Source organism: Dipodomys spectabilis, unplaced genomic scaffold, assembly GCF_019054845.1.
Source record: "Dipodomys spectabilis isolate Male_0828 unplaced genomic scaffold, ASM1905484v1 ptg000140l, whole genome shotgun sequence".
In the NCBI taxonomy this organism is placed as follows: domain Eukaryota; kingdom Metazoa; phylum Chordata; class Mammalia; order Rodentia; family Heteromyidae; genus Dipodomys; species Dipodomys spectabilis.
The window spans coordinates 29,275,361-29,346,807 of NW_024870817.1; the positions used below are offsets into that span (position 1 = coordinate 29,275,361).

Consider the following 71,447-nt stretch of genomic DNA (forward strand, 5'->3'; position numbering starts at 1 on the left):
AATGGCAAGTGTTTACCTTTATTAAGTCTGTCCTTATAATGCAAGTTTTGTGTGCATGAGATGCATGTCAAGGAAGTGGATTCATGGAGGTGGTAGGCAGTGGATGTGCCTGTATTGTCCTGTGCATGATCTTTGGTCCCTGGACCTTGGGTTTGGTTATATGGAGTTTTGTCAACACCCATTCTCCAAGAAAAGCCTAGAGCCACTGAGCCATTGACTAAAACAGAGCATTTTTTTTTTGTTGTTGGTCGTGGGGCTTGAACTCTGGGCCTGAGCTCTGTCCCTCAGCTCTTCAGCTCAAGGCGAGCGCTCTACCACTTGAGCTACAGCGCCACTTCCGGTTTTCTGGTGGTTTATTGGAGATAGGAGTCTCACGGTCTCTTCTGCCCGGGCTGGCTTTGAACCGAGATCCTCAGATCTCAGCCTCCTGAGTAGCTAGGATTACAGGCGTGAGCCACCAGCGCCCGGCCAAACAGAGCATTTTTATTGGCTGGCTCCTGGGACAGGATACCTGATTGGCAGAACTCTTTCATTTATTTATGAAAAGCAGTAGTAATGTCACCTTTTTAATGATTCAAACCTGAAGACACTTCATTTGCAATAGAAAGAGAAGGAACTCTTGTTACCTGTTGGAGAAGGAACAACCATGAATATACACTGATACTGTGATTCATTTTGAGATTCAGAACATACTGGAGTCCATATGTTTCCAGCAGGGAGACTTCCAGAGTGAGGGTGAATCTGAGAGTCAATCTTGTCTCTTTCTTAAAATATATACAGAAAATACTTGGAAAAAGGAGGGCAGGGAGTCGTAAGGGAAGTGATGGAGGAATGACAGTGTTATAAGGGAATTGGATCATGAGATACAGAGAAGCCATATTTTGAGAGGTCAAATTGGGAGTCTTTATTAGGAAGCCAGTGACTGCAAGTGGACACAGGTCCCCAGAAAACTTGCAGCCTTGAATGCACTTAACACTGTTAGAAAACTGAGCCATGAGGGTAGCAGAGTAACAAAAGAATAAAACAAAACAAAACAAAACCCAAAAACAATCTCAACAAACCTGTCTACTCTAACGGAGAGCTGCAGAGGATGCCATGGAGACCTGAGGAGAGTCAGGAGACCTGAGGCATGGCATAAAATGAAGGCTGAGCTGGTCCAGCCTAAACGGGGTCATGATCAGGGGGCAGGGTCACAGGGAGCTCAAGAGTTCCTGAGAGTTCCCAGTACAGGTTTGCAGGTCCAGTAACCTATTGTTCAAGTCCCTGCTCCTGCCTCTAGGAATTCAGGCATATTTATCACCTGGGGATGGGACTTCACCTTCATTGCCCAAGAAGCCAAGATGACGCTAGTTAGAACCACTATTCTTACTTCAACAGGGAGGGAAGAAAGGAGTTGGGTCCAGGATTTCAGGAAGCAAGAGTCAAGCTTACTCACAATAATGTAACCTGTCAAAGAGCATCTGGAAGTCTAAGGAGAGTGAGCAGGGGTGCAAGTAATGCTGGCACTTTGACCTTTTTGTTTGTTTTCTTTTAATTTGTTGATACTGGATCTTGAACTCTGGGCTTCAAACACCTGGCCTTGTGTTCTTGCTCAGCTTGCTTGCTTGTTCATAGCTGTTTCTCTATCACTTGAGCCATTATTCCAGTCCAACATTTTGCTGGAAGTGGAGAACCACCTCCTTTTGTCTGGGTTAGTTTTGAAATTTGATCCTTCAGATCTTGATGTCTAGTCATTGGTGTACAATAGGAGAATAAGTAGTTCTAAGACTGTGGGGTGTGTGTGTGTGTGTATGCATGTATGTATACGTGTGTGTATGTGTGTATGTGTGTGTGTGCATGTGTATGTGCGTGTGTGTATGTGTGCATGTCAATCATGGGGCTTGAACTTAGGGTCTGGGAGTGGTCCCTGAGCTTTTGTGCTCAAGACTAGTGCTCTATCACTTTGAGCTACAGCTCCACTTCTAGCTTTTTTGTGTGTGTGGTTAATTGAAGAAAAGAATCTCATGAGCTTTCTTGCCAGAACTGGCTTTGAACTACAGTCCTCAGATCTCAGCCTCCTGAGTAGCTAGGATTACAGGTATGAGCCACCAGGACCTGGCAAGACTGATTTTTTTAACAAAGAAAATGGCAATTTGCTTTCTAGAGTTACAAACCTTGCTCCTTGCTTTAAAACATTTATTTCTATGTTAATCTTCAAGAATTTTGGAAACTAACAGGTCTATTTCGCAGAATTTACATCAAACACAGAGCCAGAATTCTCAGAAAAGGACTATTTTGGACAGACAGTATCACAAGGAAACTTGCTTAGTACTACATGTAAAAAAAGGATTACATTCTGGTGAATGTTTCAGCCTCAACATTTATCAAATAATTTGAAAGTTACTCATGTCGGTTGTGGGGCTTGAACTCTGGGCCTGGGCACTGTCCCTCAGCTCTTCAGCTCAAGGCAAGCACTCTACAAATTGAGCCACGGTGCCACTTCCAGTTTTCTGGTGGTTTATTGGAAATAAGAGTCTCATGGACTTTCCTGCCTGGGCTGGCTTTGAACCTCAATCCTCAGATCTCAGCCTCCTGAGAGCTAAGATTACAGGCGTGAGCCACTGGTGCCCGGCAGTAGAGCTATTTTCTTCAAGACATTGAATTCCTTTTGCTAGAATTCAGTCCAAAAGTTCAGGACTTAAGGAAATCTATTTTTGCTAATAAAGGAGTTGGAAACTATCTTGTTCTGCTTTTAGATAACATGTGTTGCTTTGGTTTGGCTGCTGACTGTCCCCATGTAAAGACTTGGCACTTTTTAGATGTCATTATTGGGCAATGTTATGGATATTTGGGAAATAGGGCATAGTGGGAGTTCCTTGGGTCATTATGTGCCCTGGAAGGGAATTGTGGGACCCTGATCTCTTTTTTTCTCTAGTTTGAGATATAGCTGTTTTGCTTCTATACATACTCTTGCCATGATATTCTGTTATCTTCTGCCTTTATCAGATCTCTGAACTTGGGCTTTAAAATCCAAAATTGTGAGTTAAGTAGACTACTTTTCATTGTAAGCTAGCTGCCTTAGTAATCTAATATAGTAATATAAAGCTGATAAATACAGGCATCTATGACTACTTTCTCCTGGAAGGAGAATCATCATGCTCAGAGGTCAGCCTCTTGAGTAGCTAGGATTACAGGCCCAAGCTACTGGCACACAGTTTACTTGTTGTTGTTGTTATTATTATTTTAATAGGTGAAAGTATCCTGACAGATACAACAAGTATACATTACTTATGTATTTAGAAGAGTAACAAAGATAATATGTTTAAAATCCTAAATGTTGCAGATTCTGACTTTTGCTCCTAGAAGCTAGAGAAATAATTTCCTTCTCCAGGTCATTTGTATTTGGTATAACTTTTGTGGCATATTACCTCATGTTGCTTTGTGATAAATTGAGTTGCTTTCTCCTCCAGATAGATCCCTGAGTCTCAGTGACCTGCACTCCAGCCCCTGCATGCAGGTTGGCTTTTTTGTTTTTTTGTTTTTGGCCAGGTTTTGTCCCATAAGTCACTATTGTTTGTGATACTGGATTTCTTACAGTGCTCTCTCCAGGAGGGCACTACAGCATCTCATCAGTGTAGGCAAAGCCAGATTCTCTTGAGTGGAGAATGTATCAAAAAGCGCTTCTTCTCTGGAGAAGGCAATGGGCTGGACTCTGGTGCAGTGGGTGAATGACTGGTAAATTCTGACAACCTGTTTTTTCGGCAACTGAGGGCCTAGGAGGCAGGAACTCATTGCAACACCACAGAAGCAATTGACCTCATGGTTACTGTTGTCTTGGCAGAGGTGGAAAAAGCCCCCTGGACACTCAAGTAAGAAGACAGAGGTGAGTTCTTAATGCTGGTTTGTCATGGAGGAGGAATTACCTGGCTTTGTGGATGAACCCTGTGAGGTGCCAAGAGTCCCAGATAAATAAGATAAACAATCCTGTGGCCATAGGAGGGGTGCTACCTTTCAGACTTGGGGAGAACGGACAATCTCAACTAACACTCATTCAATGACAAAAGATACATTATTTTTTGATTGTTTGTTTGTTTTTTGGCTCCGGTCGTGGGGCCTGAACTCTGGACCTGGGCGCTGTCCCTCAGCTCTTCAGCTCAAGGCTAGCGCTCTACCACTTGAGCCACAGCACCACTTCTGATTTTTTTCTTTTTGCTTATGTGGTGCTGAGGAATCGAACCCAGGGCCTCATGCATGCAAGGCAAGCGCTCTACCACTGAGCCACCTTCCCAGCCCCAAAAGATGCATTATTAACTCACAAAAGGTAAGATTTGTCTTGTGAAATATTTTGTCACTTAGGCTTAAGAGAGGTGTGTTTTAACAGTTAAGATGGAATCATAGCAGGTACCTACAAGATGGAGACAAAACCAAAAGAAAACAAAGGACAACAAAAGACTACATTCCTCTGTAGACAAATTGGTGATGGGGGAGCAGAATGTAGTTTGAGTCTGAGGATCAGCACCTTGGTCTTCTCCAGACACTTTCACTGTGCATCTTAGGCTGAGAACCAATTACCCTCAGAGTGGGAATTTTTTACCTAAGGTCCCCAGTCCAGATTCCCCTCAGGAACTGGAGGCTCCTGCTGGGTCAATAAGGTAGACTGGTGTGGATGATCCATAGCAGAATGATTAGTGAAATCCAGTCTTGGATCATACATGGATGGCATTTTTCCTTGTCCCTAGGATGTGTGGTTGTGAGACAATCCTTGTGAGCAAAGTTGAACTGACCTGGGCAGCAGATCCAGTCTGTGGGTTCCTGAGGCAGAGATCCCAGTCTGTGTTGCTTGCTGTGGTTTCCCCAGGGCTGGGCTGGTCTCTGTTACTGAGTATGTAATTCCATAAACTTGTGCAGAAGAATTAAAAATGTTTTTTAGGAAAAGTTTGTTTCCAACACTTAACCTTTTAGAAAAGAGTTGGTAAAAGATCAACTGAGCACAAAAAGGGTGGTTATGATGATGTCTGCAAATTCATTTTGGAAGATGTGATATTATATATACAACTAGAAGAGGATAGGAAGAAGAAGGATGACAGAAACATCTAAATAGTTCAGATGCTTCAAAGGCCTGTAAAGTAATGTGAGCAAAACAATTGACAGTCGAATTTGTTAAATGGAGCACAATTTTGTTAGCATTATGAAATAAATCTGTAAGTTTGGTGGATTGATACAGAAATCTACACCTGCTCAAATGTCTTTTTTTTTGGTACTTGTTTAATAGTAAAAAATGCTGTACAGAGGGGTTACGGTTACATGAGCAAGGTAATGAGTACATTTCCTATTGTCTTATATAAAACAGGGAAGTATTTATGTCTAACTTACATCCTCCTACGTACTTTAAGACATCTCTAGATTACTTATAATCCCTAATACAATGCAAATGGTATGTGAATAGTTGCTGGATTGTATAGAGAATGATCACAAGCCAAAGAGTCTGGACACTTCAGTTCATATGTAGTTTTCAATTTTGGCATATTTTCACTCAGTGGATTGTTCAATCTGTGGATTTATAGCCTGCAGAGAGAACTCAACAGTCAGTGAGCTATGCAATGGTCTATGTCCAGTTTAGTGATTATGTTTCCAACCTTAAGTTCATTTCCATTGAGATAAAATCAGCAGTTATCAAGTATCTTTCTTGTTTTGCAGTCTCTGAAGTAGTAAGAGTACAAGTGGATCAAGGTCCTGTGCACACAGTAGGCATGGTAAGCTGTTACTCTGACAAGAGCTTCCACAACCAAAGAGGAAAATCTATCCACAAGGCAGAACAACCCTTTGACGTTATTATAACCACACAATTTTCTTTTGATTGTATCTCTTTTCTTAATTGGCTGTACTTCCTGTCTAAATGCAAACTTTAAAAAGTTTCAATTATAGTCCTCTAGCATATCTTTGATGTTAGTTTCATTATAAAACCAATGGATGTATTCTAAAAACACTTGAGCGATAAAGAATGTGAAAACTTACTAAGTCCATTTAGAATTTTAATTTTTTATTTATTTTAAAATTTTTAAATTTATTTTTGCTTTCTGTCCATCATGGGGCCTGAACTCTGGGCCTGGGCTGTCCCTGAGCTCTTAGCTCAAGGCTAGCACTCTATCATTTGAGCCATGGCACCACTTCTGGCTTTTTTTTTTTTTTTTTTATGAAAATACTGTACAGAGGGGTTACAATTTCATGGGTAAGATAATGAGCACATTTCTTATCAAGCATTGTAGCCTCCTCCTTTGTTTCCCCTTCCCCTCCCACCTCCCCCACCCCCGACCAAAGTCGTAAAGTTCGTTTTTTGACATAATGACTTGTACATCTCATTGTTGCAATGGGTCCTCCTGTATCCCTGTTTTAACGACTTGCTTTTTCCCTTCCCCTCCACATATACCAACATCATACATAGTGAAAGCAGGGGTTGTACCATGGGGGAGGGACATACAAAGCAACAAAGACATAATCTTATAAATATGTTAGAAACAATTGCATGAAAGATCTCTCTCTCTCTCTCTCTCTTTCTCTGTCTCTCTCTCTCGTCAGTCGTGGAGCTTGAGCTATAGGCCTGGGAGCTGTCCCTGAGCAATTCAACTCAAGGGTCACACTCTACCACTTGAGCCATAGCGCCACTTCTAGTTTTCTGGTGTTTTTTTTTTTTTTTAAATTGTGATTAAGTCATTACATAATTTCCCAAATTTCACAGTATTGTGAGATAATGATGTTCATTTAAAGTCTCTAACTTTCCTGGAGCAAATTGTCTATCACAGTCTATAACATATAACGGTGTACTCATATACACCATACATGTGATCAGCAGCATGGGGTTATTTAGTAGTGGTTCCACCAGATGAGTGGAAATTCTTTGTTTCTTAAGTCCTGTTAATTTTGTCATATCACCTAACATTTTGGATTTAACATCCACTTATCAGGGAGACCATATACCGTTTGTCTCTTTGCTCTTGGCTTACCTGGCTCAACATGATTTCTTCGAGCTCCATCCATTTCCCTGCAAATGCCATTATTTTGTCATTTCTAATGGCTGCATAATATTCCATTGTGTATAGATACCACAATTTTTGGATCCATTCATCTGTGGTGGGGCATCTGGGTTGTTTCCATATCCCAGCTATTGTGAACAGTGCTGCAATAAACATGGAGGTGCACGTGTCCTTGTATATTGGTTCCTGTTGTTCAGGGTAGATAAAGGAGGTCAATCTTTAGCTTTCTGAGGACCCTCCAGACTGCTTTCCAAAGTGGTTGTATAAGTGTATATTCCCACCAGCAGTGTAATAGGGTTCCTCTTTCTCCGCATCCCCTCCAGCATTTGTTGTTGGCTGACTTATGGATGTGGACATTCTGACTGGGGTAAGGTGGTATCTCAGGGTTGCCTTTATTTGGATTCCTTCACAACCAGGGATGGTGAACATTTCTTCATGTGTTTCTTTGCCATTTTTCTTTCTTCATCTGAGAAGTCTCTCTTTAGTTCCCTTGCCCATTTAGTAATTGGTTTGTTAGGTTTGGGAGGGATTAGTTTCTTGAGTTCCCTGTATATATAGGATATTAACCCCTTGTCTGATATATTGCTGGTAAATATTTTTTCCCAATTAGTTGGTTGTCTTTCTAGCTTGGTTGCAATAGCTTCAGCTGTGCAGAAGCTTTTTATTTTAAGGTAGTCCCATTTATCGAGTCTCTCTCCAATTTGTTGTGACCCTGGGACTCTGTTCAGGAAGTTCCTTCCTGTGCCTATTAGTTCAAGTGTTTCTCCTACTCTGTCCTGCAGTAGTTTCAGAGATTCAGGTTTAATGTTAAGGTCTTTAATCCATTTTGAGCTGATGATGGTGCATGGTGATAGGCTGGGGTCCACTTTTAGTTTCCTGCATGTGGCTGCCCAGTTTTCCCAGCACCAGCGGTTGAAGAGGCTGTGTTTCTTCCATTGTATGTCTTTGGCTCCTTTGTCGAATATCAGCTGACTGTAGGCCTGTGGATTTATTTCTGGATCTTCTATTCTATTCCATTGGTCTTCGGGTCTGTTTTTGTGCCGGTACCATGCTGTCTTTGTTATTATAGCTCTGTAGTAGAGTTTGAAGTTCGGCATGGATATCCCTCCCATTTGTCTTTATTCCCTAGAATTGTTTTGGCTATTCTAGGTCTTTTGTTGTTCCATATGAATTTTTGGACTGTTTTCTGTATTTCAGTGATGTACGTCATTGGGATTTTAATAGGAATTGCATTGAATTTGTATATTAATTTTGTCAGTATTACCATTTTCACTATATTAAGTCAGCCTATCCAAGAGCATGGGAGGTCTTTCCATTTCCTAGTGTCTTCTGCAATTTCTTTCTTTAACTTTTTATAGTTTTCATTAAATAGTTCTTTTTACATCTTTGGTTAGGTTAATTCCTAAATATTTTATTTTGGGGGAGGTTATTGTGAATGGGGCTACTCCCTTTATTTCCCTCCTTGCTTGTACATTGTCAGTGTACAGGAAGGCAACTGATTTTTGTGGGTTGATTTTGTATCCTGCTACTATGCTGCACTTCTGGCCTTTTTTTTTTTTTTGCTTATGTGGTACTGAGGAATCGAACCCAGGGCCTCGTGCATGCAAGGCAAGCACTCTACCACTGAGCCACCTTCCCAGCCCTTCTTTTATTTATTTATTTTTTTGTGGGACTAAGATTCAAACTCAGAGCCTCATACTTGTTAAGATGATAAACCTTTGAGGCTCTTATTAGCTATGCAAATATGAAAAGAATCAATCAATGGCTCACACCTTTAATCCTAGCTTCTCAGGTGGTTGATATCTAAGGATCAAGGTTCAAAGCCAGCCAGGGCAGAAAAGCCTACAAGAATCTCTTCTCCTTCGCTAGCCTTGAGCTGAAGAGCTGAGGGACAGCGCTCAGGCCCAGAGTTCAGGCCCCATGACCGGACCCTTCCCCCCCCCCAAAAAAAAGAATCTTTTTCCAGTTAACCAGCAAAAATGCTGGACTAGAGACATAGCTAAAATAGTAGATGGGGTTGGGAAGGTGGCTCAGTGATAGAGTGCTTGCCTTGTACGCATGAGGCCCTGGGTTCAATTCCTCAGCACCACATAAGCAGAAAAAGCTGGAAATGGTGCTGTGGTGGTAGAGCACTAGCCTTGAGCTGAAGAGCTGAGGGACAGTGCCCAGGCCCAGAGTTCAGGCACCATGACAAGCAAAAAAAAAAAAAAAAGATAGAGCTCCAGCCATAAACAATAAAAGCTAACAAGAATAGGAGGTCCTGATTTTAGGCAGGCATGCACACTCATACACACAAACACACACACACATACACATACACACGTAGACACATTCAAATATTAATGAAAAATAACACTTATTTAAAAATTTATTAAGCCTGCCTTTTATTTTTCCAATTTACAAAGATAAGATTTTTATTTTTATATTTATTTATTTATTTATTTGGGTCCAGTCGTAGGGCCTGAACTCTGGGCTTGGACACTTTCCCTCAGCTCTTCAGCTCAAGGCTAGTGCTCTACCAATTGAGCTACAGTGCCACTTCCGGCTTTTTTACTTGCTTATATGGTGCTGGGTAATCGAACCCAGGGCCTCATGCATGCAAGGCAAGCGCTCTACCACTGAGCCACCTTCCCAACCCAAAGATAAAATTTTTAAATGTTTCACTTATCCCACAGAAAATCTTAACAGGAAAATTCTTGCACTATAATCTGCTGGAAAAAGTAAACACGATGATATAATTTGTATAAAACATCTACCTACGTCATTCATGTCTATATGACCAATTTGTTCTAACAAAACAATTTAAAGCTTTAACTTTTTAATTCATAAAAATAAAAAGAGCCAGGCACTAGTGATTCACACCTATAATCCTAGCTACTCAGGAGGGTGAAATCTGAGGATTGTGGTTTGAAGCTAGCCTGGACAGAAAAGTACATGAGACTCTTATCTTCAATTAACTACCCAAAACAAGCTGGAAGTGGAGCTGTGGCTCAAGTGGTAGAGCACTAACTTTAAGCAAAAAATGTTCAAGGACAGCCCACAGGCCCTGAGTTCAAGTCCCAGGACTAGTACACATACACAGAAAGATCTGGTAAACAAATCTTATAGAGTGTTCTAAAAGTCAGGATGCTGACATTTTATTAAATTGATTAAAAACAGATACTATATTTGATCTTAGCCAAAAGGTGGAGAAACAGTTCAGAAGACTGACATTTTAAAGAAAATTTTAGAGCTACAAACTTTAAAAATGATAGCTAGATGATTACAACCATCTACTATATTTTTCTTAAAACATACATTAAGACAATATTTTTCTAATCATGAAGAATATTAAAAGATTCACCCATTTCATTCAGAGTTCAAAGTCTTGCTGAAGTGACTGGAGAGTGAATTGTGCAGGCTCATTTGGGGGGTGTTGTAAGAAAAGCGTTGTCACCAACACCTCAGTGAATATATATTAGTTTACCTCTTAGCTGATGAAAGAAGAGAGATTAATTATGAGTGTGATTACCTTAACCTCATCTGGTGTTTCCCTGAAGTGCTAACAGGCCACAATGACAAGTCCTTTCAATGTCTTGTGAGACAAAGGCCATTGAAGTATTATCTGGGGAAATGGAATCTGATTCACTGTTTATTAAAGTGCTAGACTTAGTGAGGTTAACATCTGTGTAGTATGTAGTGTGTGTGTGTGTGTGTGTGTGTGTGTGTGTGTGTGTGTGTGTGTGTGTGTGTGTGCTGGTATGCCAGTATTGGGGCTTGAATCTAGGTCTTGGGTGCTGTTTTTTAGCTTTTTCACTCAAGGCTGGCGTGCTTCTACTTGAGTCACAGCTTTACTTGTGGCTTTATAAAAAAAAACTAATTTATTTACTTTTATTACAAGACTGGGACCTGAACTGGGTACCTGATGCTTTTGCATATTGGCTAGCACTCTACCAACTGAACCATGCCTTTAACCCCTCTTATAATATATTTGATGACTTTTGTTTGTTTATGTGGTTCTGAGGTATTGAACCCAGGGCCTCAGGCATGCTAGGCAAGCACTCTACTACTAAGCCATATTCCTAGCCCGCTACTTGTGGGTTTTTTGGTAGTTAATTGAAGATCAGAGCCTTACAAAGTTTTCTGCTGAGGCTGGATTTGAACTGTGATTCTTTGTCCTGAAAAGTAGTTTCTAACCGTTTACCTGCTAGTTTTTGTGATAGAATATTAGTTCAGCTTAAACTTGTGTTTAATACAGATGGTTGAAATGATTTTATTCAATAAGGACAGAGAAACATTCATGTGTACATAATTTTGTATGTCACAAAAAAGACAGTAATTTGGGCCTGGATGAAAGTGGCAGTTTGTGCCAGAACATAAAATATTAGAGGGAAATATAAACCTTGACCTACAGAGGAATTGTAAAGGAAGAAAGGAATTTTATTTTCCTTGATTTAAATATCTTTCTGAAGAGAAGCTACATAAATGAGATAGTGTTCTAGCAAATTTCTGTCAGTTATGATTATCTTTGATAAAGATAACAAGGAAAAACAAAGCAGCTTACAAAATCTTTACTAACAAATTTTATATTAATATGAAGTTAGAATGATAAATTAGTCTTATGAATAAATATGATATGGCTTACCATACCTTGTATCTTTCTATATTTACTATAGATGTATTCACATAATGTATCTAAATCTTGTCTGATAAGTTTTTCTTCATTTAATGTCCCAAGATTCTAAATTTAGAAATAGAAAAAATATTTGCAGGATAGCTGTCAACCTGTGCTTTGAGAATAGCATTTAGCTATTGATATATGCTTTATGGAAAAGCCTTGAAAACTTCCTTTTTTCCCTTTTCTCTTTTTTCTTGGAGACAGGTTATCTCACTGTGTAGTTCATGATAGCCTCAAATTTCTAATCTTTCTGCCTCAGTTTCCTGAGTGCTGAGATTACAGGCATGCACCACAGTGACCAGTGAAGGCTTAGAGCTATGTTAATATCTTTATTGTCTTGAATATGTTCTCTCTCAGTGGATATATTGTCTGTTTATGAAACTATTATGTAGGTGGGTGCTGGTGGCTCATGTCTGTAAATCTAACTACTCAGGAGGCTGAGATCTGAGGATTGTGGTTGGAAGCCAACCTGGGCTGAAAAGTCTGCAAGACTCTTATCTCCAGTTAATTACAGGAAAAAGCTGGAAGTTGCTAGCCTTGAGCAAAAGAAGTTCAGGGACAATTCCCTGGGCTCAGAATTCACATCCTAGGACTGGAGGGAAAAAAAGAAAAGAAACTATTACGTAGAGTACCACAATTGAGAATCTATTTTCTTTCTGATATTGTTACATTAGACATTTATTCTCCTGATCCTGTCTGTTTTTAATAGATGTATATCTAGTTCTTCTAAGCTTGGTGCTTCTAACTTCCAGAACATCATAGAGAGCCATATTGAAAGGTGTACCAGATACCACCAATGCTACAAATTGGTCCTCTGTACAGGCTTCCTGGCTGCTGTCCTTCAATCTTTCAGATTTTCAGTTCTGACCAAGTCAGAACTTCTGGATACCAGGAGTCCAAAGATTCTTTTCAGTTCAGCACAGTTCAGTATAATACTCTATGGTAATCCTCCCCACCATAAATGATTTTGGTGACTGCCTTCATGACCGTGGCTTACTAGCAGTAAGGAAACTAAAATCAGGCTTAGACATCTAGCTTTGGAATAGAGCAAACAATTCAGGGGTTTAAAAATCTGAGATTCATGATAAAAACTGGCTGAAGAAAACTCTTTTCTTTTGGCCTTAGTAGTTTCTCAGTGGTGCAAGGTTCTAAATTTGCAGACAAGACTTGATATAGTTATATAGGTAAATCATCCTCTGGATGTCAATAACCAGGCCAAATCTAACAAGACCAGCCTTTTTGTGATAAAGAATAATCTTTGAGGGAAAGCAGGTATAGCTCAAGTGGTAGAGCACCATCCTTGCGTGAAGAGGCCAAGAGGCTCTGAGAAACCAGAGGCTTTGAGTTCAAGCCCATGTACCAGTGCGTGCATGTGTGTGCACATGCGTGTACAGGCACGCGCGTGGGCGCGCGCGCGCGCACACACACACACGGAATAATCCTTAAGAATGATTTGTGATTCCAAGACAGGAGACTATCAGAGAAATGAGCTGAAATATGTGGAAACAAAAACAAAAGAGGCAGAAAGACAAAGGCTAAATGTTTTCTTTTATATGTGGAAGCGAGATCTAAAAAAGTAAACATCTACATAACCACATACAGGACCATACATACATGCTGTCTGTGTTTGAGGGGATTGTAAGGAGGGTACAGAGGAAGAGAGAATGTTTGAGAGTGAACAGTATAAAACACATTGCATCTGTGAATGAAAATGAAACTCGTTGAAAGCTGTTGAATAATGGGGCTACAAGGCACGGCATGGGGAGTGAGAGTACACAAGAGAGCCAATCAGGTTAAAAGCACAGTGTATGCACGTGTGAAATATCACAAGTGTCATTGAACAATTTACACTTGAAAATGAATCACAGGAAGGTAAAACAGATTCTGTCTGGGGTGTCAGTGTGTGGGTGTGTGTGTATGCGTGTGTGTGTGTGTGTGTATGTGATGGCAAATGAAGAAAGAGGTTGAAGGAAAGTTAATACAGTCAAAATACTGTATGCACCTGTGTGAAAAACAGAGCAGTGAAACCTGTTGCGATTGTTTTGGGAAGTGAAAGGGATGAGGTACTGGGACAGAGGACGTGAGTCGGATCAAGGTAAACTATGTGCATATGTGGACGTGTACTACTAATTGATGTACAAAAAAGAAACAAAGGAGGCATATATTTTCAACACCATAGTGGGGAGAAGGCCGTTGTTCAATTAATTCTCACTTGCTTACATTGGCCAGCTCAAGTTTCTATGGCTTACAACCAAACTGACAGACCATCTACTTTCCAGATGAAGTGACTGGAAATCAAGTCCCACACACAGTGATGAACTTCTAGCTTATGCCTCTCTTTATAGATTGTGGGGAAATAAGAATTTATAGTGCTCCTTGAGTAGAATTAAGTGCCATCTCACTTGTACTAAGAAATTGACTTTTCTTTCATGCAGAACTTTTCTTCCTAAAAAGCCAATTTTGGAAATAAAAATAAACCCTAAATACACTATAGAAATGACCATTATTAAACCTGTGTTGAGAGATTTGTAGGACAGAGAGCTGAAGCTAAAAATCCTAAAGAAATTAGTAAGAAACTTTTGTTGTTGTTGTTGTTGTTGTGGGGCTTGAACTCTGGGCCTGGGCACTGTCCCTGGGCTCTTCAGCTCAAGGCAAGCACTCTGCTGCATGAGCCACAGCGCCACTTATTCTTTACAGTGCCAATACTGAACTAAGGGCCTCAAATGCTCTCCATTGACTTTTCCTGCTCAAGACTGGTGACCTACCACTTGAACAGCTTTTTGCAGGTTAGCTGGAGAGGTCTCACAGATTTTTCTTCCTGAGCTGGCTTTGAACTACAATTCTCAGCTCTTAGCCTCAGGAGTAGCTAGGATACAGGTATAAGCCACCAGCACCTAGTGGCAATAAACTTATATAAGTAATAAAACTAGAATGCAAACTGACAAAGCTTTATTTATAACATCATTTTGTAAACAAGTACACTGTGCACTTTTTAATTCAACAGTAACACTTTTTTCCCTATGGATTTATAACCAATCCTACATAGACTCAATGGAAATACAAGAGTAAGGCTGAGCAGGGCAGAACATATATGAAAGTGTCGAATTACAGAGATTGTACAAAGACAGATAACTATCTGTACAATAAAAATTTACATGCCATAAAACATTAATTTATAACTTTAAATATACAATAAAACACATTTATAAAAAATTGCCATTAATTTTTTAATAAACCAGTGAATTACCAAGAGGAATAAAAACTTACTAAAAAATCAGAAAGTATTGCAACTGAGGTAAAAATTTATAAGTAAACAAAACTATCATTTATAAAGACCAAGAAGGGAGCAGAAGGGCCGACAGCATTTCTGAGGACTGGGTCATTCCTTAATATTCTGAAGTAGTTTCAGCAAATGTGACTCAATAACCTGTTGAACTGGAACAGACAGATCACCAAGTAAACTATCAAATTCAGTTTATCGCCAATGCCAAAATAAACATACATCTAAGTAGGACACACACATAGTTTGATGTCAAGTATTGCCACACAGTATTCGGGGTGGAGAATGCAAGGAGATGGGGAAAGATGAATGGAGGGAGGAAGGGTGGGCAAACGGAGGAAGGGTGGGCAAACGTAGCCATTAAGTTCAATGTCCATTATAGAAAACTTAAACTACATCACTTGAGGACATGGATGGGCTTGGAAAGATGGGGGAGAAGGATGGAAGGGGTGACATTGCTCCAGAGGCATTGTACTCGCAATCTAATATGTTGAATTGAGACCCCTTTGTACAACTACTTAAAATTTAAAAAGGCATTTTTAAAAACAAACCTTTGTCTGATTAGTTGTGCAAGTTACTGGACTTTCTGTGCTTAAGATTTTTAAAAAATTTAAAAGGGAAGAATTCAGAAAGCACAATGTTGTTCTATGGTTTTTCTATAAATAGTTGCCATAAAATATAAATAAATCTTGCTAGTACATGCGCACTTTTCCTCCAGTTCTCTTTGGGTTATAAAAAGTATGCGAATCAAATTCATTTCTCAACTGTGTAGAAATTTGTTTACCTGCATTTAAAAGCATGTGTCAGGAGTTAGGATACCACGTAATATTTTATGAGTATAAGTGATGAAAATGTTCAGGCCACTAGCATGTACAATTTATAAAGCTTTACTTGTTTAAAAAATTCAGAACTACTTACCACTTCTGTAGCCCAAGGCTACAGCTAAATCCATAGAATTATACCCAGAGTCAGTTTCAATTGTTGGGTCTGCACCATTTTCTATAACAAAATAGAAAATTTTATACAAATGAGTGAAAACATGAATCTATGTTGTCTGTGGCTGGCTCAAGTGCAAGTAGTTGGTTCGATTTTTAGGCAATTTGGAGGGTATTTTCAGGCGGCCACACAGAATCTACTTTGGTGGGCTAGAAGAACACCACTTTAAAAAGGCATGTTGAAGCTCATAAACAATTAAAGGCACAGTCTATGCATAAAGAGCCTGTGCAGAGAAAACAACAGCAGATTCAAGGGTGAGACCAAGGCAAAAGTAGGGAGAAAGCTCTTCCTGCAGATGTGCTGTCTGCAAGAGCCACTTCTCTCGAAGGCATCTATGTGGTAGCACTGCCCCGGAAGAACAGCAGTAGGATTAATAGCCAGTGATTCTCCTAACTAGTCAGAGAGGGCCAGATTAAAAAATTAAAATAATCACATGGCACTTCCTAAATATTGTTTCCTTTTCATCTGCTTACCTAAGAGCATTTTTACACATTTCACATGGTTTCCGTGTACAGCATAAAGCAAAGGTGTCCCTCCATTCTGCCAAAGGAAAAGGTGGTTTAGAGGTTTAAGGTTTGCAAGGGTCAATTAGCCCTGAGTTCAACCTCCCTACTCCCTCCTAAAAGAAGCCAATTAAATGCCGCTGTGGGAATTTTTTATTAGAAATTGGCTTGTAAAAGTCGTTAAAGATAATTTTGTTATTTTCTGAAGAAGACTTAAGTCAGAACTAATAGTTGAATTTGTAAAATTATCTTATTCTTCCAAGTATTTAATTACAAATAAATAAGTGAAGTGATAAATAAGTTAAATCTCCTAAGTACTTAATAAAATGTATGCTCCCCTAGACCAAATGAATTTAGAATTTGTTACAGCAATTGTATCTTTGGTACATGGACTCACCCAGTCATACTCATTTACATCAACTCCACAATCGAGCAGCATTTTGACAATGTCTGTGTAGCCTTTACTACATGCCAAGGACAGCGCACTTTCTCGACCTTTTCCTAAAAGTTGGGGATCAGCACCCTGGCATGGGAAGTGGAGATAAAAAGACCTGCTATTAATCTCAACAAGAACATTCTTAACTTATGTCAAAAATAATAACAGTTCAGCACTGAAGCCAGGTCATGTTTTATGTTTTATTCATTAGTACTAAAATTGTGTGGATGCCTTTCTTCTTTTTCTTTCCTCCCTCTTCTGTCTCAATCCTAATTCTCCTTTCACTAGAGTCAAGTCACAGTTTCTCCAGGAAGCCTTCTCCTCCATGGCTGACCATACTGCTGTTGTTGCCCTGAGAGGGATCTGGACATTAGGTGATTTCTCACTGCTCTGTGTATGATTAACACTGCCTTCCCAACTACATCCAAGTTCCACGGGAATATGAAAGGCATTAAAACATTTTTATGTCCTCCATCATTGTGTCTAGCTTGCTGGAGATACAAAAACTATAACTAAAGACTTAAGTGAACTTAAGTAACTATACATGTACATTTTCTGAGGCATTTTCCTTACATTCTGAAGTAGAAACTCTACCACAGCTATTTGCCCGTGTGCTGCAGCCCACATCAGAGGAGTAAATCCTTCTTCATCCGTGTGATTGATAACATTTTCTATTTAAAAGAAAAGCAATTTTTGTGATCTAATTTAACAACCATGTATTAATAGTACTATGAAATCACTGCCATTCTAAAAACTTGATTAGCTGCCTTAATAAAGCTCATTTTCTTTGTAGAAGTTCTATTATGTTTTTGAAATTGGCCATCTGAAAGTATTACAATGTGCTTTGGTCTACATGCTGGGTTCATACACCATATTCCTTATAGCACAAATTACTAGACATAGCATCATACGAGGTATAAAGTAGTCAACAGTGGTCTCAGAGAGTTTAAATTATATTTCTCACTTTCTAGTAGTTTGGTCCTAGGTAAGTCAGTTAATTCTCCTAATCACAGATTAATTAGCTTTGCTAATATATAGTTGGGAGGATTAACAAGGAAATGATATAAAATGGCCCGTAACATAAACTGAATATATACTATTATAAAAACTCTAGTATATTTTAAAAGCTATCTTCAGCTTTATAGCTAACATTGCTGCTTGTGAATTTCTCTTATTCATGTGGATGTTAACACAGTAGAGTATGGATGAAGATTGAATAATCTGAATAATTTGAATAATCTGAATAATCTGACATGGAAATCCATTTTATCCCCCAGACTTAGTCTACTAGTTTTGATCTACACTTTTTTCCTCCTAAGTTTATTTAATAGATTGAAAGGGAATATTTCCAAAACCAACAGAAATATTAAGTCTTATAAAAGTGACATGACTCTTTGATCTTGCTCCTTACTATCAATAAACCATGTTGGGGTAACTGCCTAGCTTGATGAAAAATGAAAACTACAGTAATAAATATCTAGATCTTTATGTCAGTATACTAAAATATATTTCATAAGAATCAAAGATTAAAATGAATAAAGAAAAACATCGAACTTCTATAATAAGAATAGTTGGATCTGTATGTAATCCTGGAATAGAAATCTTATCTTTTTTTTCTTTCTTTCCTTTTTTTTTTTGTTGGTTGTGGGGCCTGAACTCTGGGCCTGGGCACTGTCCCTGAGCTCTTCAACTCAAAGCTAGTGATCTACCACTTGAGTCACAGCACCACTTCCAATTTTTTCTACTTATGTGGTGGTGCTGAGGAATCCAACCCAGGGCCTCATGCATGCAAGCCAAGCACTCTATTACTGAGCCACCTTCCCAGCCCTAGAAATCTTTTCTAAAAGCCGGGTACCGGTGGCTCGCCTGTAATCCTTGCTACTCAGGAGGCTGAGATCTGAGGATCACGGTTCAAAGCCAGCCCAAGCAGGAAAGTCCAATGACTCTTATCTCCAATAATCCACCAGAAAACTGGAAGTGGCACTGTGGCTCAAGTGGTAGAGTGCTAGCCTTGAGCTGAAGAGCTGAGGGACAGTGCCCAGGCCCAGAGTTCAAGCCTCACAACAGCAAAAACAAACAAACAAACAAACAAAAATTTCTAAGCAGGGTAAAAATCTCAGAAATCATATACAAAAAAAGTGAATTTACCACTATGTTAAGCCTTTATTCAAAGCATTGTAAAGGAAACAGGAGAAATTAGGAAGAAACTATGGGCAACATAAATCACAAAAATCTAATTCCCTTAATTTATAAATCAATATATTGTAGGCAGTTCATGTAAAAATAAATTCAGAGATCAGTACTTAAAAATATAAATGAAATTACTCTGAGGTACCATTTTACCCACGGATGAAAGTCTGATACTGTTCTGTGTCAGTGAGGATATAGGGAAATACAAACTAACTCTAGAGGGAAGGCAAATATCTGGCTATTTTAACAATAAAAATTCAGGGAGAGGGGCGTGATTCAGTGGTAGAGCACTTGCTTAGCACATGTGAGCCCTTGGTTCAATCTTCAGCACCATAAATGAATGAATAACAAGTGAATAAATACATCTCTATTTCCTTTGACCCAGCAAATCTACTTGTGAACATTTAACCATGGATATATTTTTAAAAGAATCCTAACACTGTCCTGCCAGCCTGGGCAAGAAAGTCCATGAGACTCTTATCTCCAATAAACCACTAGAAAACTGGAAGTGGTGCTGTGACTCAAGCAGTAGAACACTCGCCTTGAGCTGAAGAGTGCAGGGACAGTGCTCAAGCCCAGAGTTCAAGCCCCACGACCGACAAGAAAAAAAAAGGCTAAAACTATAAAAAGTTGTAAAATAGCTGAGCATGGGAGTACACACATGTTAATTCCAGCAATTGGGAGACTGAAACAGGAGGATTATGAATTTGAGGCCAGGTTGGGCAACACAGAAAGACACTACTTCAAAAAAAGGGGTAGGGGAGGAGGAATAATAGAAATAGAAATGTTTCCTAAAAAAAAGTTTCTGAAAAATACAAGCAACTTACAATATTTGCTTCTGGGGAAGACTAGAAGGTAAGGGAAACTTTTTGCTTTTTGTTACATATATGTATTTATATATACATATATTTCCTTTTAAAAAAATGTTTCAAAGAGCTTTATTTAAAAGACCAGGGCTCAAAAACTGGAGGCTTGGAGGCCTTAGCCACCTCCTTCTGAGTCCGCTGGGTGAAAGGGACACGAATAAACCTTCACCGAAGCTGGCCCCTGGAGGAGGGGTGAGGCGGTGCCGGGGCCGAGGGAGGAGGGTGGAGAGCGATCTTCAGCCTTGTTGCCGCCTTCCACAGCTGGTGTACATATATTTCTTATATGTAATATCTTCCTGGCATAGCTAATAACTCCTTTTGTCCTTATACTTTTTTGTACTAAAATAAAACAATAACAAACTTAATCCTATTGAGTTTGTTTAAAATAAAGTCTTTGAAACTAAGCTATTACCTTGTTCAATCCGAGTAGCCAGATAAAGCATCTCTCCCTGAGCTGCCAACTGGTGCACAGACAGAGCTGAAACAATAACACAGTATAATGTTCACCGCAGGGCCCATAGCCACTGTCCTGTGGCACAGGTTTCTGCAAGAAATTTATTTCCCAGAACAAAACTATCATTTTAGCAGAATAGATATTTTACCATAACAAAACTATCATTTTAAAAAAATGAGGGGAGCCGGGCGCTGGTGGCTCACGCCTGTAATCCTAGCTACTCAGGAGGTTGAGATCTGAGGATCGCGGTTCAAAGCCAGCCCGGGCAGGAAAGACCATGAGAATCCTATCTCCAATAAACCACCAGAAAACTGGAAGTGGCGCTGTAGCTCAAGTGGTAGAGTGCTCGCCTTGAGCTGAAGAGCTGAGGGACAGCACTCAGGCTCAGAGTTCAAGCTCCACGACCGACAAAAAAAAAAAAAAAAAATGAGGGAAGAGCCACACACTGGTGGCTCATGCCTGTAATCCTAACTACACAGGAGACTGTGATCTGATGATCACTGAAGCCAGCCTGGGCAAGAAAATCTTAGAGACTCTTATTTTTCAATTAACTACTTAAAAAAAGGCCGGAAGTAGAACTTTGACTCAAGAGGTAAAGTGTTAGCCTTCAGCAAAAGGTTCAGGGACAGCTTTCAGGATCTGATTTCAAACCTCAGGACCAGCACAAATCAAACCAAACAAAAACAAAAACCAGCAGGGAAGTACATCCTGACATTCTGCATGAGAAAATTGACTCATAGGTTTGCAGATGGTAACCTTACATCTGCAAATTGCTATTTTCAATGAAATTTATTTCAGAGGAATAGCTTAGGCACTTGGGCACTTGTTTTGTTATTGTTGGGTGGGGCTTGAACTCAGGACCTGGGCAATGTCCCTGAGCTTTTTCACTCAAGGCTAGTGCTCTACCACTTTGAGCCACTGCGCCACCTCTGGTATTCTGGTAGTTAATTGCAGATAAGAGTTTCATGGACTTTCCTGCCCTGGCTGGCTTTGAACCGCGATCCTCAGTTCTCAGCCTCCTGAGTAGCTTAGAAGTACAGCTTTGAACCACCAGTGTCTCACCTCCTTTGTTTTCTTATAGCTTGATTACATTGAAGTATTATTATTATTATTATACACTGGATTTTGAACTCAGCATCTTGTGCTTGCTTGCTGGGCTACACTCTACAACTTAATCCATGCACCCAGCCCAGCTTTCTGCTGTTTTTTTTTTTTTTTTTTGGGTCCGGTCGTGGGGCCTGAACTCTGGGCCTGGGCGCTGTCCCTCAGCTCTTCAGCTCAAGGTTAGCGCTCTACCACTTGAGCCACAGAGCCACTTCCGGCTTTTTTCTTTTTACTTATGTGGTGCTGAGGAATCAAACCCAGGGCCTCAGGCATGCAAAGCAAGTGCTCTACCACTGAACCACCTTCCCAGCCCCTCTGCTGGTTATTTTATAGACAAAAATCTCCAGATTTTTCTTCCAGGTTGCCTTCAAACTGTATTTCTCTGGGATCTCAGCCTCCTGAGAAGCTAGGGTTATAGGCACAAGCCACTGGTGCTCATCTGAAGTCCTAAATTAAAAAAAAAACAAGTTTGAGAGGAGGTCTTATTGTGTTGCCCAGAATGGTCTCAAACTTTTTAGGCTCCAGCCATCTTCTACCTCTGTCTCCTGAGTAGCCGAGACTACAGGCCTATGCCACAATACCCTGATTTTACCCTATTTTTTTTTTTACTTCTCAAACCATACATATATCTATATATCTATATCTATCTATATCTATATCTGTCTATCTATCTATCTATCTATCTATCTATCTATCTATCTATCTATCTATCTATCTATCTGGGCTTGAGGGGCTTGAACTCAGGGCCTTGGCACTGTCCTGAGCTTAAGGATAGCACTCTACCACTTTGAGCCACAGTGCCATTTCTGGTTTTTCAGTGGTTAACTGGAGATGAGTCTCACAAGGACTTTTCTGCCAGGGATGGCTTTGAACCACGATCCTCAGATCTCAGCCTCCTGAGTAGCTAGGATTACAGGCATGAATCACTGGTGCCCAGTCCTAAATATTTTTAATCCAAGACTCCATGGGTTTTTCTGAACATTAAGAGAGATGAAATCATAAAGAGAAAACTGACCTTGACATAATTGAGAGTAAGCCTATTTAGCTACCTAGCCATACAATCTTAGATGGTTTTGTTTGGAGCATGAGGGATATGAACCAAATGGTCTAAAGGTTTTTGTTTCTTTTCAGTTGAATGACTGGAATATTTTAAGAAAGCTCTTGAGAGTTCTCTTTTAAACAGTTAGTATTGCATGACTATTTACTTTAGTAATATGAATAGGTAGCCTTCATACACAAAGAAAAGACCTGAGATATAAACACAAGATTATTAAAATGAACCAGAAATGGCCAATTGGTGGAGTAAGAACCCTAGGAGGAGACTTCTAGCTCAACTTGTATGCCATGAGACTCAAATATCAGAAAGGATTTAGTATTTCCAAAGTAGAGATGTCAAGAGACTATATAGATACACTAACCATATAGATACACTAACATTATTGTTTTAAAAACAGTTACTAATATCAAATTGCTAACTGGTTATTTTTCATTCACACACCCATAGTGCTCAGAATATTTTCTAAACAGAAAAACTTTATTTCTTCTACAATGATTCAGTATTAAAAATTATGGATTCAAAGTTTTTAAAATGTGGGGCTGGGAAGGTGGCTCAGTGGTAGAGTGCTTGCCTTGCATGCCTGAGGCCCTGGGTTCGATTCCTCAGCACCACATAAGCAAAAAGAAAAAAGCTGGAAGTGGCGCTGTGGCTCAAGAGGTAGAGTGCAAGCCTTGAGCTGAAGAGCTGAGGGACAGCGCCCAGTTCCAGAGTTCAGGCCCCACGACTGGACCAAAAAAAAAAAAGTTTTTAAAATGTGGTTCTATATTCATTTTATTATAGTCAAATGAAACATTACAGTAGAAATCACTAAGCTCTTAATACAAAATCATTTGCTTAGTGATCTACTGTATAAAACAAACCATTCAATTTTTATAGTAAAATTATAAAGGTTTTTAGTAGTCAAACTGTACTTGTTCTTCCCAGAGAAACATAATATGAAATGTTACAATATGTAATAATAGGCAAAAAAGTTTTAAATTACCAGAACTACTAGGTATTACTTAAGCTTTCAAAAAGAGAACATGCATTTAAAGAAAATAATGTCTCAAAGACAAACTCTTGAAACAATTAGTAACACAAATATTTTGACCTATTAATAACAAATACTTACAGTTTGCTAAAAGAGGCGTGGTAGATACCTCATTTCCTCTGTGTTTGTTGGTTAAAGTAGTTGACTGTTTAATGGGTGAGAAATGCTTTGTTGTAGAGGGAGTGTAGACATGTCTTACTTGGATTCCAGGAGAAGGAGAAGTATGGATATTGCATTCAGCTAAGTAAAATAATTTAAACACATTAAAACAATATTTTACTGGCAAAGCATTTCAACAAAATTTTGTGCTAAAGCTGACATTAAAAAGTTAGCTTCAATGAATAACTACTTACGAAGTGATACTACAGGGTTTGTTTGTTTTTTTTGGCAAAAATATACTATCACAGTGAAATTCCCAGAAAGAAAAGTATTCATTTTGAGCAATTTTAACCTGAGATTAAATTTTTACTTGGTGCCATTATTAGGGCTTGAACTCAAGACCCTTTCCCTTAGCTTTTTTTACTCAAGGCTGGTGCTCTACCACATGAGCCAAAGCTCTAGTTATGGCATTTTGATGTTTAATTGGAGATAGGGGTCTAACAGCCTTTCCTGCCTAGGTTGGTTTTGAACTTTAATCCTCAGTGGCTAGTATTACAGGCATAAACCATTGGTGCCTGGCTTGAAATTAGTATGTTTTGGTTTGTATTTGTTTTTTGAGACTAGATCTTGCTATGTATACAGCCCAGATTAGGTTTGAATTCTTGACTTTCCTATCCCACTCTAATAATTGCTGGGATTACAGGTACGTACTAGTATTGTCTAGCTGATACTAGTTTTATTATTTAATAGATTCTAAAAGCAAACCTAAAGCATATTGAAAGACTATTGAAATAAAGCATTGGAGGCTAATAGAAATTAGATATTTGTGGGACAGGGAATATTAAGCAAATTTCTTTGAATAGGAAGAAGAATATTTTTTTCTCTTATGGTTTTGTGTGTGTGTGTGTGTGGCCTGGATGCCTCCTCTGAGCTTTTTTGCTAAAGGCTACTTGAGCCACAGCTCTACTTGAGTCACAGCTCCATTTCCAGCGTTTTGGTGGTCAATTGGAGATGAGAGTCTCATGGGCTTTTCTGCACTGACTTTGAACAGTGATCCTTAGATCACAGATGAGAGTCTCATGGGCTTTTCTGCACTGGCTTCGAACAGTGATCCTTAGATCACAGCTTTCTGAGTAATTGGATTACAAGCATGAGCCACTGGTGCTCAGCTTCTATGATTTTTTAAAGGTACAATAAAACTTCATTAGAAAAATCTTTAAAGACTAAGTAAGATTTTTTAAATGGTATGTACTCTTTTAAAAGTAGGTATTTAGTTTGGGTTCTGTGAGATTCTGAAAAATTGTATTAAAAGACAACCTCCAGGGGCTGGGAAGGTGGCTCAGTGGTAGAGCGCTTGCCTTGCATACATGAGGCCCTGGGTTCAATTCCTCAGCACCACATAAGCAGAAAAAGTCGGAAGTGGCACTGTGGCTCAAGTGGTAGAGAGCTAGTCTTGAGCTGAAGAGCTGAGGTTTGGAAAGCAACCAGGCCCAGAGTTCAGGCCCCACGACTGCAAAAAAAAAAGACAATCTCCAAACTCTTTCCAAACTGCAAATATCATGATGGAAGAACAAATAAAAGACAACTTCCTTGTACAACTAATTGATGCTAATAAAAAATGTGAGGAAAAAGTCCTACAACAAATGAACAAAAATACCCCACCCAAATAAACAAAAACAAATGCAGATATTTATACCATAACTTTCAACCTTTAAATAGGACAGATGCCACCTCCAGGTCAGAGTTAACCTGATCTTGAATATTTTTACTGTCTTCTTCATTCAGGGACTTCACAAATCGAGAACACACATTCATATCAAATCGATTGGGCAGAATGAATTTCATTTCCATGGCAACCCCTTGAGAAGATCCTTCTTCTGAATTCAGGTCCAGTGGATGTTCTATCTTAATGTCTGGCATGCCAGGCAGACTATAACTGCTGGGACACTCCTCCACTATCAGCTGGGCTCCAAGGTCCAGATTTGCTGATGAAGCCATGATTTTGACTATGGTTTCAATAATTAAAACATTTCTGTTTTATTTCTTGATTTATAAAATCTTTATCCAGTGTCTTCTTTAATTTGGATATTAAAAAACCTGAAACAAAAAAAATAGAAAATTAAAAGTTTTATGTCTACTTAGGTAAAGGTACATAAACTGTTTTTCAATTAGACATCCAAACTTGTAAGCCTAAGAAATGTAACAGAAAGAATACGAAATATAATGAAGGAGTCCAGATTTGAACCTAAGCTTTGCATTTATTGGCTGTGTGACCTATACAAGTTACTGAACTCCCAGAGACTTTTTTTTTCCTCTTTTTGGTTGGTAGAGGGACTGAAATCAGGGCTTGGTCACTGTCCCTGAGCTCTTTTTGCACTTTACCACTTTAAGCCACAGCTCCGCTTCTGGTTTTCTGGTGGTTAATTGGAGATAAGAGGCTCACAAACTTTCCTGACTGGGCTAGCTTTGAACTGTGGTCCTCAGATCTCAGCCTCTTGAGTAGCAAGGATTACAGACGTGAACCAACAGCCGCCAGTCCAGATACTCAATCTTGTTAGTAAAATAGGGACGCTTCTATTAACCTTATCAGACCCTTGGTAAAGAGCAAATGAAATACAGTAACATTTTTACTTTCACCTCTAGTTTCCAACACATTTTAGTAGTTTTCTCCCGGCTGCCAAATGGATACAAAGATCAAGCTCCCAGTAAAAATAAACTTTCATGTTAAAACTTTAACATTCGACTTGAGGTTCATTTCTTAACATTACACACACATATACAAACATATATGTATAAGTATTCTATATCTCATCTATTTTTCCTTTACCTCTAGTTCTATATCTCTATCTATATTATTTGCAAGCTAGGCAAGTGTGCACCACTGAGCTACCATTCTAGGTGTTAAGAGGAGGCCCCTGGGCTAGGTTCACCTCGATCTGTCAAGAGTCCAAGGATGGAAGGAGACGAGAGCCTCCCGACATTAGCGGGCAACCGTGCTAGTCCTCAGTGGAGGCCAGGCACAGCCCCCGCCCCTGCCCTCGTTCTGTGTAATCCTGACGTTGTCCCACCAGGACAGGAAGGTGCTAGGAAAATAAATCGGGCCTTACCGGCGACAGGTGTCCCGGCGTCCCCAGCAGGAGCTCGCTCAAGTGGGGACCTGCAGATGGGAAGTGTGCCCTGTCGCCACCGGCCACCTGTTCCCCGGTGTGGCCGGAGGAGGAAGCTCGCTCGGAGGCGGCCGGCGGATGCTGGGGTCGCGGAAGGGAGGCGCGCAGGGCGGGCCAGGGCGGCCTCGCGGCCACCGGCGACGGCAGAGAGCGAGCCCGGCCTTCCCGCGCGCCGCCCGAGTCCGCACAGGCCCGCAGGCTCGGGCTTGTTGGGCCGCGACGTCACTTCCGAGGTTTTTTTTTTCTCTTTCACACACAAAAAAATGTTCTGAGATCAGTGTCATCAAACACACTTCCAGGTTTGCAGCTTTAGTATTATTTGCTCCGGTCCTGACGCGGCGCGGTCCAGCCTACCCGGTTACTACGGAGAAAGCGCCATGTCAGTTGACAGCTCTAGGTCCTAAGGGGCCAGACCCCAGCCGGGTCCTCGTCCGGCCACGCCTTCTCCTCCGGAACGCCCCGCCCACTCTATAGCCCCGCCCCTCCTCCTCGCCCGCCTGCCTCGGTGCCTGGAGTCTTCTGAGCATGCGCCGTGATGTCATCTCTACGCGCGGTTCCCTTGCTGCCGGCTCCCTGAAGGTCCGCGTGTTTTTTTTTTTCTTTTGAGTCCGGGTGCCGAGAGATCTGGTTTAGGAAAGCTGGCAAGGTCCAAGGGGGTTTCCTTGCGACCGGAGTGTTTCGGCGGACCTTGGGACCCAGCAGAGGTAGGCAAAGGCGGCTTCCATTGAGGATGGCCCCGACGTCCTCGGGCCTCGCTGCGGTGACCGGCCCGGCGGCCTGCGCCCTCCGGGCCTGCGCTGGAGACGGCCCGGCTCCGCGGGTCTCTGTCACACCGCGTGTTCCTCCTCTGTAATGTCGGGTCCAGCCCACCGCTTTCCATCTGCCGGGCATTCCGCACCGCTTCCAGGCAGTGGCGGACTTTCCCGTCTCTGTCTTTCCTTCCGTGTCGATTGCCCGAGTGTTTCCTCTTCTCCATCTTTTACATTCCTCTGGTAGGATTAAAAATCGTTCTCTCTGGAGCTGGCGCCGAGCAGTTATTTGCTCGTCGACACAGCATTGCAGTGCACAGAGCAGTAGTACCTGTTATGCAGCTAGTTACCTGGGGTAGTTACCTGTTAGTCTGACCTCGGCCGGATCATAGTCCTTCTGCTCACTTTCGCATCATTTATTGCTACATGTATAGGTGTCCCTTTTCTCCGCACGCGGAGCCACTGCTACTGCTCTTCGTTTGTAAGACACTGCTAGCAGCAATGGTTCTCACCAGACACTATGTTGAAAATGAACTAACTGTACAACTTGTGAGTGGGGGCTGGTGGAAAAAAAAACTGGGAGAGAGCGAAGGAAGAGGTGATGTTGTCCAAGAAGAAATGTACTCATTACCTAACTTATCTAACTGTAATCCCTCTGTACATCACCTTTATAATAACAATAAAAACTAAAGAAAAAGACAGACCTAGGTGGCATTCCTATATTGTAAAAAAGAGCAGTGGGCCTAGGGGGTAGATCTGTCTGAGGACCTGTTTTTGTTATCCACTTAGCCAAGAAAGCTTTTTGACAGATGAGCGTATGCAGTCGATTTGGTAATAGGAAGTACTACGATTAACCTAGAATTAGGTGACATGTTGTCCTATGCCTCCAGATAATTCCATTCTTTTCATTCATAAAAATTGTACTTATAATTATTTGGAGAAAATTGTTAATAAGATTTGAGATTTTTTTCTCTAAATATATGTAACTGTTTTGCATGTTAGCCTCCTAAGCATAAAATAACTGCCATTAAGACTTTTACAGAAAAAAGTTTTTGAACTCCTGTTGTGTAGTATTTGTTCATGTTATAGACTCTACTTGTGATTTTAATTTTGTATTTTTCCATAGAAACTTGCACAACGCTTCCTTTCCTTCCTTCCACATGCATTCTTTGAGCACTTAAAAAAGCTTCCAGGCAAATTGTCCAATTTAACAGGAAAGCAGATGGTTACAAGCTGGGCATAGTGGCACACACCTGTAATTCCAGCACTTGGGAGGCTAAGGCAGATGGATGGTGAGTTCAAGATCAGCCTGAACTACATGGCAATACACTTATCTCAAATAATAAAAAATAGGAAAGTGAAAAAAAGAAGAGAGATCATTTCATTGCAGTATGATTACTTGAATTAAGAGTCACATGAGGTCATGGACAGGACCCTGCCTCAGAGAACAGAGGTTTCCTGGAAACCTGGCCTTCCATGGCTTGTAAAGTTGGATCACTAGCCTAAAAACTCTATACAATATACAGAAAGAAAGCAGAATGAAAACCATACCTGTGGACACAATTTATGAATAATGCATGCTCTAAAACATGTTCTTTTTCAGACCGAAAGTGGAGTCACTGGAATTATTTCTAATATCACTACCAAATTACTAAGTCTTAGAAAACAGAGGAATTATATGTAACGATGTCTGGTTATAAGCCTGTAGCTATTCAAACCTATCCTATACTTGGTGAGAAGATCACACAAGATACTGTGTACTGGAACAACTATAAGGTATGTGGAAGATAGGGAGGAGGGAGGAGATTTGTACATTTATTTCTTCATTTATGCAGCTTGTCCAGCATTTGTTGTACTTCAAATATGCTGGCATATCTATGAACTGTCCATTAACTGTCTGTTAACTATCTATTAATAGTTTGTGAGCAGCTTAGTGTTTGAGAAGCTACTTTTTTCTTAACATTTTATATAAAAGTATGGACTGCTTAATCATTTTAACTGTAGACATGCTTAGCACAGAATATATGATTAGTCAAGGCCAAATGATTTAAATATGAATTTCATACAAGAAGAAGTACTAAATTGATTCTTCAGTACTGTCTAGTATAGTTTACATAAGATTTTTAAAAGAACTAAATAGATCAATGGAAAAAGCTTGGGATTGGGGAAGTTTATGAAACCAGAAATATAAACTGGGCATTGGAATATATTGACCAGTTTCACACATAAATAAAAAATAAAAGATAATAATTAATACTATGTTGATTTGTTAAATTGGCATGTATGCAGCATTTTGATCATCATTACTACTTGAAGGAAGGGAATTGGTGATTTTCTGGATGGCAACTTGACAATATCTTTTATGATTTGAAAAAAATGTATCTGCCTTTTTTTTTTTTTTTTGTCAGTCATTGGGCTTGAACTCTGGGCCTGGTCACTGTTCCTGAGCTCTTCAGCTCAAGGCTAGCACTCTACCACTTGAGCCATAGCACCACTTCCTTACACTCTCACATATTTAATAAATATACTTTCAAAAGTTTGTTAAGATCTGTATTCTGTATAAAGATGTTTAGTATTAGTAAATTTTTCTTTTTCTTCTTTTTTTTTTTGGTGGTAGTACTGGAGTTTGAATTCAGGCCCTTGTATTTGCTAGGCAGGTATACTACAGCTGCATCATGCCTCCAGCTTTTACTGGCACTGGTTTATTTTTTATTTTTTATTGTGAGACTACCGTACAGAGGAGTTACAATTACATGGCCAAGATAACGAATACATGTCTTATTAAGCATTGCTGCCTCCTCTTCGTTTTCCCTTCTTATCCCTTCCCATACTCCCCCCACCTCCCTCCCTCCACCCAATTCCCCCCCCCCCCCAACACTAGTTATTTTTGAGATACAGTCTCCCTTCTTGCCCAAGCCTGTACCACCTGGCCTACAGTCCTCCTATTTTAAACTTCTTACCATAGCTAGATGATGGGTTCTCTTTACTGTGCCCAGTTTCTTTTATTGAGAGGGGATCTCTTGGACCCTTCTGCCTAGGTTGGCATCAAACCATGATCTTTTCAATAATTGACCTCCCAGTAGTAATTATAGATGAGAGCCACCATGCTCAGCTAATATTAGAATTTTTGTAAATTTCGTGTCCATTAATAATAGGCTGATACAGTAAATGATGATATTTCCTTATAAACAGATATTAAACCTGCCACTTGTATGAAAAGTTAGCTGAGATGAGTTAGTTAGTGAAAACTGGGTATAGAACTGCCTTCATTGACTGTGTAGTATAATCATCTTTGTGTTGCTTTAAATTTTAGTTAAATGTATACTGGTATAGTCATAACTCCCCACCCTCCTGACAGGAATTGGAGTGAATTTGGCCGCTGAAAAGACAGGTGTAGCTTTCTAGTTTGTATTTATTTATATTTATTTATTTACTTTTAATGGCAACAAGTATACTCTAGTCATGGGATATAGATCATTATTGCTTCTTTTGTATTGCTAAAGTAAATGCAACCTACTGTTACTAAGAACACAAAGAAACCCATCTATAAGAAATTATGTAATGCTTAAATAGGCCTTGTCACCAGTTGTAACTATGTTAATACTTTGTTCTTTTTCATTAAGACCCCTGTTCAGATTAAGGAATTTGGTGCAGTATCAAAAGTAGACTTTTCTCCTCAGCCTCCATATAACTATGCAGTAACAGCTTCTTCAAGAGTAAGTACAATAGTAAATTTCTTCACTTTTATATAGTTTTCTGCTGATTTTGAGTCATTTGGTGAAATACTGTTTATTGATTTATTTTTTTGTCTTATAGATTCACATTTATGGTCGATACTCCCAAGAACCTATAAAAACCTTTTCACGTTTTAAAGACACAGCATACAGTGCCACTTTCCGACAAGATGGTCAGTTGCTTGTGGCTGGAAGTGAAGATGGTGTTGTTCAGCTTTTTGATATAAGTGGGAGGGCCCCACTCAGACAATTTGAAGGCCATACAAAGTAAGAGTCAACTGGTTATCTATTTTTGTTGAAAGCTCTCTCTTTGGGCCTTGAATAAAAATATAGCCATTCTATGAAGATTATGTACCTGTGTGTACTTTATTTTCTGATTGTCCTGAGATACAGAACTTAATTTGGATCAACAGTCCAGTTTGTAGGACTCATGAATTAGGATTGTTGTGATATTTTAGGAAATGAGCACATACACGTCTAGTGTAGCTTCTACTAACTTTCCAGTAAGTCTGTGATCTAGGGCAGGAGGTTATGAATCGTTGCTCTAAAGGTGTCCACATAGCTATAATGCTTGCTTTGTAAGCTTGGGTCTATTTTTAAGGTTTTCACATTGAAGTCAAGTTAGGCTTTCTTGATTGATTTGTAATTTAAAGAGCTGTTATAATTTTATATTGTAACTGATTCAAGATTACCAATATCGTTGTTGAGAACTCTTCATTTAAAAATTTTAAAATTGAATATACAGTTGTGCTACTCAGGTGTTCTAATTGAAACAACAGCAGTTCACTTAATCTGATCCTACTTAGTGTCGTCTTTCTTTAGATAAAAAAAAACTCAGCAAGTTTTTTTCTATTAAAGAATGTGCCTTTTCTCCAAATTTTCTTTTTATTAGGCAGTTTAGTAGAATTATTAACTTACTAGAAAATATACTATTAAAACTGCTTCTTAATATTCTTTTTGACAGTAGAGTGATATTTTAAAATACCACTGTTAAAAACGTTTTCTTTTTCACATGATTTTTCTCCTATATTCTCTGAAATGGAGTTTCTTTTTGTTTTTTCTTGTTTTTTTTTTTTTTTGTTTGTTTGTTTGAAACTCTGGGAAAGGAGCATTTTATGTTAGACTATGCAAGGATTATAGTTTTTTTTCTTACCTTTTAATAAACTGACCTTTGGTTTTTCAGAGCAGTTCATACAGTGGATTTTACAGCTGACAAATACCATGTGGTTTCTGGAGCTGATGACTATACAGTTAAATTATGGGATATTCCAAACTCCAAAGAAATTCTGACATTGAAAGAACATTCTGATTATGTGAGGTGTGGATGTGCTAGCAAACTGAACCCAGATATCTTTGTAACAGGTAGGTGGACTTTATTTCATGGTTATGAGATTCTTTTGGGATGGAGAGATGCAACTTTTAGAGCTTGGAGTGTTGCTTAGTGGTAGAATACTTGCCCGGGTTTTATAAGGTGCTGGGTTCAATTCTCAGCATCACACACAAAGTTTAAAAATATATTTGTAATTAATGATCCAGTTTTTTAAAAATTTTCTCCTTTTGGTGATTCTTGTTCCTCAAACATGTTTGGATATCTCAGACTGTCTTGAAAATATAATAGGCGGGCTGGGAAGGTGGCTCAGTGGTAGAGGCTTGCCTTGCATGCCTGAGGCCCTGGGTTCGATTCCTCAGTACCACATAAGCAAAAAGAAAAAAAGCTGGAAGTGGCTCTGTGGCTCAAGTGGTAGAGTGCTAGCCTTGAGCTGAAGAGCTGAGGGACAGCACCCAGGCCCAGAGTTCAGGCCCCATGACCGGACCCCCCCCCCCCCAAAAAAAAAAGAAAATATAATAGGCAATTGCAGTGGGTCACACCCTGGTTTTTAGTGAGCCTCCAGAGCCATGGCACTGCAGTATCCTTAAGTATAGTTCACTTTTTTGTTGGTTCCTATACAGGCATCCCCAGAGGATTCCACAGTGATAGTAGTATGCAGATATGGATAGTTTATAATCAAAGCAAGTTAGAATTTGTGTAATGTTGTATAGTGTTTTTTCAGAAACAATCAGTAATGGCAAGAAGATTTGTGAGGAAAAAACACATGATTATATTTTGGTACTGAGGTTTGAACTCAGGGTCTTGCATTTTCTGGGCAAGCGCTCTACTATATTCCTGCACCAATACTTTTGCTAGCTGTTTGTTTGCTGGGCCTGGGGCTTAACTCTGGGCCTGGATGCTGCTCCTGAGCTTCTTTTGCTCAGGATGAGCACTGTACCACTGGAGCCACAGTGCCACTTGTGGCTTTTTTGAGTAGTTTATAGAGAGAGATAAGAGCCTCATGGAGTTTCCAGCCCAGGCTGGCTTTGAACCACAATCCTCAGATCTCAGCCTCCTGGGTAGCTAGGATTACAGGTGTGAGCCACTGGCTTGGGCTTATTTATTAATTTTTTAAAGGTAGAATCATATGATTTTTCCTGATTTGATTGTGGATTGAAACCTTTCTAACTGCCTCCTGAATAGTTGAGCTTACGGCATATGCCACTATACCTGGCCTTTTGGCTTAAAAAAAAAAACAAAAACTTCATCTGAGGAGTTTTCTTCTTTTAAAATTTATATCTGAATACATACATGTATAATTTGAGATAAAAATTTTACATTTTAGGGTCCTATGATCATACTGTGAAGATGTATGATTCACGAACAAATGAAAGTGTTCTCTCTATGGAGCATGGACAGCCAGTGGAGAGTGTCTTGCTTTTCCCTTCTGGAGGTCTTCTGGTGTCTTCAGGTATTTCTTTTAAACATAGCTTTCACCAATATCTTATTCAATTTTTCTTTATCAGTTACTATGTATAACTTAGCAGTGTTTACTTGAATTACATATCTGTTTTTCAAACAGTTGATAAATGGGCAGGCTGTTAACATTTGCTGAGTACCTACCCTTAACCAGGCACTTTGCTGTTGTGTGCCTGTTATCTGAGTTAGTCCATCAAGATAGTAGAACTTGGTACACACACACACACACACTCTCTCTCTCTCTCTCTCTCTCTCTCACTCTGAGTCTTAGGGCCAAGATTTAAGCCAGGCAGTCTGGTTTCCTCCCTTAGCCACACACACACACACACACACACACACTCTCTCTCTCTCTCTCTCTTTCTCTCTCTCTCTCTCTCTCTCTCTGAGTCTTAGGGCCAAGATTTAAGCCAGGCAGTCTGGTTTTCTCCCTTAGCCTCTACTCTAGGGAATTCCAGTGAATAATACTTTTTGATGTTTAAATTTTTTAATACATAGGTGGAATATCAATCTAATGATTATTTCTGTTTTTAGGAGGTCGTTTTGTTAAAGTCTGGGACTTGTTAAAAGGAGGACAGTTGCTCGTGTCTTTGAAAAATCATCATAAAACTGTGACGTGTCTGTGTCTGAGCAGCTCGGGTCAGAGGTTACTCTCTGGTTCACTAGATAGGTTAGTATTTTCATTTTCTTTCTTTGTTATTATAAGTGTACACAAGTGCTACTTCTTGAGAAAATATTTATTTTAACAACATCAGTGATAAATGTTCTGATGATTTCCATAGGGAGTGGAAATCTAGTTATAGCTATATTTATTTTTATCCTTAAAATAATGTATTGCTTTAGCTTCTATTTAAGCAATATTATTGCCCTACTTGAATAGTAAGTCTTTTTTCCTATTTTTTGTGTTTTTATTGATATCTGTTAGTTGTATAAGGGAATTTCATTTTAACAAATCCATTCCTTATGTATATAATGCTTCTTAACCATAATCACCCTTCCACCAGTCTAGAGCATTAATCATTACAGTAATTTATTCTATAGTTTATTTAAGAATCATTGTAAGTTTATGTTGTAAAAATTTTATTATAAGCATATATATTATTCCAGGTTACATTCTTTTTTCTTTTTTTTGTCAGTTGTGGAGCTTGAACTCTGGTCCTGAGTGCTGTCCCTCAGCTCTTCAGCTCAAGATTAGTGCTCTACTACTTGAGCCACAGTGCCACTTCTGATTTTCTGGTGGTTAATTGGAGATAAGAATCTCATGGACTTTCCTGCCTGGGCTGGCTTTAATTGTGATCCTCAGATCTCAGCCTCCTGAATAGCTAGGATTACAGGCATAAGCCATTGGTGCCCAGCTTGTTTTATTCAATTTTAATTTAATTTAAAATTGAAATAGTTGTAGAATATTTTATCAATGTATGCCTTAGAAGCTTAATTTGTCTCTATATGTGTCTTAATAATTATATACTGATAAATGTTGAAATGTCATTAGCAGCTAAGTAAAATATGCACTAAAAGTACTGGGCACTGGTGGCTCAAATCTGTAATCCTAGCTATTTAGAAGGCTGTGATCCAGAGGATCAAAGTTGGAAGCCAGCTTGGGCAGTGAAGTCATTGAAAAATCAATCTCCAATTAATCAGCAAAAGCAGGAAGAGCCCAAGCCCAGAGTTCAAGCCCCATGACTGACAAAAAAAATTCAGTAAAACAAATTACACATTTCATGGCTCAGTAGTCATATGCAAGTAGAACTATGTGGCACATTTGTAGACTTAAATCCATCTATTCTTGGTTAAGTTATTTCTGTATTTCCATTCCTTCTTCACTATTATGAAAAGACTTGGTTTTCAGCATGTGTATTAGAAAAGTGTAAGTACTTTAAAGCTAGGAAATAATTTTAGTCCACATGAACTTACTATATAACCATGTAAAATACTCTGTAATGGTGTTTCTCTGTAATTTGATAATTTTTTTTGATGTCTCCTAAAAGTGTAAATTGGCTCTGTTCGCAATGCTTCTCAGCTTGGAGTAATGGAATTGGAGACATGATTACTTGTCACAAATTTGTGGTGGCATGCTATTGCCATACTAGGAAATAAAGAGGCTAGGGATGTTGTTAATGACCTACAGAAAATGGAAGAGCCCTCATACCAGAGTGTTCTCTGCCCAGAAGTATCTGTATTGCTGAGGGTGAGAACTCCTGTTTCCACTCAGCAGTGGATGTCATTGATACTTTTGTTTCATTTCTAAGTTTTATCTGATTTGTGGTGTGTCCTTTGGTGTTCTTCCTAAATGTCCAGTTAGTCTTTTTTCTAGTAGCTGAAATATAGTTCATTTTAAGGGATTCAGTGATGATATACCTTGTAACACACTGCATCATTGTTTTTCTTTACTGTTGTGGGAATTTTAATGTTTATATATTGAGTTTAATATTTATATAGTGAATTATGTATTTGAGTTTGCAAAATAGTAGAAATTTTCATACTCATTTCCAAGGTGATTGTGTGTGTGTGTGTGTGTGTGTGTGTGTGTGTGTGTGTGTGTGTATGTGTGTGTGTGTGTGTACACACAACATTCCTGGGGCTTGAATTTGGCCTGGGTGCTGCCTCTGAGCTTCTTTTGCTCAAAGCTAGTGCTCTACCGCTTAAGCCACAACTCCACTTCTGGCTTTTGTTAGTTTATTGGAAATAAAAATCCCAGTATTTTTCCTGCCTCAGCTGGCTTCAACCTGTGATTATCAGATCTCTGTCTTCTGAGTACTTAGGATTATAGGTGTGAATCACTGATACCTGGCTTCCAAGTTGATTTTGTTTCTTAACAAAGCTTTCTTCTTTCTTTTTTTAATTAGGAAGGTCAAAGTATACAGTACAACTTCCTACAAAGTAGTCCACAGTTTTGATTATACCGCTTCAATTTTGAGTCTTGCACTTGCAGTAAGTACTTTTAGCTCTGTTAAAGTTATCACTAGTTTTACCTGCTAATTGAAACTAAATTGAAATTTTAGTGTTCATCTTTGGGTTTGAATAAACCATATTAGTTACTTGAATGAAGACAATTGCTAGAATATGTATTATCCTAATAACTTAGCAGAGTTCTGATTTAGGTCTCATTCATTGTACAGTGCTGTAGACCTTGCTATCAATAACAGTAGGGTCTAGGCAATTGCCAGATCTTTATTTAACAAATTCAAAGATACTATCTTTAGAAGAGAAAGTCTGAGATAGAGACAAAAGTGTTGTGTAAAGGAAGGAGAACAAAGTGAAATAGCTCTTTTTGTTAGTTGACAGTGCTGGCTGGAATGTACACTATCAAGTTTCACCTGTAGCTGCTTTTGGTTAGGTGGAGATTTGAATAATGTAGAAATCTGAATTGGGAGAGGAAATCCTGTTAAAAAATATTATAGGGGAAAGCTTAGGGAAAGTGATCCTCTGTGCAGTGATGTAGAAAAATTGTTTTGATATTTGCTAAGATTTCATTAACATTTTAGCATTATGTTATTACATTATATATATATATCGTTAATATTATTCAGACTTTGCTAGTGATATTTTACATAGATACAAAGTTCTATCAACATAGTAGTATAAGGACTTTGCTTTTAACATTTTGCATAGATAATTGTTAGGCAGAGTAAGTCTGGGTGGACCTATTGGTGATAGTATGGGACAAGCTGAAACAGGGTATTGAAGTTACTTAGTAAAAATACTGTAAATTATTGGTTAGAAATAGACTAACTTGTTTTTCTAATTGCTATTAGCATGAAGATGAGACAATAGTCGTAGGAATGACCAATGGAATACTCAGTGTTAAACATCGAAAGTCTGAAACAAAGAAAGATTCTTTTCCTAGGAGGAGAAGGCCTGCATACCGAACCTTTATTAAAGGAAAGAATTACATGAAGCAACGGGTAATTGTGTATTTCTCATGGTTTTAAAATGTAACATTTTTAGAGTAGTTCTATCTCTGTACATGGCTTGAAATCATAATTCTATTCTATTCTATTTATTTTCTGCCGCACTAAGATTGTTGCCCAGTTGCTAAATTTGATGATGTTATTGAAGAATGGACAACAAGCATTACTTTATTTATAGTTATAACATGGTAATACAATGCCTTACCACTGTGAAACTGTTTTTCACATGCTATCTGATTTGACCTTCTAAACAACTCTTAATTAGTAATTCCTCTATTTGTACTTAGGAAGATTAAGTTAACACAAGTTTTTTGTTTATTTGTTATTTTTATATTTTTTTAAATACTTCTTGATAGCATGCCTTAGTTGTACAATGTGGTTGGTTTCATTCTGACATTTCCATATAGGCATACAATGTATCCCAATCAAACTCACCTCTTCTATCATTCCCTTACTCTCTTCCCTTTCTAAAATAATTATTAACACATTTCATTATTCTATTCTCATATATGCAAGTAACTCTTGGCCATATTTATCCTCATTTACCTGTCCTGTTCACTGTTCCCCATTCTGACAGAACCTATTTACTTTTCAGTCATTCATTTGTTTTAGTGTATATTAATTGTTCCAGAGGTTTTTCATTGTTTTTGAGGCACAAAGACATTTTGATAGATCCTAACATCTGGAGATGTTAGGACTAGTCTTAATATTTCTGATTTTTGTTTTATTTTTTCATTTTACTAAATTATACTTGTTGCTATATAAAGAAAGTTAAAATGAGTGGTTTTGCCCAGAGTTGAGAAAGTTCTGTCTTTTCTAAGTTAAATGTCATAAAAGCACATTGATGTGGCAAATTATTCATTCCATTTTTTAAAAATTTAGATTATATGCATATGAACATAATTTGTAATACAGTGTAAAGCATCTTTATTTTTAAAAAGTATTACTTTATTATTAAAATGTGTGTTTTGAATGGAACTGTATAGATAATGATTTTCCTTCTGTCTAAATTTACTTTAGGATGACATTTTGATCAACAGGCCAACAAAGAAACACCTAGAATTGTATGACAGAGACCTAAAAAATTTTCGGGTCTCTCAGGCTCTTGACAGAGTCCTTGAGGTAAGTGAGGAGCATTTTTTAAAAATACAATTTTATTGTTATTTTTAAGGTGTTATATAGAGGAATGACCATTTTATGTCAGGTAATGAGTGCATCTCTCTTTTTAGATAATGTCATCCCTTCCTTTTCTTTCCCCCAATTTCCCCTTCCCATCCCTGCCCACAAGTTATATAGTTTATTTTTTCACATAGTATATACTGAATAGAATGATTGCATTTGTTTACCCTTTGTCCCTCCCTTTCCATGCCTCTCCTTTGTCTCCCCTAAAAAAACAAACAAACAAAAAACACCAAAAGCAAAAACTCTACCCCTACCCAAAAATTCCTATTTCCATTTCCTGGAATTTGTTTTGATAAATAGTATTTTAAATGTTAAAAGAAGTTACACTTTTGGGTTCCTCCCCTAAGGGTATCCTCCTTTAGTCTGACAGTTTGTGTGTGAATTCCTAGAGTTCTGTATAGGTTATCATGGTGAGGAACATTTTTAAAACAATGATTTTAGTGGTTGAGCTTGGTGGTGCATATCTTCATTTTTAGTACTGGCAAGGCTGAGGCAAGTGGATTATGAAATCAGTGTTAGCCTTGACTACATAGACTTTGAGGCCAATCCCCCCCCCTCGGCAAAAAAAAAAAAATGAGCACTTGACTTATTTATCACTGTGACTTGGAATTATAAAAGTAAACCTGGTAATTTAATGCACAGCAGTGGTTTTTTTCTTGTGTTGTTTTTCTGCTTGTATTGACTCTGACCATTTTTCCAGCCTAATTGTGTAATAAAAACACCTGAAGTCACAGTATCCATTATAAAGGAGCTAAATCGAAGAGGAGTTCTTGCAAATGCCCTGGCAGGGCGAGATGAAAAGGAAATCACTCGTGTCCTTAATTTTTTGATAAGGTATATATGTTTTATGTTTATGAGATACTTGGATTTAGCATCTCAGACTCTCCTTTATCATCCAGTAAGAGACAGATTAAATCTTTTCTAAGGGATTTTTCTGAAAATTTTCAAGTTTTATTAAGTAGAAATTTTGCTTTGCAGAAATCTGTCTCAACCAAGATTTGCCCCTGTTTTGATTAATGCTGCTGAAATAATTATTGGTAAGTAGTTGTCAAAACTCAAACACCCTAGCATTCTTGTAAAAGTTGAAGTATTGGGGCTGGGGATGTAACTCAGTGTTAGAGCACTTGCTTAGTGTATATGAGGCCTTAGGTATGATCCCACCCCTCCTCCCCCCCAAAAAAGTAAAGAAAACCAAACAACCTAGAGGTGTCAAATAATGTCAAATTTGGAAATAAATTTTTCAAATTTGGTGGGGCGGGGCAGTCCTAGGGTTTGAACTCAGGGCCTGGGCACTGTCTCTGAGCTTCTTTTGTTCAAAGCTAATGCTCTACCATTTGAGCCATTTGAGAGGTGTCTGTTGAAATTAGGACATGTAGAAATGCTGGGGATTTTGCTCCCCTTATCAAAGGTTTGATGATTGGTAGGACCTCTCTTCATATGATCCCCACTACAGCACCAGGGAGCAAGCTAGAAGGTGCAGGGCCCCCTTCTCCAGCATCTTTGCTATATGGATCACAAGTCTATCTTAAATTGTGTTTTTACAGGGTGCCACATTGTACCTATGGAGCTCACAAAAGCTTTCCTTTTCCCTTTTGCTTAAAGTTGAGCCCAGGGGCATTCTCCCTATCCTCTACTCAGTTGTCCAGTGTCCAGCATTAGGGTTCTTTTCCCTTCTTTCCTCCCTCCCTCCCTCCTTCCCTCCCTCCCTTCCTTCTTTTTTTTTTTTTTGTCGGGGCTTGGACTCAGGGTCAGGGTTCTGTCCCTGAGCTCTTCTGCTCAAGGCCAGCACTCTACCACTTAGAACCACAGTGCCACTTCTGGTTTTTGAGTGGTTAATTGGAGGTAAGAGTCTCATGGGGACTTCTCTGCCTGGGCTGGCCTCAAACCACCATCCTCAGATCTCAGGCTCCTGAGTAGTTAGAATTATAGGCATGAGCCTGCCCGGTGGTCCGTTGTTTCTTTCACAAAGTTCAGTATTTGTAGCATGCCTGGTCTCTGTCTGCTGTATACTGTTGCACTCCTGTGCCTTTTCATGCTATCTTCCTATCCCTAGAACTAGCCACATGGTACTTTAATTCAGATTCTTTTTTTTTTGTCAGTTGTGGGGCCTGAACTCGGCCTGGGCACTGTCTCTAAGCTCTTCAGTTCAAGGATAGTGCTCTACTACTTGAGCTACAGCACCACTTCTGGCTTTTTCTGTTTATGTGGGGCTGAGGAATCGAACCCAGGGCCTCATGCATGCAAGGCAAGCATTCTACCACTGAGCCACCTTCCCAGCCCTAATTCAGATTTGAGATGCAGGAAAACACTAGGTATCTGCAGTTTTCAATCTTCATAACTGTTTTGTGATTAATTTTTAAGGGGAAAGTGAAAACAAGTCATAGTCTACATTTTGTGTAATTGGTTCTTTTTAAAATGCATTTATTCAGATGGGTTGTTTTGTTCTCTGTAAGTTATGCTCTATAAATCATAAACTTAATATATAAATATGTAAGTACATACTTTTCAGTGTCTTTATATTCACTATTTTTATACTTTTAATAAATATTGCTTCTCACTTGTGTATAGAAAAGTGTTCTCAGTTAATGCTTTCTCTTTCTTTTTAGATATATATCTACCTGTGATTGGACAGTCACCAGTAGTTGATAAAAAGTTTTTAATACTTCAAGGACTTGTAGAAAAAGAGATTGATTACCAAAGAGAGCTCCTAGAAACCTTGGGAATGATGGACATGCTTTTTGCCACCATGACAAGGAATGAAAGCACTTCCATGTTGGGACATTCATCTGTTGAAGTTCTAGAGAGCAAGGAGATGGAATCATAGCTTTTGCTTAAAGAATTCATAACTTGGAATAGCTTTGACCCCATTAACTATTGGAAAGAAAATCTGTTTGATACATTAAGAGAGACTATTTACAGAAGCAGTTTTAGGGAAGAGACTGGAATAATTATGCTTGGAAAATAAGTACCTGTTTTAAGACATGGATTTTCCATGTAATAATTTGAATTATCTTATGGCATCTTCAGCTAGAAGATCTCAATTGTTGTGGTCACAGTGCCTATCTGTTTGGATGAGTTGATACTGATTTTAATACAGCAAAGTTCTGTATTCGCATTTGGGTTATGCATTCAGATGGGATTTCAGTTATGAGCCTCTCTGGAGAGTGTTCCAACTAGGAATCCTGCCAAAAGAATGGAGCCCCTTTTGTTTTGTGTTGTTACTTCTGGCCTGGAAAGTAACAACAGCAGATGGCAACAAGGAAACTTTCTGAATTCACTCTAATCAGTGACTGCCTCAGTCTAGGTCTCTGATTTGCCTCCCTCCTCTCCTCACTATCATGGCTCCCTTCATCATCTCTCCTTCTGCTGGTGCTAGACTGTGTCTTTACCAGTTGTGCCAAATCACTGGTCAGCTCTAAATAACTGATACTGAATAAGTATTTGGAATGTGATAGGGTAGCTTTGGGGCCCTCTACCCCATGTTTTTCATCTTTTTTTTTTTCTTTTTTCTTTTTCTTTGTGTGTGTGTGTGTGTGCCAGTATTGGGGTTTGAACTCAGGGCCTGAGTGCTGTGTTCCAGTGTTTTTTTCTCAAGGCACTCTACCAGTTGAGCCACAACTCCACTTCTGGCCTTTTGGTGATTAATTGGAATTAAGAGTCTCACACTTTTCCTTCCTAGCTGGTTTTGAACCTCAATTCTCAGATTTCATATTCTTGATTTCAGCGCCAGAATTACAGTTGTACGCCATTAGCACCTGGCTTTTATTTCTTTAATCTTGACTAATTTCTTTAACAGAACATGGTCCACAGAGAGACCATACTGCACCAATTTTCTTCCCTTCCTTTCAAAAATGCAACCTGTCTACCCCATTTTCACCTTGCTGTTAGGTAATTGAAATGACAAATTTTGTCATTTCTCTATTGCATGGTGAGTTAGCCTATTTACATTTAGAGTTTATCTTGCACCTATCTAAACCCTTGTAAACCTCTGATCTGTACTTAGATTTTTTTTTTACCTCTGTTCTTCATAATCATCTTGTAGTTTGGAACCCCAGACCAGTGTAGTTTTCTTTGGAAATAATTGTTTTTGAAAGTTCAATGTAAATCACATTTTTAAAATAAAGATATTCTTATTTTCTTCTTGGCATTCTCAGATGTGTCAATTCCTGAGAGTGGCTGGTAACCCCCAGCACACTGATTCACAGATGCCACCTCTCCCACAGCCTTCCATTCTTCCCCCATGGATGGATAAAAATGTCTTGAGCCAAAAGAATCCTTAGAGGAAATTCAATTTTGTAAATCTGTACTTTATCTTAAAAATGAAGAAAGTGGATACTTACAGGTTTTAACAAGAGCTCAAGAAAATGGCATAGTTTGCCTTTTATAAATGGAGAGCTGCAATTAGACAACATGGCTTTAAGAAGTTAGGAGCTTACTTCCCTGAATGCTTATGAGGTTAGTCAAGCTCACAAACTCTTTTCAGGTTTACAAGTGTAAATTAAAGTTCTAATCAAAGGCTTTTAAAATTTAACAAGAATACAAGTAATTTGCATACTAGTAAAAGTTGAATTTCTCCCTGAAAATGTAGCTGCTGTCTGTTTTGCAACACGTGAGTTTATCATAAGATACTTCATTTCTCGCCACAACCACCCAAGGTTGGAATTATTCTTGTTTCACATTGAATTAACAAAAGTAATTCACTCTTGAAGTCTCTAAGCTTGAGTTCATCATAGCAGCAATGGTTCCGCCAGGTGTTGTGGGATGTCTAAACTACTCACTCCTTTTAACAGAACTTCTGTAAGTTCTGTGTTTCTTAAATATGTATCAGTTACAAAAGTTTAAAAGAATTAGGAGATCATTTTCGTATTCATTGCTATTTTTTTTTAGTAGTACTGGGGCCTTAAGTTAACTTTCCCTGCTTGCTCGGCTGGCTTTCTGTCACTTGAGCCATCTCCAGTTCTGCTTTTTACTGGTAATTTTGGACATGGAGTCTCGTAGACTTTTCTGCCTTAGGCTGGCTTTGAACCTCCATCCTCTGGATGGCTTCCTGAACAAACAGTTCCTAACAGTCATTGATACTTTTGAGGTAAGTTCAGGAGTAGATTTAGTATTCAATGAGAGTAATACTGGCTATTTGAAATATTTTAACATAATTGACCTATTAGGATGTGTAACATTGGTCTTAAGATTCTAATTTAAAATGACAGATTTTTTAGGCTTGGGATTTTCAGTTGGAAGGTATTTAAAAATGTTACTAAGCCTGCAAAAATACTGGAATGTTTCAAGAACTTAGAAAGTCACCATATGTTTAAATGATTATGTTTTATATTAAGAATTAAGCACTTGGGAAGGCTTTGAATACTGAGTCAAGCATTTTTAAAGTGTCAAGTTTCCTAAATGTAAATGATATTAAGTTGTGCAAAAGAGGGCTGTGGTGCGCATCTCTACTCCCAGTCTTTGAGAGGCAGAGATAAGATTGGGAGGATCACTGGGGTTTGTGGCTAGTCCAGAACAAAAGTTAGCAGACACCATCTCAACAAGATGGTCACAGCAGCACCACACTTCTATCTGCAAATAAAACAAAAAGGGCTGGAGGTGTGGCTCAAGTGGTACAGGTCCTGTCTCGTGGGTTGGAGACTAAGTTCAAAACTCAGTACCTGTATATAACCTCATTAATTTAGCTTGTTCAGATGAATGAATTTTACCTACTATTAAAGAGTGTCTTGAAGGTGGCTATTAAAAGTAGTAGTTTTCTAAGTGAAATATTTCTAACTTAATGCTGAGCATTTGAAAAGAATGCCCTCAGACACTAAAACCTGGCAGCAGATGATTTTAGACCTGTTCCTTTAGCCATAGTCAAGGAACTATGGCCTGACTCTAAACTAAACCCCTGACTCAAGCTTGCTCTTTTGAGTTGAGATTTAAGTGGAAAATGTGGGGATGCTGTGTTGTGGTCTTTAGCAGAAAGAACTGGTCTGTAGAGTGGGAAGAATGAGAAAACCGAGACAAACTTCATCCTGCTTCATCAGATTGCACTCTTGATTACTCACTTACTCTGGCTATAACTTCTTCCCCCAGGGGTCCATGAAACTCTGTGCAATCCGCTGATGAGTTCTCTTCTGCCTCATTGAGTGGATTTCGTTTATTTACAACCACATGATTAAGGCCAGGAGTCCTATTTATGGAGACACATTCAAATCCAGAGAATTGGGGTTTTAGCAATGAGCAAAATAAGCAACAATCTCTGCTCTGTTGGAGCTAATATTCTTGTTAAAGGGGTGTTCAGTAAACAGGATGTAGTGGGCCAGCTAGTGCTCTGTGATGTGAACTATCAAGTCAGGATAGATTATAGGAAATGTTAGGGAAGGCCTCACAGATGAAAATTGAACAGTGCTCTTGAGGAAGTGGTCCTGAGGCAGTAGCCTGCCTGAGGAATTGGGATAACAAAATGGTTTGGAGGGGCTGGGAAGGTGGCTCAGTGGTAGAGTGCTTGCCTTGCATGCATGAGGCCCTGGGTTCAATTCCTCAGCACCACATAGCAGAAAAATCTGGAAGTGGTGCTGTGGCTCAAGTGGTAGAGCTCTAGCCTTGAGCTGAAGAGCTTAGGGAGAGCGCCCAGTCCCAGAGTTCAGCCCACAACCAGCAAAACAAAAAAACAAAACAAAACAACAACAACAAAATGGTCTGGAGCTAGCATGAAGCAAGGAAGTAGAGAGTAGTAAAGAAAAGAATGAGAGAAACAGATGTCTTCTGGAAATGTTTAGAAATCTTTTAGAGATTTTTATTTCCCCCATAAAGGATAGGAAATTTGGGTAATTGCTAGAGGTATGTGGAAGTGAGCTTTAAAAAAAAAATTTTTTTTTAAAGAGGTCATTTTAGGGCTGGGAAGGTGGCTCAGTGGTAGAGTGCTTGTCTTGCATGCATGAAGCCCTGGGTTTGATTCCTCAGCACCACATAAGCAGAAAAAGCCAGAAGTGCTCGTGGCTCAAGTGGTAGAGCACTTGTCTTGAGCTGAAGAGCTGAGGGACAGCATCCAGGCCCAGAGTTCAGGCCCCACAACCGACAAAAGAGGTCATGGGCTGGGAAGGTGGCTCAGTGGTAGAGCGCTTGCCTTGCATGCATGAGGCCCTGGGTTCGATTCCTCAGCACCACATAAGCAGAAAAAAAAAGCCAGGAGTGGCGCTGTGGCTCAAGTGGTAGAGCGCTAGCCTTGAGCTGAAGAGCTGAGGGACAGCGCCCAGGCCCAGAGTTCAGGCCCACGACTAGAACCAAAAAAAAAAAAAAGAGAGAGGTCATTTTAAATTAATGCGATTACATATAATAAATATTTGAATGTTCATTTATATGGCTTAACAGGTATTCATCCCATGAAACATGACTGACAACCTCAAGTGTTTCTTCCTTCCCCTTTGTAAATTCTTCCCTTCCTCTTACCTATGCTGTTTAGTACAGTAGCCATTAGCCACTGGGTGACTTTATATAACAATTAAAAAAGTAAAAAAATCCAGTAGTCAATAGTGTTCAACAGGCACATGAGTCTAATACTTACCATATTGACAGCAGGGATAGAAAACATTTTTATTACAATGGAAGGTTCTATTAGAGAACCCTAGGATTTGGTTTATATTTGATTTCTTCCTGTTTGAGGCTTGAGTCTACTTCTTTGATTTAGTTTAAAGTACTCATTGGGTAGCCGCCAAATTTGCCAACCCATCAAAGCCATTGGCCTTGGTCTTTTCTACGTCTATTGATAAGAAATTTCTAAAAAAGCAGAATTAATAGGCTATCTACAGCTACCCAGAGCTGTAGCTTTATTATTTATTTACCTATTTATTTTGTGTGTGTCTGTATGTCTGTGTGTGATGCTGGCAATTGAACCTAGGACTTCATGAATGCTAGGCAAGCACTCTACAACTGGAGCTATAAGGCTCCAGCTCCCTCTGTCTGGAAGAGGGTATTTATTGGGGGAATTGGCTTATGTAGTTATGGAGGATGAGGTGTTTCAAGTTTTCACCTAACACATGAATAATGTGTTACATCCTATAAACATGGTGAATAGTCTCATTAATCTGAATTTTTGGCTTTACATACAAAGACATAGCTTGTACTTAATACATATGTGTTAAATGAGTAAATTCTTGATCTCATTTTCCAGTTTACATGCAAAAAATAATTTAATTTCTGTGTATGAGATAAGATGGACATATTTTCAGTTTTCTTCAAGACATAACACAAATAGAAAATGCTTCTGTAGCTCATATTCTGTTAGTGCCTATTGAGAATTTTGGTCAGGGAAGACTAAAGCCATATATTAGGGCAGCGTACCTTGGTATGTTCACAAGGTGGCAGTATTGCTTCATAAATCATGAGAAGCCTGCCTTTTTTCTGCCGTTTTTGAATTAAATTGATGTTCTCAAAGAATAATGAGAAGAATTCTCTAAAAAAAAAAAAACAAAAACCTAAGCTATTTGTTTATAGCTATGTTGACAAAGTAGGTGAAAACAACACGTAGTTATTAGTAGATGTTAACTATAAGTCAGGAAACATGTTTATCTAAGGTAAGCTTAGATAAGGAATTCAACAAGACAGAATAATGGAAGAACAAGAGTTACCGAAGCTTAGAAACATCCCAGATGCTGTGGGTAGCAGCGCGCATGATTGTCACAGCTGCAAATGTTAACCTTTGAAGGACTGCTGGGAGAATAAAAGGGAATATATGGAAAAATCTGTCACTTTCCTCCCAGTATTTTTCCTGTGTTTGTGATTTCAGAGTTTACTTACCATGCCCTGGTTAAGAGGTTTTTTTGTTTTTTTTTTTAGCTTACCTGATTATGGACACCACTGGGACCACTTAGGTAAAAGTTAAGTTCAACTTTTATATTGCTATAAAGCATATTTTCAAAATAAATTAATAACATTAAATAATATAGTGGGGATGTAACTGATCTGAGATGTACTTAAGAAGTTGGAAAGTAGCCAGGCTTATACCTATAATCCTATAATTATAATCATGGCCTATGCCTATAATCCTAACTACTCAGGAGTCTGAGATCTGAAGATCATGGTTGGATGCCAGTCCGGGCAGAAAAGACTCTCATTTCCAGTTAACTACTGAAAAGCTAGAAGTAGAGCTGTGACTCAAGTGTTAGAACACTATTTTTGAGAAGAAAAAGTTCAGGAACCGTGTCCAGGACCTGATCGAAAGCCCTAGGATGCACTTATGCATGTGTGTGTGTGTGTGTGCGCGCACGCGTGTGCACGCACGTTTGTGTGTGCATGCATGCCTGCATACACAAACACACATGTTGGAAAATAAATGTTATGCTTTGAGGGCTACAGGTGTGGTTCAGTATCTGCTTATGTGGTACTGAGGAATCAAACCCAGTGCTTCACGCATGGAAGGCAAGCACTCTACCACTGAGCCACCTTCCCAGCCCCATATATTTTTTTTAATTTGTGAGTTAAAAGCAACAAACTAATTCTTACCTTTCATTGGACATAGACTGAGATAACAAAGCATTGGGAAGGAAGAAAATAGGCAATTTGCAGTAATAATTCATTGACATAGCATGTGTTAATTTCCTTACTTATAGTCTCTCAGACAATACCATAAGTTCATACACATGATTTTCTCCTACAAAATCATTGCCAACAAACTTAAAAGAGCACAGTGGTTTATTTACTTATGAATATATTGAAAATTCATTAATGTAAGTTAGTCATCATTAATGACAAATCTTTTATGGACATTTTTAAAGATCATGTACAATTCTGCCTTAGCAGAAGTATAAAGGTAGCAAATCTGGAAAATTATAGATAATACTAATATAATAATAATGACTGACACTAATAGCTTATTGCGGTGCTGTTCTCACCAGGAAAGATCTTCTTTCAGGCTGTGTATGACTTTTCTTTTAATTTTCCTGACACTATCCTTCGTAAAGCAGAGGTTAAAATGTGTGTGTGTGTGTGTGTGTGTGTGTGTGTGTGTGTGTGTGTGTGTGTGTGTTCATGTGCACCAGTCCTGGGGGCCTGGGCACTGTCCCTGAACTTCTTTTGCTCAAGGCTAGCACTTTGCCACTTGAGCCACAGTCCACTTCTGGCTTTTTGGTGGTTAATTGGAGATAGAGTCTCATGGCCTTACCTGCCTGGCTGGCTTTGAACTGTGATCCTCAGATCTCAGTCTCTTGAGTAGGTATGATTGTAGTTGTGAGCTACTGGCATCCACCATGAAGTTTTTCATTTTAACAAAGTTTAACTTGCCATTTTTTCTTTCATGTATTATTGTTAATACTATATCTAAAACACTATGCTGGGCACCAGTGGCTCACACCTGTAATCCTAGCTACTTAGCACGCTGAGATCTGAGGATTGCAGTTAGAAGCCAGCCTGGGCAGGAAGTACCTTGAGACTCATATCTCCAAGCTGTGGCCAAGGGGTAGATCTCTACCTTAAGCAAAAAATAACAGCCCTCAGACATTGCCCATGTCCTAAGTTCAAGCCCAAAGACCAGCACCATGTGTGCGTGTGTGTGTGTGTGTGTGTGTGTGTGTGTGTGTGTGTATGTGCGCGCGCGCGTGCACATATGTTTGTGTGTGCACATACATATATATGTATGTGTGTGTGTGTGTGTGTATATAGATAGCCAAATCTAAAACCCTTGATTTTTTTTCTTATATTTAAGAACTAGATTTTTTTTTTTTTTTTTTGGTTGGCCGTGGGGCTTGAACTCTGGGCCTGGGCGCTGTCCCTCAGCTCTTCAGCTCAAGGCGAGTGCTCTACCACTTGAGCTACAGCGCCACTTCCAGTTGTTTATTGGAGATAGGAGTCTCACGGTCTCTCCTGCCCGGGCTGGCTTTGAACCGCGATCCTCAGATCTCAGCCTCCTGAGTAGCTAGGATTACAGGCGTGAGCCACCAGCGCCCGGCTTAGATTTTTTTTCTTATGTAATTTTCTAGGAGATTTATAGTTTTGTATTTTATATTTAGATCTATGATTCATTCTGAATTAACTTTTGTGAAAGACATAAGGTCTCTGATCCTGGATTCATTTTTCAAAATTTTCTTTGTTTCCATACTAGGGCTTGAACTCAGGACCTAGGTACTGTCCCTGAGCTTTGTCACTCAAGGCTGATGCTCTACCTCATGAGCTACAGCTCCATTTCTGGCCTTTTGGTGGTTAATTTGAGATGAGTATTATGGATTTTTCTGCCTGGGCTGGCTTCAAATTGGGATCCTAAGATCTCAGCCTCTTGAGTAGGTAGGATTACAGGTATGAGCCATGGGTACCTGGCTAGATTCATTTTTTTTTTAACAAATATAAGTCAAGTGTATTTGTTCCAATCCTATTTGTTGAAGATCGTCCTTTCTCCATTGATATGCCTTTGCCCTTCAACAAGATGGCATGATTCTATCCATAGGCTATTGTATAGCTCTCTCTTCTTTTTTAAATTTGCATTTCTTTTTTTTTCTTTTTTCTTTTATTCTGAAAATACCGTACAGAGGGGTTGCAATTACATGGGCAAGGTAATGAGTGCATTTCATATCAAGCATTGTTGCCTCCTCCTCTGTTTCCCCTTCCCATCCTTTCCCATCTCTCCCTCCCACCCTCCCTTGTATAACTCTCTTTTCTGTCATCATGATTTGTAAGCTATCAAAAGATGAATCCATCAAACTCTTACAAAGAAATCCTAGCTAAATGGTTTGTCTTTATAAACAAAACAGAGTCTCTGTGATTCCTGTAAACAGGCCACTAAATAAATTTAAAGTTCTCTTAGCAAATAGGACATAGATGCTAATTGATAGTCAGGGGAACACTAATTTAATGTCCAGCTTAACCAATATAGACTGTTACATTAGTAGTTCAAATAGAAACATGGAGTAGTTTATCCCTGGATGTTTTTCTTAACTGTCTAGGAGATAAGACTAGAGATTTCCTGGATCCATTCAGGAATAGTAGATGTGAGGGCAGAATTTGAGCAGCAACTCCCTCAATCAGTAGTTGAAATGAAGTTGAATGGGTAGGAGAAGAAAACTGGAGGACAGGGATTGCATTAGCTCCCTTACAAAGTTTACCACTTAGCAAAATGAGCGTGTGCTGCTTTGAATGTTGAATTCTGAGTGGGGAAAATGTCAGATTTGGGGTGATAGTAACCAGGGCTTTCCAAAATAGGTGGCTGGCTCTATTGAGACTAACATCCTAGACATCTCTTTGGCCTCTTGAGAACTAGACAGAAATGGAGGTTCCAAGGAAAGATAACCTTAGAACCTTAGAGCTTTATTTTCTTTTATTTTGAAAGCATTTTGGACTTAAAAGGTGCAAAGACTGAGCCTTCAGCCGTCTTTCCTAATGTTAACACATTCTCCAACCACAGCACAATGATCAGAAGCAGGAAATTAACATTGGTGCAGTGTTGTTAACTAAGCCACACTGTTTTCACCAGTTTTCCCTGCTGCGTTCTTTTGCTGTTCTAGGAACGGGTTCAGCATCTGACACTGTACTTAGTTTCTCCCATGTCTCTGCCTCTCTTTCAATACGTGATGGATGAACCCATCTATCTATCACACCTCATTTCTGAGGCCCTTGAAGCTTTTGATGAATGGTTGATTATTCTGTAGAATATCTGTCAATTTGGGTTTGTCAATTGTTTTCTCATGCTTACATTCAAGTTACTTGTTTTTGGCAAGGATATCACACAAGTGATGTTATGTTTCAGAATATCATTTCATGGCTATTTGATGTCCATGTGTCTTATTGCTGGTGACGTTAACTTTGATTGTTTAGTTAAGATATTGTGGGTCACCCTGCTGTACTACTAGTTTCTTACTTCTCCCTCTGTGATGAGAAGTATCTTGGGGAGAAATAAGAAGATGTGCAAATATCTTGTTTATCATTGACTTTTACCCACTAAGTTTAGCACCCACTGGTGGATCATGCCTGCAGCAAACATTACATACAGTGAAATTCAGATGACTTTTCTATTTCCTCATCATTGAAATTCTTTGGCAATGAGGCATTGTTTCTTCTCTATATATCTGTGATATGGACTCATGGATATTTATTTTATGACCAACATGGTTATTTAGCTTGTTGTTCATTCTTCCAGTTCTAGACCTTAAGTGTTCTTTCAGGATGGCACCTGTGTCTTTCCAGCATCCTTTATCCTTTTCTGAACACTTCTTTACTTTCTAGGACTGTAACAAGTTCCCTGTCCATCTCCCATTTTCTCTACTCTACCCTGGAATCAAACAATTTTTCAAGACATTCTGTTGGCTCATTCCTAGCTACTTAGGAGACTGACATCTGAAGATATCAGTTATAAGCCATCTCAGGCAGGAAAATCCATGAGACTTGGATCTCCAATTAACCACCAGAAAACTAGAAGTGGCGCTGTGGCTCAAAGTAACAGAGTACTAGGCTTGAGCAAAAAATACTCAGGGATAGATTGTGAGTTCAAGCTTCAAGATTGGAAAAAAAAAAAGTTCTTTATATCTGATCATCTAAATAATATTTATAAAAATGAACTTCAGGAAATGGAAATGAGGACTTTTTTCTTTTTTGTAATTTTTGTTTCTTTTCTTGTTTGTTTGTTTATACGTCTTTGGGAGTGTAAGGGGAGGCACAGAAATGGAGGGACAAAGGAAACAAATGCAGCAGTGGTGCTCACTGGACACTATGTTGAAAATGAACTGTACAACAAGTGGTTGGGAGATGGGAGAGAGTGAGGGAAGGGGTGACATTGCCCCAAAACAAATGTAACAGTAAGCCCTCTGTACATCACCTTTATAATAACAAGGAAAAAAGTTCTTTATGCTAGAGAGTGGTATTAGAATCCAGACATGGGTCTAGGAGCACTCATCACTTCTAGAGGCCATTACTTTCTGGCTTTTTAAAAAAATGGATAGAAAGCCGGGCGCTGGTGGCTCACGCCTGTAATCCTAGCTACTCAGGAGGCTGAGATCTGAGGATCACGGTTCAAAGCCAGCCCGGGCAGGAGAGACCGTGAGACTCCTATCTCCAATAAACCACCAGAAAACCAGAAGTGGCGCTGTAGCTCAAGTGGTAGAGCGCTCGCCTTGAGCTGAAGAGCTGAGGGACAACGCCCAGGCCCAGAGTTCAAGCCCCACGACCGACAAAAAAAAAAAAAAAATGGATAGAGCTAGGAAAGATAAATATATAATAGAACATATATATATATATATATATATATATATATATATATAGGTTTTACATCAGTCTCTGTTTACATACATAATTAGTAATCTGTCCATATCTCTATATGTATCTCCATGACTTTATTCCAGTGTTGCTCTGATACCACAGAGCTCTCTTTTATATTTGTTTTCGTTTTTTAAAAAAAATTATTTGCTGTCTCTCTTTCCTCATTAGAATGTAAATTCCCTGAGAACAAGACTTTTGCTCGGTTATTCCCATATTATATTACCTATAACAGTGCCTGGCACATGGAAACATAGTACTATTATTATTATTATATTTTTTGTTGGTCATGGAGCTTGAATTCTGGGCCTGGGCACTATCCCTCAGGCTCTTCAGCTCAAGGCAAGCACTCTATCACTTGAGCCACAGCGACACTTCTGGTTTTCTGGTGGTTAATTAGAGATAAGAGTCTCACTGACTTTCCTGCCTGGGCTGGCTTTGAACCATGAGCCTCAGATCTCAGCCTTCTGAGTAGCTAGGATTACAGGCGTGAGCCTGTAATAAAAGCCGGCACCTGGCTTTTATTATTTTTAAATTGTTATTTTATTTTATTTTGCCAGTCCTGAGGCTTGAACTCAGGGCTTGGGCACTGTTCCTGAGCTTCTTTTGCTCAAGGCTAGCACTCTACCACTTTGAGACACAGCACCACTTCTGGCTTTTTCTGTTTATGTGGTACTGAGGAATCGAACACAGGGCTTCATGCATGCTAGGCAGACACTCTACCACTAAGCCACATTCCCAGCTCATAAATTTAATTGTTTTATTTTTTTATAGATTGTGGGGGCTTGAACTCAGGGACTAGGCACTGCCCCTGAACTTTTTTACTCAATGCTAGTGCTCTACCACTTTGAGCCACAGGACTGGCTTTCTAGTGGTTAATTGGAGATAAGAGTCTTATGGATTTTCCTGTGTGGGCTGGCTTGGAACCGTGATCCTCAGATCTCAGCCTCCTGAGTAGCTAGGATTACAGGTGTGAGCTACTGGTACCCTGCTGGAAACATTATCAGTATTATTCCTTCAATAATTATTGAGTGATCACTGAGAGTAATCTAAATGATACTACTATGAGTCACAGAATCTGCAGAGGGGCCACAGAATCAGGCGGGAGTCCATACTGTAGGGTGAGTGTCCAGATTTACCGCTGAAGTATTCTGGGGAGCTCCAGAAGAGTCCACACTAGCTGGGAATCTTGTAGTATTGTTGGACAATGGGCACATAGATCCTCTGCTATGCCACTTCTGAAATCTTGGGAGTTCTCTTAGTACCTCTTCTGTCCCTTCCTTCCTTCCTTCCTTCCTTCCTTCCGTCCTTCCTTCCTTCCTTCCTTCCTTCCTTCCTTCCTTCCTTCCTTCCTTCCTTCCTTCCCTCCTTCCCTCCCTCCCTTCCTTCCTTCCTTCCTTCCTGTCTTCCTTCCTGCTTTTTTTAACCTTATTGTTTGGAATGAAGTCCTTATTGGAATAGCCAGGTCACAGGCCAAAAGGAAGTAGAATTCAAAAGGTAGGAAATTTCCAAACTCTGGAAACTTCCAAAAGGAAGTAGACAGAGGAAAACGTAAACAAAGATACAGTTAAAATTCTGACTATGATCCAGACACGGTGTGAGCTAACAGCTCCAGTTAGCAATGGATCTCAGAAGAACTTGGATCAAGATATCAGTCGTTATAGCAGAGGAGACATTTGGCAGGAAGTGTGTGGATTCACACAAGTGGCTGTGTTCACCCAGGAATGGTCTGCTGGTCTCCTCTACAGAAACAGTGATTTATTACTGATTCCTACTTCAAAACATTCTCATCTTTTAATGTTTTTTTTTTTGGGGGGGGGGTTTGGGTCTGGTCGTGGGGGCTGAACTCTGGGCCTGGGCGCTGTCCCTCAGCTCTTCAGCTCAAGGCTAGCACTCTACCACTTGAGCCACAGCGTCACTTCCGGCTTTTTTCTTTTTGCTTATGTGGTGCTGAGGAATCGAACCCAGGGCCTCATGCATGCAAGGCAAGCACTCTACCACTGAGCCACCTTCCCAGCCCCTCATCTTTTAATGTTGGGTCATGTGTTCCCAACTTAATAAAGAAGACAAATTAATCCATGACTAGTGAGCATAATCCATTAATAGTGTATTAATAATGAGAATGTGATAGCTACCATGAAATGTAGGCGTTTTGCTTTGGGGTGGTCAGGAAATGCTAGACATAGCCAACGAGGTGAATACAAGTAAAGGTGAGTCATTGTGAAGTGAAGATCTGAGCTTCTCAAAGACTGTTCCATGGAGGTAGTGACTGTTGTCTTTCTTCAGTGCTTCAGCAGAACTTTGCAATCCGTCAGATCATTCCTCTCTACTTAACCAGGCCTGAAGTGCTGAGCTGTGCAATATTTACAGTTGTGAGGACAAAAACTCCCATGCCAGTTGATAATTTTAGCTGAAAGAAAAACAAACCAATACAATACAATAGACTAAAGACCCAAGTCTTTCTGTTCTGGTGGCAAGGACAAAGATTTGGAGCACTGTGCCACGTGGTATGTTTCACACGTACAGAAATAGGGAAACAATGGTAGTTGGTGTCAGCAGAAAAACATATGTGTTTAGCCTAAAGAATGATAGGTTTGCACTTGGGGCTTTAATCTTGTGGTATGCTGTTTACTTATTAGGCTTTATGTAATTTGTCATGAAGGCGGCATCAAAGGAGGAAAGCAAACTGCAGTGTGTGAAGGGTTTATAGAATATCACCCCCATTCTTTCTCCCAACACTGGGCTTGAACTCAGGGCCTGGTCACTGTTCCTTGCCTTTTTTCTGCTGAAGGCTGGTACTATCCCAACATTAGCCACAGTTCCACTTGCAGCTCATGTGTGTGTGTGTGTGTGTGTGTGTGTGTGTGTGTGTGTGTGTGTGTGCATGTGTGTGTGTGGTTAATGGGAGATAAAAGTCTCATGGACTTTGCTGCTCTGGCTGTCATTGAACTGCCATTCTCAGTTCTCAGGCTCTTGAGTATCTAGGGTTACAGGTCTGAGCTACTGGTTCCCTGCTTAACCAGCTTCTTGTTATAGTTAATGATTGGATTTAGGAAGAATGTAATGCTTCATGATAAGGGAGAATTGGAAGACTCTCCTATTTGTTATCTCCACAAAAATGGCTTGTGCCATTCTTATTTTATTTATGCATTCATTACCAGTACCAGGGTTTGAACTCAGGTTCTGGGAGCTGTCCCTTAGCTTTTTTGTTCAACTGCCACTCTACCACCTGAGCCATAGCTCCACTTCCAGCTTCTTCTTGGTGCTTAATTGGAGATAAGAGTCTCATGGACTTTCTTGTTCTGGCTGTCATTGAACTGTGATCCTGAGATCTCAATCTCCTGAGTAGCTAGGATAGAGACATCACCACCAGGACCTAGTTTATCTTATTTTTAATTTTATACTTTGGTCTCTCTTGTTCCCCCTTTTCCTCCTGTAGTTTCCTTCCTCTTTGAAAATATCCCCCCCTTTTTCATGTCTTAAAAAAAAAATCTAGACTCCACATATGAAGGAAAATAGGTGCTATTTGGTTTTTTTTTTTAGTCTTAGTTTGCTTTAATATAATAATCTTCAGTTCTATCCATTTTATTACAAATGACATAATTTTGTTCTGCTGTGTGACTAAATAAATATGTTCTGTATTGCATGTGTATACCGCATTTCTTTATCCACTCACTGGTTGATGTGTATCTAGCTGGTTCCGTAACTTGGATACTGTGGTTTATGTTAAGATAAAATGTGGGTAGCAGCACAGTTTATCAGGGCCACGGTGACTTGCAAAATAAATAGATACTGAGCTATATAAGTGTGACTGTGGTATGAGAGGGATGTGGGTGAGAACTGCTTATATTTATAAATCCTTTGGCTTTATTATTTTTTGTGTGTGGCACTGGGCTTCATAATGAGGGTCTTATGTGTTGCTAGGCAAGCATTCTACCCCTTGGGAAGCCCTCCTATTTAATAACCTTGGAGTATACAATTAGCATTGTAGAGGACTAGTAGATATTATTTGTAAAATGGATAATAGCAACTGTGGAAAAAATCCAATATGAAGTCTTACAGAAAAGTCAAGGACAAATGCCATTTTGCTCCTTCTTATGTGGCTTATTATCCCCTTAATCTCCTGGTGTGACTCTGTGGTAGGACCTGACCACCTTGCTTTTAGGTGTCTCCTAGCTCAAGATACAACTAATTCTAAAGACCTTAACGTTTAAAAGATCAAGAGACAAGCCAGGCATCAGTGGCTCACATCTGTAATCATGGTTCAAAGCCAGACCTGGCAGGAAAGAGTTTGTCAGACTCTTATCTCCAATTAACCACTAGAAAACTGAAAGTGGTGCTGTGGCTCAAAGTGGTAGAGTGGTATAGCCTTGAGCAAAAGAACTCAGGGACAATGCCCAGGTCCTGAGTTCAAGCCCCACAACTGACAAAAGGAAAACAGCAACACCAACAGCCCCCCTCCCCCCTCAAAAAAACAAACAAACAAAGATCAGGATAGAAACATGTATCTCTGCAACCTTTACATGCTTTGATCTGTCCCATGTCTGTGTCTTAAAACCTTCATTCACCACTGTCATGGTGAGTTCTTCCAGCATAAATTCAGGAAGTCTGGAAGAGAGAGAATTAGAGCATGGCAAAGATGGTGTTTCTGGTAGAAAAACTGGAGTCTGAGTGGGAGAATTTCTTTCCCATATTAAATGTTCCTGACTCCTCAGCTAGCAATAAAGACTGGGTCAGGGGACAAAATAAAACAGACAGACAGACAGACAGACAGACAGACAGAAAAACAGATAATATGACTCAGTCAAAAATAGGGACAAAAAGCACAACAATTTAGTTTTAGTTTGCTGACAGGTAATTTTCATAGGAATAACCCTATTTTTGGTGTGGTCTGTTGAGTCTAGTATAAGAGATCAACCTAAACCCACCACCTCCTATATGTTTGTTTGTTTTGTTTTGTCAGTGGTAGGGCTTGAACTCAGGGCTCTGTCCCTGAGCTTTTTTGTTCAAGGCTAGTGCTCTACCACTTGAGCCACAGAACCACAGATAAAATTTTAAAAAGAGCACACCAGGGCTGGGAAGGTGGCTCAGTGGTAGAGCGCTTGCCTTGCAATGCATGAGGCCCTGGGTTCGATTCCTTAGCACCACATAAGCAAAAAGAAAAAAAAGCCGGAAGTGGCACTGTGGCTCAAGTGGTAGAGCACTATCCTTGAGCTGAAGAGCTGAGGGACAGCGCCCAGGCCCAGAGTTCAGGCCCCACAACCAGCCCCCCCCCCCCCAAAAAAAAAAAAAAAAGACTGGGTCAGGGGGTAGGAAAGGAAATAACAGAGTACTCAAACAACATGAATCAGATAAAGCCTTCCATGAAGACCCATTGGAAGATGTTCCTTCTTGTCCCAGACCCCCAGAGATAATTAAGAAGCCCTTCAACTAGGTGAAGGGGAAGATGTATTATTGAGGTCAATATTGTTTATTCACCAAATAGCTACAAAAGCAAACAACTAAGTTCTATGCCCCTCTTCCAATATCTTGTACTAGGCACAGGGACTTCAAGAAAATGGAAACATTCTTCTCCCCAGAAGGAACACAGGGCTGAAGGGGACCGATGCAGGCACAGGATGCTTCATCATGATCAATAAATATACAGAAGAGGGAAGCAGAGCAGAAGGTACCTACCTCAGATTGGGCATGGACAGTAAGAGAGCTGGGGAAGGAGAGCCTGAGTTAAGACTGAGAGGGTCAGAAGAGAAACACTGATGTCTGAATCTATTTTCAGAATCTATGCAGCTGAGCAGATCAAAGGCCATGAGAGAGCTGGTGCTGGTAGTAAAGCCAAATAGAGCAGGGTGGCAGTGGTCAGCATAATATCTTGAGTTTGTCTGATCATGAAGGAACAGGAAACTCCTAAGATCTTTGGAGGCAGCATTATGTGAAGCCATCCAGGGCTTTTGTTAGTAGAGGATGGGTTAGGTATAACTCTGGGCTTTACTAGTTAATTGCTTTCTTGATTAGAACAAAAGGGACATCACAAAAGCGATATCCTAGTGTAGTGGTGAAGGTTAAATAAGTTAAGAATTTAGCACAGTGCCTAGTATATAAGCATATGTTGGTGGCTATTATGCAGTTATTTGCAGGACTAGGTGCCTGAGATCAGTGGTCAGTGAGTCAGTCATTGCCATAACCATTTCCCAAAGAAGCTCTTCATAAAGGAAGGCAGCTATGTAGGAAAGCAGCTCTTCAGAAAGGAAGGCAGCACTATAGTGTTTTTTTGAGGACAAAGCTTGGAGTGCCCTAACTACCTGGGGAAATATTGGGAGCATTTTCCAAGTTATACCTAAATCAGTTCATTCCATCTGGGAGTGAGGTTCAAGCAAGTATAACAGGAAAAGATTTTAAGTAACATGTCTGCCTGGGCCCCTGGCCTATCTCTTCCTAATAGTAAGAGCTGGTTAGGAGAACTCATAGCACAGATGCATGCTGGGTACATGCATGCTGCTGTGTAGTTTTTCTGAATACAAAGAAGACATTGTTTTCCTTTATATTCTGCAGGTTGATGCCTCAGTGTGCATATGACAAGACACAGGAAAAAGCAAATGATGAAAGGAAGGAGCAATGGAAGAATTGGGCCACCAAAGGGTTATAGCACAATGCTCTGTGTAGAAATTTGACTTGGGGAAAGTAAGACACAACCTGAACACCTTTGGCACAGTCTTTGTGCTTCCTATCTTACCACCACGCACAGAAGAGATCAACCTTCTTCCCTCTAGTGCTGAAGACACAGCTAGGCCAGAGGAGTGGAAACGGAATGTTTTCAGAGTTGAAAACAACCACAATAAAACGGTTCGAGCCCACTGCACGTAGCAATTGATGTTCAGCCTACAGGCTGTTCAACTTAGGCTATTGAAAAATTCTGGGATATTTTGGGGGGGGGGAGGGGCAAGATTCCAGATTTATTCTTGAATTATATATTATGAGCCCTCAAATATATTTGAATAAGATTTTTTAAAGCTTCGTTGAAATATTTTTAAGTTTTTTAAGGGGGGAAGGGAATTGATCCAGACCCATTTTATTTATAGATTTTCCTGTCTTGTCCCTTCCTCTGCCTGCCCTTTGTAAATACAAAAACAGGATCTTGATCCTCTGTAGTGAGTAATAGCAGCCCAGAGCTACACGAGCCTTTTGCAGCTGGTATATGACATCACACACAAATAGGAGAGCCTTAGTCTCACCCTGCCATGTTCCCAGGAGTCTTCATATAATTACAGTTGTGTGACAGCTACACACCCATTATTTCCACACCTGTCACCGCTGACTAGTTATGCCACTTTAAAGTGGTGATAGTATCTCCACGATCAATTCTATTTTTAAGGGCTTTTATTATATAACAGTGCAAATGTGCTTTAGGTTGGGATTGAACATGTGCATTTCAGTTTTCACAGGTGTAAGGTGTTTGCAGGTAGGAGGGGCCTGGAGAAAGGGTGGCTATTGAGTTGTGTTGTCCTATATTCTACACTCCAGCACTCTCCTGGAGTTCTTGGGAATAAAACTGTTGATGTAGTCTATCTATCTATCTATCTATATCTATATATCTATATCTATATATTGCCCTTTGAGGCAATCTACTTGGGTATTCTTGTATTTATGCCCTGTAGGTCAAAAAGGGGTTTTGGGCTGGCTTAAAAATTAAGAAGTTGGCTACAATTGAAAGTCACTTGAAGTCATTTTGGCAAGAAAAATAAAACTGATATAAACAACCATCTTTTGAGATGAATTGTTTTGGAAAACAGTCTTGAGGAAGTTCTGCAGTTCCTTGGCTAGATCAAGCCTAGGATTTATGGGCTCTTCACAGTGAGAATGTTCTGGTTGTCTTGAGCAGAGAAAAGGTATCAACCAAAAGTTGGATTCCTGGATATTTTGGTTTGGGATGTTTAGAAGAATAGGGCTGAACATAGTGTTTCTTGCCTGTAATCCCACCTACATGGTAGGCAGAGATAGGAGGAACATTGTCCAAACGCATCCCGGGCAAAAGCAGGTGATCCCATCTTGAAAATCAAACTAAAGCAAAAAGAATGGGGGAATGGGGTGGGGTGCGTTGTGACTCAGCAGTAGAACATCCGCCTAGCAAATGTGTTGTCCTGAGTTCACACCCAAGTATCCTTGGAAAAAATAAAAAAGGGAAGAGTAACTTTATAGTTATGGATAACTTAACAATTGGAAAGAAAAAAAAATACACTGAGCTACAGTCTAAATACCTCCAAACAACCCCTGCATTTCAAGGTGTCTAGGAATGGCTGATCTCATTGTCAAAAGAGGAATGATGAGTTTTTCTACCTGCTGTGCAACAGCAACCTGTTGAGGACTCAATTTGTGGCTAGTACAATGAAATACTAAGTGTGTGTGTGTGTGTGTGTGTGTTCTTGAGCTTGAACTCAGGGCCTGGGTACTGTCCCTGAACTTTTTAACTCAAAGCTAGCAATCTATTACTTGATACTTCCACTTCTAACTTTTTGGTGGTTAATTGGAAGTAAGGGTCTCATAGACTTTCCTGCCAGGGTTGGCTTTGGATTGTGACCTTCTGATCTCAGCCTTTTGAGTAGTTAGGATAACAGGCATGAGCCACTGGTGCCTGGCAAGATACTTCCTCCTTCTCCTCCTCTTTCTTCTCCTCTTTCTCCTTCTCCTCCTATTCTTTCTTCTTTTGTGGTAGTGGGGCTTGAGCTCAGGGCATTGTCTTACTCTGTTATGTTTGCTTGGCTGGCACTCTACCACTTGAGTAATAACAAAAGCCCAGCTTTTTACTGTTTATTTTGGAAATTGAGCCTAGCAATATTTTTTTTGTCTTAGCTGTCTTTGAACTGAGATCTTCCAGATCTCAGCCTGTAATCTTTCAGATTACAGTCATGAGCCACCAGAACCCAGCTAATATTATTTACTTTTGTGAATTTAAATTGAGTATGTTTTGTTAGAGTCACTATCTTAATAGCAACAAAGACAATGCTTATTGACCAGAAATGACTTACATCTCAGTTTGTAGGAAATGATTAAAATTGGATTCAGAAATTTCCTTCATGTAAGATGCAATCTCATTATTATATTTTCTGTTTTCAGAGAGAATGCTCTGAGAAGTTTCAAACATGTGGTTCTGGAACCAATGAATTAAAAAAAAAAAATGGGCCTACCAGGAGGCCAATGTTACAGTGTCTGTCTTGAATTTCTGTTATTCTGGTGCTCTGTTACTTTGGTGCTCAGAGTCTGGTCTACACCAGTGGCCTGAATGTCCCCTGAAGTCCATCAGAAATACACCATTTCATCCTCCTTCTGATGCTGTCGACTGCTTTGTTCCAACCAATCTCTGATTGGTTGAATTTGTACACATGTGAAACTTAAGCCCTATTCACCTGAGACATGGACCACATTGTTGCACTCGTAGTAGAAATAGACAATTCGCTAACTTCCTGTAATGAGGGTTGGCCCTTGTCCTCAAAGGGCAACAAATTCAGTTCCTATAGTCCAGCTGCTCCCAACTTTGACTCAACATTTGAATCACCTGGGAAGCTGTTAAAAAATATCCATGCCAATTGAACAACTGTAGAACTACTTAAAGGATATCAGTGCCTCAGCGGAATCCCCTGGAGATTCTGATATAATTGCTCTGGTGTGGGGATCTGAGGATCAGGTTTTGAAAAAGCTGCCAGGTAGTGCTAATGTGTAGCCAGAATGAGAACTACAGTGAGCCTTTCCCCACAAGATTTGTTCCCTGATTATGATCACGCTGGCCTCTTTTCTCCATCTTTCCCAACCTCTAACAGAGCAAGCAAGTATATAATCCAGAATGATGTCTTTGCCTTAAAGTCAGATGTGCTTTATTAATTACCTCAGAGGTTGGAAGTCAGATGTGCTTTATTAATTACCTTAGTGGTTAACTGGTGCCATAGACCTGAATCCTTATTGGTAGCCTGCCAGTTATCCCATTTTCACGGTGATAATAAATACTCCTCTGTGCCCATTTTACAGCCGAGGGAATGAAAGCCTGGAAAGGTTGGATCTTTCTTAAAGGACATCATATTTCTATTTCCAAAGTTTTCCCCTATTCACACTAAATCAACCATCTCCTAATATCGCACTTTTATTTAAAAAAATAGAAGTATAGTAATTGTTAATGCATATGGCCAAACATCAGTCTTAAGATATTCATTTTTTTTTTATTATCAACAAGGGAAATAGAGTAAAAGATAGAAAATAATGAAATAATAGTATCTGGATGGATTATAATCCATTAAAATTTGAAAGTTGTGATATATCTTTTCCATCCTGCAAAAATGAAGTGGTAGTTTAATTAAAAAATTAGGCCGGGTGCCAGTGGCTCATGCCTGTAATCCTAGCTACTCAGGAGGCTGAGATCTGAGGATTGCCATTCAAAGCCAGCCGGAGCAGGAAAGTCCTTGAGACTCTTATCACCAGAAAACCATTAGTGATACTGTAGCTCAAAGTGATAGAGTGTTAGCCCCGGGCACAAAGAAGCCCAGGGACAGAGCCTAAACCCTGAGTTTAAGCCTCACAACCAACAACATTAATATTGCTGGGTGTGGTAGGTGATCCATGACTGAAATCCAAACACTTGGAAGGCTGGGACAGGAGAATTGTGAGGTCTAGTGTAGCCTGGACTACAAAAATATAAACAAAAGAACAAGACCCAAACCCCTAGCATCAATAGTGCTGTGCTAGGAGTGTGGAGATTACCACAGTAAGGGGTAGTTTTTCTCCTTGAAATGGCAATAGAGGCAAGGTAATAACCCTGAATATGACAAGTAAGTAACCTTGATGCTTCCTCAAAGTTCAGAGGTGGCAGAAAACAGAACAATGGAGAAACGATTCATGGAAGAGGTCTGTCTGGACCAAAGTCTAAGGAAGGATGAATGGAGACTGAATTGCCAGACAAGACAGAGCTTGCTGGGACACTGACTTAATAACTCACTCACTAATACTCATCAGGAAGGTGGAATTTCCCCAGAACTGCCCTTCTGATTTCCTTGTCTGCGGACTGAGAAAACCTACAGATTTTTTTGTCTGGTTTTGTCTGAATTCTAAGCAAATGCCATGCTAGCCAAGCTCAGTGCGATCTGTGTTGATTGGTGTCTAGGTGACCTATATCTACAGCAGTGAAATCAATCAGATGCAAAGGGTTATTTACACAAGGGACAGCTTCCTGCTTCAGGCAGTCACCGGCTTCTTTTAAGGCTGCTGGAGCACACTTTGCTTAATGTTTGAACCTGGAGAAGTTGAAAGCCAAGTCCTTATTTAAATATTGATCAAACTCAGTGCTTGAGAAGGCAAGAAAACAGCAGCTAGCACGATTATATGTCCCCGGCACGGATGGGGGAGTCACAAGGACTCATTTTTGCCAGTTTGTTTCTTTGTAGTAAACTTAGAAGTACCTGCTTATAACATTTGGTCCTCTCGCCCTATCTTTTTTTTTTTTCTCTATCCTATCTGTAAGACAGAATTAATGAGAAAAAAAAAGGTGGTGGTGGGTGGGGAAACAAGGAATCAAAGGGGAAAGAGGAGAACAATAGAGGACCTTTTTGCTCACCTGTTTGAAAACCATTTTTGTCTGGTGTGTTGATTCAATTCCTCTCCAGTAAATGTTGGACATACAGGTTTTATGTTGGAGAGGAGTATTATTGCTTTTTTTCTTTAAATCTTAAGAACCTTAAAGTGCTGGTATGAGACACAGAATTCTTTTGGAATCGGCCCAGAGTCAAGAATGCCATGCCAGTATCAAGGGCTCTTCAATAAGGAAGAAAGGTGAACCTGCCTTGGCACCGAGCTGTGAACTTTAGCCAGAAGCTGGGTCTTTTCTTGCTAACTTGTCCTTCCTACGGTTCTGAATTGGCAACGAGGCTTGGTGACAGGCGCTGGAGATTGCTCCTTTGTTCCTGGGGCTACATCCTGGTCCTGAAGTCAGCCGGTCTTCTCCAAAGGTCATTTTACCTTGAAAGCTGCAAAAATCATATGAATTCCTTTTCTTTTGAGGCCTGGTTGATGGATAGAGTCCTAAACTTGGTCTGGGGGGTGGTGGCGGTGGCGGATGCGTTTAAAGTGGACAAGCCTATTGGAGGATATGGAAGTGGCGAATGGTATTCCTACATTTTTGAATGATACCTACTTGTAGCATGCAGACCAAGGGAACCACAGCTTGCCAAGCCCTTGGCTCCAGGAACATCATGCATTAAGAGGGCGTCTGCTGCTTTTAAAATAATACTTCCTATTGTAATCGACCTGGGCCGTCTTATGCCCCGGGCTGAGGACAGCCCGAGCCTCCCTCCAGCCTGGCACAGCTCCTTCCTGTGGCGGCGCCGAGGCGCGGGGGCTCCCCGGGGCGCGCGGACGCCGCCGTTGGGGTGCGCGCTGCCCACCCCCGACCCCCCCTCTCGCTCCTCGGTGTTCCTGCAGGTCCGCGCCAGGCCCCGTGGGTCCCCGGAGGCTCAGGGATCGGAAAGCCAAGGCGGGCAGGCCGCGGAGGGCGGGGGGCCGGCGCGCGGCGCGGAGTCGGGGCCCGGTTCAGGTTTCCTCCCGCAGCGGGAGCGCCCGGGGCGCGGCGGGGGGCGGGGGGGGGGAAGGTGCGCCTGGCCCGGTGACGCGGCGGCTCCGAGTCCCGCTGCCCGTGGCCGCGGGGGCGGCACCAGGGCGGGCACCGCCCGCGGGCCGGGGAGCCGCGGCTCCGCCCCCTCCGCCCGGCCCCCGCAGGGCCGCCGCCGGGCGTCGGCAGCTCGGGCAGAGGCTTGCCTGCTGCGGGCGGCGGCGGCGGGCCGGGGGCGCGAGCGGGGCGCCCTCAGGCAGGCCACGGGGACAGCGCCTCGCTGGGGCTCCGGAGGTCGCGGGCCGCAGCTCCAGGTAAAAGCCCGGTGGGTGGGCGGGGGTGCGTCCCTTTCCCGGGAAAAGTTTGCCCACCTGTTCGCCGGAGGGCGGGGGTGGGGGGGGGACACTTGCTCCGGGGTGGCCGAGCCTGCAGGGGTCCGCGGAGGTGCGTGCACACGGCGCCCTCGCCGCCCCTCGGGGGCCCACCGCGGCCACTGCGGCCCCGGGGCTGCGCGGTCCCGCGCGGAGGCGGCAGCTGCACGGCGCGGCCCGGCCGGGAGCGCACGGAGGCGCCCGCCGCCCCTCTCGGGTTACAGGGCATTGGGGTCCGGGGGTGGAGGGAAGCCCGGCCCGAGTCTTTGGGGATCGGGAGAAATCAAGGTCGCTCCTGTGGTGGTGAAGAGAGAAAGCTTGAAAGCGGAAGGTCCCCCCTCTTCTCACCTGTGTGTGCCTTTAGGACTCGGGGTGATTAGAGGCCCCCCAGAGTGCCGATCAAGGAAGAGCTCAGGACACGAGCAGTACCGTCTACTTCGTGTGCAAACACTTGTGCGAGGTTTCACCCCCACCCCGCTACAGTTGGGTCCTGGGACCTGAGCTGCGGGCCTGCGCGCTGTCCCTTTGCTCAAGGATGACGCTCCACCACTTGAGCCACGGCTCCATTGATGGCTTTTTTTTTTTTTGATTCATTAGAGATATAAGCCTCCTGGACTTTTCCTGCCCAGGTTCACTTCCAACCACCATCCCCAGGACGCAGCCTCCTGAGTAGTTTAGGATTACAGGCGTGAGTCACCAGCGCTGGGCTACTTGTTGCGTTTTAAAAAGCATCTGTGGTTATCTTGATGGTCGAGGGCTGTTCAGAATTCGAGAACGCCTTGAGCTTATGCTGTGCCTCTGTTTTTCCCTGGACTCGTGATGCAGGTGTAAGCGTCGTGACAATCCCGTGCTGGGTGGAAAAGGCATTCTCTTTTGTCCACATCCCTGTGGAAACTGGGTCCAGGAAACCCAGCTTTGGTTTCCCAGACACCAGTCAGATTTCCACTTTTGGAGTCCCACAGGTCCTTCCTATTGGCCACAGCTGGTGGACTGAGAAAGAAAAGCAACATCTGTGTTTGCAAGCTTTTCCTTCTCTGACCCGTGTCTGGGTTGCAGGGTCTTCAGAGCTGAATTACAGAGGTCCACAACTGAAATTGGGCTAGAAATACAGTCTATAAAGAACTGGTCATTTGAGGTCCTTTGTGTCCTCTGCTTTTCAGAAACTTGCCCTTTTGTATTCCCAGGCCTTCAAGCTGTCTCAGGAAATGAAATCCTGTTCTCACCGCAAAAACAAACCCAATACTTGTTCACTGTGCACATAGCAATCCAAGCAGTGATAACTTCACCTGGCCAGGCATCCATACATCCGCGGTGGGTTTTCATATAAAGGTTGTTCAAGAAAACAGATGTTTGCTGTTGACAAGAAGTCAAGCTAACCCCTTTGGAATACTGGGAGGAGTAGAGTATTTCAATGTAATTGTTCTGATGTAGAGTATATGTGATTATGTAAGTGCTCATATTTAGATTTAATAGCATTGGATAGCAGACTGGATATGCTGAATGATATTGTAGACTGAGGCACAGGGTTAACGAGGGAAGATAGGATTCAAATGAGTCTCCTGGCAGTTGGGAGAATGGAGAACAGAGAATCAGTGTTTGTCTTACTTTGAATTTTTTTCCCTCTTATCTAAATCACCTAATCTGCCCAATCAAGAACAAGTTATGTAACAAGTATGTCATTAGACTTTCCTCTGAAGTGCCGTCTGTCCTCTATGTAGTTCAGAAACACTTAAAGGTAAAGAAGGAAATCAGAGTTGGTTGCTAAGGTTCCATAAAATTTTGTCAGGGAATCTGGTAGGGTTTCACAGCTTTTTTTTTTTTTTTTGGTCAATTATGTACTGCAGAAGTTTGGAATATTTTCTTATTGTGTTATAAGAAACTATTCTTGTGGCTAAGACTTAAATGGGGCAGGAATTTCAGGTGAGCTCTGATACATGACCTTCTTTAATTTGCCATGTGAGAAAAGGAGTTTGATTCCTAAGTAGGAATTAAAGTAAATAGCAGAATATACTGTTACTTTCATATTAAGCATTTTGTACAGAATTGCTTACCACTACATTGGTACTTATAGCTCTAACTTCAATATCTGCCAGGGTTTGTGGGCTAAGTGCGACTCCCAAGAAAATAAGGTTCTTCACAGAAATGTTGCAAAACCCTTTCCTACAAGGGAATAGATAGGATAGTATTGAATGGAGCCTAAATTACTTACAAACTCCCAGAGTGACCATAATTTTATTATGCATTAATACACTGGTTAGAAAAGACAGATCTGGTTTATGTAGGCTTTGTCTTATTACATTTGTATTTATGTTGCTTTTAGTGGAACAGAGTATTATGGGATTTTTTTTCCTCTGTGATCTTAAATAAGATTTGTTATGTAGAAGTACATCGTGTTGGGGAACTCCTACTAAGTGTGCTAAATTAAAAGCAGCATTTGAAATGCACCAAATTCAGGGAATTTTACCAGGTTAACATTGTACTGTAAATATTAGGCCACCCTGTAGGGCTTCAGTCCAGCTTTCTTGTTTAGACAAAGTGAAGTTCTGTATCAGAGAGCACTTTTTCCTGAATGGATTGTACCTTGTCAGTTTGTGCTGTTGCTATGACTCTTTATAGTATTGAAAAGAAGTTCTCAGAAGCTCAGAGTAGTGCCATTTGCATTTTGACAGTTTCTGTCATAGAACTCTCTTTCTTTGAAGATGTTATTCATTTAAATCCAACAAATATTTTTTTTCAGGTCCTACTGTTTGCCTGGTATTGTTCTTTGCTTTGATTCTCTGGGCTTTGGATTTCAGATCTAAGGTGACATCTTGCTGGTAGGATTTTTAGAATCTGTTGCATTTTCAAAGTGAACTTTTGCACACTCCACATTAAGGCACAGTCTGGTACAGTAGGTCACGTAATACTTTCATGTGATAGTGCATCTTGTTAATGCACTCCCGTTTTTCCCTTGAAATTTGATTTTGGGCACAATTTACTTATTTGTACAGTTATTGCTCCTGGATTTCTCCTGGATAAGCAAGATGTGATGTGACATCATTTTTAGTAAGAAAGAAAGTGGAAAAGTAATATAATTGAATATATTGAGCATCTGTTTCAGTATTGGTTTTGAACAGTTTTATCCAAAATGTTTTCAAATTAGCCTTTTACTTTTATTAATCTTTAGATTTTTATTAATCTTTTTTAATTAATCTTTTATCAATCTTGTGTTTTCGTTTAAGCTATTCCTCAGTTATTCATAATTTGAGGTTTATTTTTCATAGAAGGTTAACAAAATGAAATCCATTAAAATTGTAAAAAAAATACAAAAAGGGTGGGAGGGAGGATAAGAAAGAGTAATAGAGAGGGTGAACTTGATCATAGAGCATTGTAAGTATCTACAGAAATGCATACAGTGAAACTCCTTATACAATCGATATATGCTATTAAAATGTGAATAAAGAGAAAGATCAAAATAATGGTTCCTTGAAGAGGAGGAGGAGAAACTGTATTTAAATGAGAGCAGAGCAGGCAAAAGTGATTAATGGTCCTTTACCCCAGCATCGCTGTGTCTAGCATCTGGCTTACTCCCTACCTGGCAAGGTCAGCCTTTGCTTGATTGCTGAGTGGGTGGTGCTTGAACTTTAAAAAATATATACTTAGATGCCAAGGTGCTAGGTACATTTCCATCAAATATGCACTGTTACTTTAATAAACAGCTACTTGTAGGCAGAGGCAGGAGAAGTTGAGCATGAGACTCTATATAAACTAAAGCAAAAGGGCTGATAACATGACTCACCAAGTGTGAGACCCTGATTCAATCCTCAGTACCAAAAGGGAAAAAAAAGATGATTGAGATAGATTGTATATATTGGTGAAAGTTGTAGGTTTGCTCTTAAGTTTAGCATCAAGCACTGGTGACCACAACCCTGATGCTTCAAGTTTATTCCTTTTCTTCTGCCATTTTGAAATATAAAGAAATTACACTTGATAAATTCTGACAAGGTACTGTGATCTTTCTGTACCTCAAGTTTTCCATTTATATATATATACATATGTTATTATTATTATTATTGTTGGTTGTGGGCTTGAACTCTGGGCCTGGGCACTGTCCCTGAGCTCTTTAGCTCAAGGTGAGCACTCTACCACTTGAGCCACAGCACCACTTCCAGTTTTCTGGTGGTTAATTGGAGATCAGTCTCATGAACGTTTCTGCCTAGGCTGGCTTTGAACCACAATCCTTAGATCTCAGCCTCCTGAGTAGCTAGAATTACTGGCATGAGCAATGGTGCCTGACTATATATATATATATATATATATATATATACATAATTTATATATTATATTATTATAATAATAGTAACTTGTTTTATTGGATTGTCAATGAATGAATTTACAGAGACCCTTCCTAATTGTGCTTGCCATAGTAGGTGATAGAAAATAATGGTGGTTGTAGTGACAGCAATGGCAGTGAAACATTTAAAAAGAGCTAAAAAAAAAAATTAAACAGCAAAAAGAACAATCCATGAAATAAGTAGACAACTGAATTGAGCAGACAGTTCTGAGAAGAAATTTAAATGGCTAATAGATGCATGAAGAAATGTTCAACATCCTTAGCTTTAAAGGAAATGTAAGTTAAGACTACACTAAGATTTCATCTCGTCCCAGTCAGAATGATAGTCATCAAGAAAATGAAAATCAGGGGGGCTGGGAAGGTGGCTCAGTGGTAGAGCGCTTGCCTTGCAGGCATGAGGCCCTGGGTTCGATTCCTCAGCACCACATAAGAAAAAAGAAAAAAGCCAGAAGTGGCGCTGTGGCTCAAGTGGTAGAGCGCTGGCCTTGAGCTGAAGAGCTGAGGGACAGGGCCCAGGCCCACAGTTCAGACTCCACGACCGGACCCCCCCCCCAAAAAAAAAAAAAAAAAAGGAAAAGGAAAATCAGCAAGGATGGAGGTGGGACAGGAATCTTTATAGTCTGTTGGTGGGAATTGTAAACTAGTGTAACCACTATGTACATCAGCATGGAGTTTCCCCAAAAGACTAAAAGTAGACCTTTCCTGTGACTCTACCATAACACAGACATCTATCCAA

At 40.1% G+C, this 71,447-nt stretch overlaps 2 protein-coding genes across 5 annotated transcripts; one reads left to right on the plus strand and one right to left on the minus strand.

Annotated features, from left to right (window-relative positions):
- Nucleotides 1-14,599: 14,599 nt before the first annotated feature.
- Nucleotides 14,600-27,255, minus strand: Ankra2 (ankyrin repeat family A member 2). Of its 3 annotated transcripts, XM_042691003.1 has the most exons (9): nt 26,790-27,252; nt 25,392-25,779; nt 23,665-23,823; nt 20,351-20,416; nt 17,456-17,553; nt 16,844-16,969; nt 16,417-16,483; nt 15,866-15,946; nt 14,600-15,102 (listed from the first exon to the last, which is right to left on the minus strand). In XM_042691003.1, the coding sequence occupies exons 2-9, from the start codon at nt 25,678-25,680 to the stop codon at nt 15,047-15,049; spliced, it is 942 nt and encodes a 313-aa protein (XP_042546937.1). In that variant the 5' UTR covers nt 25,681-25,779; nt 26,790-27,252; the 3' UTR covers nt 14,600-15,046. The 3 variants fall into 3 exon arrangements, with proteins under 3 accessions (XP_042546937.1, XP_042546938.1, XP_042546939.1); XM_042691004.1 differs by lacking the exon at nt 16,417-16,483 and having other exon boundaries at nt 26,790-27,255; XM_042691005.1 differs by lacking the exon at nt 26,790-27,252 and having other exon boundaries at nt 25,379-25,561.
- Nucleotides 27,256-27,413: 158 nt separating this feature from the next.
- Nucleotides 27,414-42,763, plus strand: Utp15 (UTP15 small subunit processome component). Of its 2 annotated transcripts, XM_042690987.1 has the most exons (14): nt 27,414-27,553; nt 28,725-28,890; nt 29,202-29,374; nt 31,222-31,314; nt 31,415-31,599; nt 32,516-32,694; nt 33,987-34,112; nt 34,652-34,787; nt 36,964-37,048; nt 37,873-38,022; nt 39,049-39,150; nt 39,911-40,044; nt 40,189-40,247; nt 41,817-42,763. In XM_042690987.1, exons 3-14 carry the CDS (start codon nt 29,285-29,287, stop codon nt 42,032-42,034), a joined length of 1,557 nt encoding a protein of 518 aa, XP_042546921.1. In that variant the 5' UTR covers nt 27,414-27,553; nt 28,725-28,890; nt 29,202-29,284; the 3' UTR covers nt 42,035-42,763. The 2 variants fall into 2 exon arrangements, with proteins under 2 accessions (XP_042546921.1, XP_042546922.1); XM_042690988.1 differs by lacking the exon at nt 28,725-28,890.
- Nucleotides 42,764-71,447: the final 28,684 nt, after the last annotated feature.

Coding starts and splice junctions, on each gene's coding strand:
- Ankra2 (XM_042691003.1), bottom strand. CDS start 25,680: ATGGCTTCATCAGCAAATCTGGACCTTGGAGCCCAGCTGATAGTGGAG. Junction 23,824..25,391: donor GGCATCTGTCCTATTTAAAG/GTTGAAAGTTAT, acceptor TATTTTACTTAG/CTGAATGCAATATCCATACT. Junction 16,484..16,843: donor ATGTAAATGAGTATGACTGG/GTGAGTCCATGT, acceptor TTCCTTTGGCAG/AATGGAGGGACACCTTTGCT.
- Utp15 (XM_042690987.1), top strand. CDS start 29,285: ATGTCTGGTTATAAGCCTGTAGCTATTCAAACCTATCCTATACTTGGT. Junction 31,315..31,414: donor CAGTAACAGCTTCTTCAAGA/GTAAGTACAATA, acceptor TTTGTCTTATAG/ATTCACATTTATGGTCGATA. Junction 40,248..41,816: donor TGCTGCTGAAATAATTATTG/GTAAGTAGTTGT, acceptor CTTTCTTTTTAG/ATATATATCTACCTGTGATT.